This window comes from Trachypithecus francoisi, unplaced genomic scaffold (genome assembly GCF_009764315.1).
Source record: "Trachypithecus francoisi isolate TF-2019V2 unplaced genomic scaffold, Tfra_2.0 Lachesis_group14, whole genome shotgun sequence".
NCBI lineage: Eukaryota > Metazoa > Chordata > Mammalia > Primates > Cercopithecidae > Trachypithecus > Trachypithecus francoisi.
Window position 1 is genome coordinate 49,527,752 of NW_022681459.1, and position 69,899 is coordinate 49,597,650.

Here is a 69,899-nt window from a genome sequence, read left to right on the forward strand (position 1 = left end):
CTCTACCCAGTAATAACTAGCACAGCGTGGTGCCCGTGCACATAATCTCAGCTGCTTGTAAGGCTGAGGTGAGAGGATCACTTGCGCCTAGGAATGGAGTCTGCAGTGAGCTATGATCACACCACTGTATTCCAGCCTGGGCAACAGACGGAGACCCTGTCTCTAAAAAATAAAAATTAAAACTTAAAAAAACAAAGCATAGAAAACTGGGTAAGGGGAGTGAGAGTCATAGATGGGAAGGGAATAGGGGCCTCCCATCACAGCCTCTGCACTGTCTAGACACTATCCCCTTCAAATAGGGCATCACAGTGATCTCTTAGGCCAGGAGTGGTGGCTCACGCCTGTAATCCTAGCACTTTGGGAGACCTGGGCAACATAGCAAGACCCCAGCTACTGCATTAAAAAAAAAAAAAAACACAGCCAAGCTGGGCGGGTGGCTCACACCTGTAATCCCAGCACTTTGGGTGGCTGAGGTGGGTGGATGACCTGAGGCCAGGAGTTTGAGACCAGCCTGGCCGACGTGGTGAAACCCCATCTCAAACTCCGTCTCAAAAAAAAAACAAAAACAAAAAACCAGCGTGTGGTGGCACACACCTGTAATCCCAGCTACTCGGGAGGCTGAGGCAGGAGAATCGTTTGAACCCAGGAAGCGGAGGTTGCAGTGAGCCAAGATTGCCCCACTGCACTCCAGCCTGGGCGACAGGGAGACTCCCTCTCAACAAACAAACCAATTACCTGGGCATGGTGGCAGGAGCCTGTAATCCCAGCAACTTGGGAGGCTGAGGCAGGAGAATCGCTTGAACTCCGAGGTCAGAGGTTGCAATGAGCTGAGATGGAGTCACTGCACTCCAGCAATCCTGAGGAGACTTAAAAACTAAACATAGTATGGTCTCCTGGATGAGATCTTGGGACGGGAAAAGGACATTAGGGGAAGTAGTAAAGAATAGTAAAGAATGAATAGTAAAGATGAACCTTAGTTGTTGATAATGTGTAATCATGTATCGGTATTGGTTTATTGGGGCTGGGGATGGTGGCTCACATCCTAGTACTTTGGGAGGCTAAAGTGGGAAGATCCTGAGGTCAGGAGTATGAGACTAGCCTGGGCAACGTAGTGAGACCGCATCTCTCTAAAATTTTTTTTTTCTTTTAGTCAGTCAACGTGGTGGTATGCTATGCACTTATAGTCCCAGCTGCTAGGGTGGTTGAGGAGGGAGAATTGCTTGAGCCCAGGAGTTTGAGGCTGCAGTGAGCTGTGACTGTGCCACTGTGCTCCCGCCTGGTCAACAGGGCAAGATCCCATCTCTCCAAACATTTTTTCGTTAAAAAAAATTATTTTTTTTTGAGACAGAGTTTCGCTCTTCTTGGCCGGGCTGGAGTGCAATGGTGAGATCTCGGCTCACCACAACCTCTGCCTCCTGGTTTCAAGCGATTCTTCTGCATTAGCCTCATTACAGGTGCACGCCACCACGTCTGGCTAATTTTGTATTTTTAATAGAGACGGGATTTCTCCATGTTAGTCAGGCTGGTCTCAAACTCCCCACCTCAGGTGATCTGCCCGCCTTGGCCTCCCAAAGTGCTGGGATTATAGGTGTGAGCCACCGCGCCCGGCCTTAAATTTTTTTTTTAAGCTGAAACAAGGTTTCACTGTATTTCCTAGGCTAGTCTTGAATTCCAAGACTCAAGTAATCCTCCCACTTTGGCTTCCCAAAGTGCTGGGATCATAGGTATGAGGTGCCATGCCCAGCCAGGTTTTTTAACTGTTGCAATTTACCATACTAATTTAAGATGTTCATAAGAAGGAAGCCAGGTACAAGAGTATGTGTGAACTCTGCTGTCTTGGCAATTTGTCTGTAATTCTAAAACTGTTTTAAAAAGTTTACTCAACTTCTCAGTGTGCTGCTAAAGAAAAAATAAGAAATTAAAAGTATTTTATTTTTAAAATCTTTTGTATTTATTTTCTTGAGACAGGGTCTTGCTCTGTCATCCAGGCTAGAATGCAGCAGTACGATGTTGGCTCACTGCAACCTCTGCCTCCCAGGTTCAAGCAATTCTTCCACCTCAGCCTCCTGAGCAGCTGGGATTACGGGCATGCACCACCGCGCCTGGCTGATTTTTGTATTTTTAGTAGAGATGGGGTTTCACCGTGTTGGCCAGGCTGGTCTTGAACTCCTGGCTTCAAGCAGTTCACTCGCCTTGGCCTCCCAACGTGCTGGGACTACAAGCGTAAGCCATCGCGACCGGCCTGTTTTTTAAACCTTTGTTTAGAACGAAGGTCTTGTGATGCTGCTCAGGCTGGATTCTAACTCCTGTGCTGAAGCAGTTCTCCTGCCTCAACCTCCTGAGCAGCTGAGACTACAGCACATGCCACCACACCCAGCCAAAAAGTTTATGTTTTTTTAAAAAAGAGAGGGCTTAGGACTTACTGGAGCACAGACGTCAAATAGCAGCCGAGTCCACAATTGTGCTCCCTTCCCTCTGGATCTTCCTTCCTGAGTGCCTGTGAAAAGCAAGCTTTGGCCCTCCCTATGCGGCTCCAGCCCGCCGGTGATTGTCGTTTCCTGATGGCCAGTCCTGTGGACTCTGGGCTTGCTTAGCCAACCCCACAAATGCAGAAGCCAAGCTTTTACCAGTACACCTGTCTGTGTAGATGTATGTCTCTATATAGCTTGTTTGTTTGTTTGTTTGTTTGTTAGAGATGGAGTCTAGCTTTGTCATCCAGGCTGGTGTGCAGTGGCACAATCTTGGCTCACTGTAACCTCCGCCTCCTGGGTTCAAGTAATTCTGCCTCAGCCTCCCGAGTTGCTGGAACTACAGGCATGCACCACCACGTGCCTGGCTAATTTTTGTATTTTTAGTAGAGACAGAGTTTCATCATGTTGGCCAGGCTAGTTTCAAACTCCTGACCTCAGGTGATCTGCCTGCCTCGGCCTCCCAAAGAGCTGGGATTACAGGCATGAGCCACTGTGACTGGCTAGAAGCCATCTGTTTCTATATCTATGCACATGTGTGTCCCTATATGTTTATCTATATCTGGATCTGTGTATCCTACTGGTTCTGCTTCTCTGGTTTGAACCCTAACACAATAATTTTTTTTTTTTTTGAGTTGGAGTTTTGCTCTGTCACCCAGGCTGGAGTGCAGTGGTGCAATCTCTGCTCATTGCAACCTCTACCTCTTGGGCACAACTAGTATTTTATAATCTGTTAGGAATTCAAATGCTTTTCAAAAGATCAAACTACATATTTAAATACGTTTCAAATACAAACTTTTAAAATCATACTATGAAGCATTCAGTAAGATCCTACATTATTAGGCCAGGGACGGTGGTTTATGCCTATAGTCCCAGCACTTTGGGAAGCCAAGGTGGGTAGATTGCTTGAGCTCAGTAGTTTGAGACCAGCCTGGGCAACATAGCAAGACCCTGTCTCCACAAAAAATTGAAAAATGAGCTGGGCATGGTGGTGCGTGCCTGTGGTCCCAGCTGCTCAGGAAGCTGAAGTGGGAGGATCACTTGAGCTCAGGAATTTGAGGCTGTAGGGAAGCGTGATTGAGCCATTGCACCCCAGCCTGGGTGACAGTGAGACCCTGTCCCCCCCCCCCCAAAAAAAAAGTATTATTTAAAAATAGGCCAGGTGCAATGGCTCATTCCTATAATCCCAGCACTTTGGGAGGGCAGAGCAGGTGGATCAATTGAGGCCAGGAGTTCGATATCAGCCTGGCCAACATGGTGAAACCCCATTTCTACTAAAATTGCAAACGTTTGCCCGGTGTGGTGGCACGTGCCTGTAATTGCAGCTACTCAAGGCTGAGGCAGGACAATCTCTTGAACCCAGGAGGGGGAGGTTGCATTGAGCTGAGATGGTGCCACTGCACTCCAGCCAGGGTTAAGGAGCGAGACTGCCTCAATAAATAAATAAACAAATAGGTAAACAGTTGGTTCAAATGGACATAAAGATGGAAATAACAGACACTGGGAACTCCACATGTGGGGAGGGAAGGAGGGGAAAGGGTTGGAAAACTGCTCATTGGGTACTATGGTCAGTGTTTGGGTGATGGGTTCAATAGAAGCCCAAACCTTAGCATTTTGCAGTGTACTCATGGAACACACCTGCACATGTACCTCATGAATCTAAAGTTTAATACAATAAAAATAATGAACTTAGTGCAATAGACAATTGTAGACATTTAATCATAAAACACAAGATAAAATAGCACTGATTTTTTTATTCTTTTCTTTTTGAGGCAGTCTCATTCTGTCACCCAGGCTGGAGTGCAGTGGTGGATCTCAGTTGACTGCAACCTCTGTCTCCCGGACTCGAGCAATTCTCATGCCTCAGCCTCCCCAGTAACTGGGATAACAGGTGCACACCCTCCGTCTCCTGGGTTCAAGCGATTCTCTTGCCTCAGCCTCTGGAGTAGCTGGGATTACAGGCACCCACCACCATGCCCGGCTAATTTTTGTATGTTTAGTGGAGACGAGATTTCTTCATGTTGGCCAGGCTAGTTTTGAACTCCTGACCTCAGTCCAGCAGCCTCGGCCTCCCAAAGTGCTGAGATTACAAGTGTGAGTCACCGTGCCTGGCCAAATAATTTTCTTTAAGTCCTTCATCTTTAATCCCATTTCATTTTGATAACTTTGAGATTATCTGACAATTCTTTGGGGAAAGGTTAGGACTATAACCTTTTTATTGACAGCAAGCAGTGTATTTTGCTCCCAAAAAATCATTCTGCTTTCTTTTGATCTTTCAGTTTCATAATGTATGAGTCGGGATTTTTTTTCTTTTTTTTTTTGAGACAGGGTCTCACTGTGTTGCCCAGGCTAGAGTGCAGGTGTGATCGTGGCTCACTGCAACCTCCTTCACCTGGGTTCAAGTGATCCTCGTGGCTCAGCCTCCTGAGTAGCTGGGATTACAGGTGCACACCAACAGACCCAGCAAATTTTTGTATTTTTAGTAGAGATGGGATTGCACCATGTTTGCTGGGCTGGTCTCGAACTGCTGACCTCAAGTGATCCACCTGTCTTGGCCTCCCAAAGTGCTGGGATTACAGGTGTGAGCCATCACGCCTGACCTAGATAGAGATTTTAATCAATTCCCCAAATCAGTTTTGATTCTGTCATGCTCATTATCTGCTTCTTCAAAAAGTCTTTGAACCAGTGTTAAGAATATTACTACTGCATCAGTAGCCGGGCACGGTGGCTCACATCTGTAATCCCAGTCCTTTGTGAGGCCGAGGCAGGTGGATCACCTGAGATCAAGAGTTTGTAATCAGCCTGGCCAACATGGTGAAAACCCGTCTCTACTAAAAATACAAAAATTGCCCAGGTGTGGTGGCAGGTGCGTCATCCCAGCTACTCAGGGAAGCTGAGAATCGCTTGAACCTGGGAGGCAGAGGTTGCAGTGAGCCGAGATTGTGCCACTGCACTCCTGCCTGGGTGACAGAGGGAGACTCCACTCCATCTCAAAAAATAATAATATTTTTGCATCATAATGCTTTGCTTTGTCGGTGTTACCTTCTGACTCTTGGAGATAGTATAGAAGTGTGAAATATGGAAAAATTATTATTATTATTATTATGATGATGTTTTTGAGACAGAGTCTTGCTCTGTCAACCAGGCTGGAGTGCAGTGGTGAGATCTCGGCTCACTGCAGCCTCCGTCTCCTGAGTTCGAGTGATTCTCCCACTTCAGCCTCCCGAGTAACTGGAATTACAGGCATGTGCCACCATAGCCGGGTAATTTTTGTATTTTTGGTAGAGACTGGGTTTTGCCATGTTGGCCAGGTTGGTCTTGAACTTCAGACCTCAAATGATTCACCTGCCTTGGTCTCCCAAAGTGCTGGGATTACAGGTGTGAGCCACTGCACCTGGCCTGGAAAAATTATTTTTAAATTAATTAAATGTATTCTTGTTCAATTTGGAATTTTATGAATCAAAAAACTCCATGAATAGTCTCAATACAAAATAATTCAGATTTCAGACTCAGGCCAAAACAATAGTATTACACCTGTCGCCCGGGCTGGAGTGCAGTGGCCGGATCTCAGCTCACTGCAAGCTCCGCCTCCGGGGTTTACGCCATTCTCCTGCCTCAGCCTCCCAAATAGCTGGGACTACAGGCGCCCGCCACCTCGCCCGGCTAGTTTTTTGTATTTTTTAGTAGAGACGGGGTTTCACCGTGTTAGCCAGGATGGTCTTAATCTCCTGACCTCGTGATCCGCCCGTCTCGGCCTCCCAAAGTGCAGTATTTCCATTTTTAAAGCGAGCACAGCAGGCTGTGTGCAGTGGCTCATGCCTGTAATCCCAGGACTTTGGGAGGCAGTGGTAGATGGATCACTTAAGGCCAGGAGTTTGAGACCAGCCAGCCACCATGGTGAAACCCCGTCTATACTAAAAATACAAAAATTAGATGGGCACTTTGGCATGTGCTTGTAAACCTAGCTACTCGGGAGGCTGAAACTTGAGAATCACTTGAATCCGGGAGGCGGAGGGTGCAGTGAGGTGTGAGCTGCGATGGCACCACTACACTCCAGCCTCAGAGACATAGTGAGACTCTGTCTGAAAAAACAAAAAAAAGCGTAGTGCCCAAGGATACTGGAAAACCAGGATGCTGAAGACCAAGGTAGAAGGAGTATTCATCTCAATGAATGCTTCTTGAATAACTCCATGATAATTTAGACAATTACCGCATCTGCCCTAAAACAGACCTAAAGCTAATGAGTGAGTTTCGTTGCTCTATCGGTGAACTAATTGATGTTTTTCTCCTGAGAGCTACTGTGTGGCCAAATGGGCATTCCTGAGTGAAGACTAGCTATGGGCAGCATTCTGCTAGGGTTTTGTTCTTTCTTTCCTTTTTTTTTTTTGTTTGTTTGTTTTGAGACGGAGTCTTGCTCTGTCACCCAGGCTGGAGTGCAGTGGTGTGATCTCGGCTCACTGCAAGCTCCGCCTCCCGGGTTCATGCCATTCTCCTGCCTCAGCATCCTGAGTAGCTGGGACTACAGGCGCCCGCCACCTCGCCCAGCTAGTTTTTTGTATTTTTAGTAGAGACGGGGTTTCACTGTGTTAGCCAGGGTGGTCTCGATCGCCTGACGTTGTGATCCGCCCGTTTTGGCCTCCCAAAGTGCTGGGATTACAGGCGTGAGCCACGGTGCCCGGCCCTGATCCTCCTTTCTAAAGCTATTCACGATGTTAGAGAGGGAACAGGGCTGCCGGGAATCCTAAACAAAGAGGGTGTGGGTTGAAGGGAGGTCCCTCTGGCTGAAGAGGCTGCAGCCGCTTGCCCTTCAGCGATGCCAGCAGAGTGCGTGTGGCATTTTCTGTCGGTGTTTCCTGGGACCCAGACACACGGAGTTTATTCACACTTATTAACCCTCTCATCCTCAGCTGCCTATAGGCCTCTCTTTTGTATTTTTTTCTTTTTTCTTTTTTTTTTTTTTTTTGAGACGGAGTCTCGCTCTGTCGCCCGGGCTGGAGTGCAGTGGCTGGATCTCAGCTCACTGCAAGCTCCGCCTCCCGGGTCTGCCATTCTCCTGCCTCGGCCTCCCGACTGGGACTACAGGCGCCCGCCACCTCGCCCGGACCGGCTAGCTTTTTTTTTTTTTTTTCTTGAGACGGAGTCTTGCTCTGTCACCCAGGCTGGAGTGCAGTGGCGCGATCTCGGCTCACTGCAAGCTCTGCTTCTTGGGTTCACACCATTCTCCTACCTCAGGCTCCTGAGTAGCTGGGACTACAGGCGCCCGCCACCGCGCCCGGCTAATTTTTTTGTATTTTTAGTAGAGACGGGGTTTCACCGTGGTCTCGATCTCCTGACCTTGTGATCCGCCCGCCTCGGCCTCCCAAAGTGCTGGGATTACAGACGTGAGCCACCGTGCCCGGCCAGCTTTTTGTATTTTTTAGTAGAGACGGGGTTTCACTGTGTTAGCCAGGATGGTCTCAATCTCCTGACCTCGTGATCCGCCCATCTGGGCCTCCCAAAGTGCTGGGATTACAGGCTTGAGCCACCGCGTCCAGCTTGTTTATAACCATTTCAGATCATGTTTCCTTCCGTGTCTCTGAGTCATCAACTCAAGAGTAAATAATGTGGTTTCACTCTGAGTTCCAAATCATCTCTACAGATACTTAAAGAATTCCTAGTCTGTTTGCATTTTTTAAGTAAATAATTTTTCCTCTTTGGGCCTCGTCTGGTTTTTTATTTTTTGTCAGGCTTAAACATTTAATTTTGTCCATGTGTGCATATGAACCCCTTCCATTACTTCCAACAGGTCAGCATTGTTTGAACTATACTTTAGTTATAAACCCTGGTGCTGAGCAGCCAGGTTGCTGCCGATACAATGTTACCAGTGAGGACTTCCTCCTGTGTATTTCCCTCCATCTCTGAGTCAGAGTGGACTTGCTGCGTGGGGGGTGCACACTTAATGTTCCGTGTGCTGAGGCACTTCCCTCCGGATGGCTGACCCTGTTAATACTCCAGTTGTGAGCGAGCGCTTCTGAGGCTGCACAGCCTAACTGAAATTTTGTTTTTATTTTTTAAAATTGCGACACTTGTCAGCTCAACACTCACTGGTTTCATGCCTCACTCAGAAGTAACTGCACGATTCTAGGGCATCCAGAGGAACCTACAGGTTTTGCCTGCCTCTGCCCTGGCTGGCTGATCTCCAAACCCTGTCCCTGGCTCCATACACCCCCCTCTCCCCAGTGGCCTGTGATTCTGACCCACAGTCCCTCCCTGCTCTGTCCCGTTTAGGGTCTGTGGCCCAGGCAGGGCCAGCTCAGCCACCCTCAGCATCTGAGGGTTCTGAATAAAAGCCGCAGTTGTCTGCAGTGAGGACAGCAGCAACACTGGCAGTGTTGACAGCCAGGGCCAACATTGCACATTCTGTGCTTTGTAAGGCATTTTCTTAAAGGGGACTTTTGCTATGCCAGCTAGTTTCAATATTTATGTAGACCAATGTTTTTTTCTCAAGATTAGTATTTTTGTGTCCTAAAACAACTATACACACACACACACACTACATATATTTAGGATATAAAGATATTATTTTATATTTTCCTAGAATCTTCATACCTTTCATCTTATACGAAGAGTGTAATTCAAATCATTTTTGCATTTGGGATAAGGCAGGGACCAATTTTCACTATTTTCATACAGTAGTCCTGTGATACTGGAGTGCAGTGGCGCAATCTCGGCTCACTGCAACCTCCGCCTCCTGGGTTCAAGCGATTCTCCTGCCTCAGCCTCCTGAGTAGCTGGGACTATACATGCTCACCAACACGCCTGGCTAATTTTTGAATTTTTTTAGTAGAGACGGGTTTCACCATGTTGGCCAGGCTGGTCTCAAACTCCTGATCCCGGGTGATCCGCCTTCCTCGGCCTCCCAAGGTACTGGGATTACAGATGTGAGCCATAACACCCAGCCTCTATCTCATATTTTAAATAGAAATAACTTCAATTTTTTATGTACAGGAACACATACTGCTCTCTTTTAACTGGGAAAATCATGATAGCAAATTGTGTAAAAGACATGTCAAAAAAACATGAATTAAAAGCCAAAGTCTTCTGAATACTGTTGCCGAAATCCAACACAATACACTAGCAATCTTGATTCCCAGGTTTTTTGGGATACATGTGCAGAATGTGTGGGTTTGTTACATAGGTATACATGTGCCATGGTGGTTTGCTACACCTATCAGCCCGTCATCTAGGTTTTCAGCCCTGCTTGCATTAGGTATTTGTCCTAACGCTCTCCCTCTCCTTGCCCCCAACCCCGACAGGCTCTGGTGTGTGATGTTCCCCTCCCTGTGTCCATGTGTTCTCACTGTTCAACCCCCACTTATGAGTGAGAACATGAGGTGTTTGATTTTCTCTTCCTGGGTTAGTTTGCTGAGGATGATGGCTCCCAGCTTCATCCATGTTCCTGCAAACGACACGAACTCACCATTTTTTATGGCTGCACAGTATTCCATGGTGTATGTGCCACATTTTGGTTTTTTAAAGGGTTTTTGATGTGGATATAAATGCGGTGGGATGAGGACACGACCCCTACTGTTTATGGTGCTGCTGGGGAGGGTGGTGAGAAGGGACAGGGCCATCAGGTTAGTGGAATGAACATTTGGGGAAAGAGGGGTGGAGGACTTGTGTGGTCCTCAGGGGCAGTCCTGGGGTGGGGTCTCCAGGCTGTAGCTCTGGAGGAGTCCCTCTAAGAGGATAAGGGACTGGACTCTGTGCCTTGTCCCTGCAGGGCCCAGGGAGGAAATAGGAGTCTGAAGACACTGATCTTTGGTTTGGAAGAAATGAACACTCTGTGCCGGTGCAGCCGCTGCCCGTCCTCAGCTAGGCCTTAGTCCAGGTGCACAGACAGTGGCTCAGATCAATACTGAGTGAAGCGGGAAGCTTTATAAACAGTCCATTAAGCTGCCACTCCAGGTCAGGTGCCACTTATCAGTTAAAGGTCATTAACTGCTCACCCAGGGTTGGTCAACTGGAGGGAAGCTAAGCGGTTACGTGACAGTTTGGGATGTTGCTGTCTAATACAGTTGGGTATTAGAAAATCTAATAAAATTAGGTGTCCGTTGGCTGCAGGGGTCTGTTGCAGACAACTGATCACTGGGAACATGTAGGCCACGGCAGCTGACTGTGAGCCTGCTAGGAAACGATTGCCCTGTTTTGAATCACCCTCGTGCTTCAAAGGGGCTTCATTTGAGGCAAACCACATCCTGTTTTGGGTCTGGGATGGAAAGGAAGAGACAGGCCAAGTCATATGTCCAAGCTCTTTTCCAGGCTCAGGCACCTATTCCAGGGCATCGGCCTTCCCTGAAACCTTGGGTCAGGATGTCTTGAGACAGGGCAGTTCATGTTTTGGGGGTTCCAGAGCACGATCTGGAGGTCTCAAGGGTAAAGACATCTCTGGCCCCAAGGCCTCAGGTGCATCACACACCAGTGCGGTGACTGGGAAGTTGCATGACCCCCTTAAAGAGAATGTCTTTAACTGTAAAGTGCAGGCCACAGCTCCCGCTCTGCCTGCCCACAGGGCTGACGTGGGGCTCACAGGAGACGATGGCACGTATTGTCCATGAGTTGTAAAGCCTCCCACACAGGCAAATGAAGAAAAGCCAGCCTCCATCCTCCCCTGCCCTGGAGCATCCACGTCCCCTCTCTGGTCACCTGCTAGCAAGTGTGTAGTTTTTTCTCTCAGGCATTTAATGATGGAGAGATCGTGGAGCATTGAAGAATCAGCCAGTTTTTCTAAAGCTTTAACTCTGTTCAATGATGTTCAGCCTCATAATGCTAACAAGTCGCCCCTAGTAAAGTGTTTAGACAGCAGTGCAGAGAACCGGAGGCTGTGGGGGTTGCAGGACTGTCTTGGGTCCATGTGGCTCTAAGTGGGATTGAGCCCAGGCCCTCAGGCCCCAGCCCCCATGCTCAGTCACTCTGCTCAGCTGCCTTTCTGGACCATTTCATCTACATAAAGGCATTTTCCACACAACTTTTCTCTTAGGTGTTTTTAGTGCACACGGAAACACAAGATCTTCCTGAAGCCCAGTGTTGGCTCAGAGGCTCTGTCAGGGAGTCAGTGAACAGTGGGATCAACCATTTGAGCTCTGCATGAATTATGGTCCATTTTCTCTGGTCTTCTGCCAACAAGATGTCAGCAGCTCTCTTTACTGTGAGTGCATTTCCCAGGATCTTAGCTGATGAATTTGAGGAGAAAAACATTTTCCTTCTTCAAGAATCTATACAGCCTGAGTCCAGCAGCAGGTCAAGAAAGGGCCCCCGACCAAGCACAGGTGCACCTGCAGATGGTGAGCTGCCGGCACTGTGGGTACTCAATGCTTACGTTGATTCAAGAATAATGATTGCAGGTTTGTTCCAAAGTTGCATCTTTAAAATAAATCAATAAAAGTGCTGAGCCATATTGTTATTCATGTAAGAAAATTTTAATTTTCAATCAGTAGTGCTTCAACCACATAAAGATACATTCACAGCTCAGCTTCGGTTCACATTTAATAGCAAAATGTATCTGAAGTTCATGTTTAGACATTAACTGATTGTTAAACATTTGCTGAAATAGATCTGCCCCTACAATAGCATTGCCAAATGACTCTTTAATAGACATTATTATTTGGATAAGTTTTACATTAGCAAAAATATAGAGCAGATACTGAAGTTAGCAGGTGCCCCACCCATTTCCTCCACTTCCCCCATCATTGACATATTAGTATGGTGCATTTGTTATGGTTAATGAACATATATTTACACGTTATTAATTACATTCCTGGCCGGGCGCGGTGGCTCAAGCCTGTAATCCCAGCACTTTGGGAGGCCGAGACGGGCGGATCACGAGGTCAGGAGATCGAGACCATCCTGGCTAACACAGTGAACCCCGTCTCTACTAAAAATACAAAAAACTAGCCGGGCGAGGTGGCGGGCGCCTGTAGTCCCAGCTACTCCGAGGCTGAGGCAGGAGAATGGCATAAACCGGGAGGCGGAGCTTGCAGTGAGCTGAGATCCGGCCACTGCACTCCAGTCCGGGCGACAGAGCGAGACTCCGCCTCAAAAAAAAAAAAAAAAAAAATACATTCCTTTTTTTTTGAGACGAAGTCTAACTCCATCACTGAGGCTGGAGCGCAGTGGCGCGATCTTGGCTCACTGCAAGCTCCGCCTCCCGGGTTCACACCATTCTCCTGCCTCAGCCTCCCAAAGTGCTGGGTTTACAGGCATGAGCCACTGTGCCTGGCCTATTAACTAAATTTCTTAATTGGCATTATGGATTTCTCTATTGTGCATTTTCAGGTTTTTTTCATTTTTTTTTTTTATTTGCAATGTCTTGCTCCACCTTGCATGCACTCAGGGGGAATCGTTCTGCTGCTGAGAACCCCCTGTGCTTCACCTGTTACTCCTCCTCTCTTTTCCTGCTGAGTTTTTGCTTTTCTCTTTTAAAAAAAAATTTTATTATTTATTTATTTTTGAGACGGTGTCTTGCTCTGTCACCCAGGCTGGAGTGCAGTAGGGTGATCTCAGCTGACTGCAAGCTCCGCCTCCTGGGTTTACACCATTCTCCTGCCTCAGCCTCCCCAGTAGCTGGGACTACAGGTGCCCGTCACCTCGCCCAGCTAATTTTTTGTATTTTTAGTAGAGACGGCATTTCACCATGTTAGCCAGGATGGTCTTGATCTCCTGATCTTGTGATCCGCCCGCCTTGGCCTTCCAAAGTGCTGGGATTACAGATGTGAGCCACCACGCCCAGCCTTCTTTTTCTTTTCCTTTCTTTCTTTTTCTTTTTTTTTTTTTTTTTGAGACCAGTCTCACTCTGTCACCCAGACTGGAGTGAAGTGGTATGATCTTGGCTCACTGCGACCTCTGCCTCCCAGGTTCATGCCATTCTCATGCCTCAGCCTCCCAAGTAGCTGGGATTACAGGTTCCTGCCACCACATCTGGCTAATTTTTGTATTTTTAGTATAGACGGGGTTTCACCATGTTGGCCAGGCTGGTCTCAAACTCCTGACCTCAAGTGATCCGCCCACCTCGGCCTCCCAAAGTGCTGGGATTACAGGCATGAGCCATTGTACCCCACTGGAAACAGCTGATTTTTTAAATTGTCTCTAGAATTTGCCTTTTTACAAAATGACACATGGTTTGAATCATAGAGTACGTAGCTTCCTCAATAGACATTAAAGGTCATGCCATGTAGGTCCATGGTGCCAGCACCTTGCTCGTGAACATCCCAGCCTCCAGAACTGTGAGAAGGAAAAATCTGCTGTTTAAACCACCTAGCCCACGGTATTGGGTTTTTTGTTGTTGTTTTTGTTTTTATTTTTTTTTTCCTGGAGACAGGGTCTCGCTGTGTTGCCCAGGAAATCAGTCTGTAATCTGGGATCACTGACTTGCTGCTGAAAAATCCAGATGGAAAGAAAGGCAGGGCTTTCCTGCTGGCTTCAGTCTGGAGATCTGACTCCAGCTTCCTGCTGGGCACGAGTCAGGCGTGGTGAGAGGAGTGGTTTTTGCAGGTACAGAACCGTGGCCTCATTGTACAGTCCCTGGAGCAGCCATGTCCCTCTAGGTGGGTGGGTTTGTGTGCATGGGGCTCTGGGGGTTTGCGTGGGTGTCGTGTGGTGTGACTGTGAATGTGAGTTGGAGTGTGTGGGCGGGAGTGTGTCTCCTCAGGGGATGTGTCCCACCTACAGAGCACCGGTGCCACATCAACATTCTCCAAGGGAACCCCACCGCCACTGTGTGCTTTCTACACATTGACCGTTCATGGCTCACCACAGCCTTGCCCAGGGGTTTGCTTTCCAGCTGCATAAAATGAGGCAAAGAGAATGACCCACGCTCCTGAGCTTCTCTTCAAAAGAGCTGCAGGGTGAGTGGTGGGGGGCTCATGTGGAAGCTCAGGACGACTGGGTGGCATTCATCACTCAGCAGCGGGCTCACTGGCCACAGTGCAGGGGTGATCCACCCCCATGCCTGTGCCTGAAAATACTTGGGCATGCGGAGTTCCAAGACACCACCTGGTTAAAAGGCGGCCCCTGTGCTCACATAGCCCCGGCCTCTGTCCATATATCACAGATTTGCACCCAGCCATTAGCCTAAAAAGCCCAAGTCAGGGAAACAATAGAAGGGTGGCGTCAGAGAGTGAAAAAAATGAGGAAGATGGTGAAAGGGCACAAAGTTTCGGTGATGCGATGAGTACATTCTGGAGACCTGGCACACAGGATGGTGACCACAGTTCATAGTGATGAACTGCATGCTCGAGATCTGTGAGAAGGTGCACCTCGAGTATCCTCACCACACATACAAATGGCAACAATGTGAAGTGATGGGCACATTCATTAGCTTGATGGTGTCATCATTTCTTTTTTTTTTTTTTTTTAGACGGAGTCTCGCTCTGTCGCCCAGGCTGGAGTGCAGTGGCCGGATCTCAGCTCACTGCAAGCTCCGCCTCCTGGGTTCCCGCCATTCTCCTGCCTCAGCCTCCCGAGTAGCTGGGACTACAGGTGCCCGCCACCTCGCCCAGCTAGTTTTTTGTATTTTTTAGTAGAGACGGGGTTTCACCGTGTTAGCCAGGATGGTCTCGATCTCCTGACCTCGTGATCCGCCCGTCTCAGCCTCCCAAAGTGCTGGGACTACAGGCGTGAGCCACCGCGCCCAGCCGGTGTCATCATTTCACATTGTTTGCACATATCAACACTTCACATTGTACACTTTATATATACACATTTTAAAATTTTTCTATTATGCCTCAATAAAGCCAGGAAAAAATCCTCAGAAATATTCGAATTCTGTGAGCTACCCATGAACACTGATGAATTAGAACCGGCAGGACCCCTGGTGGTCAGTGAGGCCCATCAGCCTGGTTGAAGCTCCCTGGTGTAGCTGAGTTAGAGCAGCAGCTCCCAGCCCACACCTCCCTCTGGAAGGAGCCGCCCTTCCTGCCTGTGTGAGCAGGAGTGCCCCTGACCAAGGAGCACACACGTGGGATGGAAACGCAAGCCTGCGAGCAGAGCTATCGCATGGGAAACAGCGGGTATTTTTAAATGACCTGACATTGCATTTTCAAAATATCTTAACTTGTTATCTTGAAGAAATAGGCTTAGTGAATAAATATAATACAATGTTTTCAGGGGAATTAGACCCAGGCCCCCAAAGTAAGATTGCTTTCCATCAATCACAAAACCTTATGTGACAAAGGAGAAATGCACTGGTGGCATATGCAGGTCCCTGGAGGCTGAGGTGGTCTAGGGAGATGTCAGGGAGATACTGGCAATTCAGCAGCAGTTCAACGTGGCGGGAGAGGTGAGGGGCGCTCTTGTTGCATCACAGTGTAGAGATGGGCACAGGGGAGATTGAGCATTTCTTGTTTTTTTTTTTTTTGGATGGAGTCTTGCTCTCTCGCCCAGGCTGGAGTGCAGTGGTGCCATCTTCACTCATTGCAAGCTCCACCTCCCGGGTTCACGCCATTCTCCTGCCTCAGCCTCCCCAGTAGCTGGGACTACAGGCATCCGCCACCATGTCCGGCTAATTTTTTGTATTTTTAGTAGAGACGGGGTTTCACTGTGTTAGTCAGGATGGTCTCGATCTCCTGACCTCATGATCCGCCCACCTTGGCCTCCCAAAGTGCTGGGATTACAGGCTTGAGCCTCCACTCCTGGCCCATTTCCTGTTGCTTTAGGTGGCCTCTAGCTCCATAGCTGAGGACTCTGAGCCTCATCCCAGTCCTACTCCTCTTTTCTAAGCCTCTTCCACCCAGGAGGATGGCCCAGCAGCAGCGGAGCCCATGCAGCAAACCCACCACGCCCATGCACGCCAGTGCTGCGTCCATCTCAGGCTAGGGCCCCGAGTCATCCAGAAGCAACACTGTCTGTCAATACACTGCCAGCCAGCCACTCTGTCCTCCTGGCCTGCTGAGAGGCTGCTGGAGGAAGAGTCCCACCTCACAGCAAGGAAAGATTGCCCGTTTTTGTCCAAAATAGACATGACACTTGGTTGTTTTATTTCATTTCCAATTGATGCATGTATGAAAATCAGGCAATATACACAACATGTGATACCTACTGTTTCCTGACAAGACAGAATCAATCACGAATGGCAGCCTCAGCTAATAAACAAACTGCCTGGGAGAGGGCCTGTCCTCAGCACCTGTACTCCTTTCTTCTGGGACTGAGAATTTTCCAGTTGCCGCCAAAACAGACTTGGGAGACCCATCCTCCAGGGAAAGCTCCTGCATGTCCTACGGGTGTCCTCACACTCACTGCGGGGTTTTGACCCAACCACAATTTCCCATCTGTTTTTCTAAAGCAACCAAGAGAACAAAAGACCTTTCCGACAGCACACAGCAGCACCTGAGTCTCCGTTTGCTGTTCTGTGATTATGACACAGAAGCGCTGAGAAGGGAAGAACGTGGTCCCTTTAAATGATATGGAACAGGGGAAGGAAAGTGCTGGGGAGAGGAGGGTGAGGTCCCTGGCTAGGGCTCCACCCCTACAGACCTAGGTGAGGACAGGCACTCCTGCTTTTGTGCCCAAATGTTGCATTTCCCAAGACCACCCTGGCCTGCGGCGTCCCCATCCTGTGCCTAGAAAAACCCCCGAGACTCTAGCAGGCACACACACATAAGCGGCTGGATGTCAAGAAGAGCAGATCAGGCAAAAGAAGACACAGAGGCAGCTGGACGCTGAGAGAAGCATATTGGTGGAGGAACACACAGGTGACTGGACGTCGAGAGGAATGCACTGTCAGGCACCAGCACGTGGGCAGGCCACCTACAGAAGCAGAATGATGCAGAGTTTGGCCAGGGTGGTTGGAGAACAGTCCCACCACTGGAGAAGAGTCAGGCTGCCAATAGCCTGACTCCAGGGGAAAACCACCTCCCTTCTGGCTGCCCAATCTGCTGAGAGCTACTTCCACTCAGTAAAAGCTTGCACTCATACTCCAAGCCGACGTGTGATCCAATTCTTCCGGTACACCAAGGCAAGAGACCCCGGGATACAGAAAGCCCTCTGTCCTTGTGACAAGGTAGAGGGTCTAACAGAGCTGTTTAACGTAAGTTGCCTATAGACGTCAAACTAAAAGAGTAAACAGTAGCACACGCCAACTGGGGCTTCAGCAGTAAACATCCACCCCTAGACACTGTTGCGGGGTCAGAGCCCCTCAACCTGCCCATCTCTATGCTCCCCTAGAGGTTTGAGCAGCCGGGCACTAGAGAGGCAAACTGCACCCCCATCAGACACCCTGCGAGGGGGACAAGGGAACCTTTCCCATTTCAATTACAGATCATCCCAAGAGTGAGTGAAAATGGGGCATGTTCTGGAATCACTCACTTGCTGAGAAAAAGTCAAGGTGACATGGAAAGTGGAACTTTCCTTTTGGCTTTAGTTGGAAAAGCCTCCTTGATTTTGGGTTACTGTTGGGGGTGAGGATCAGGGAAGTGGTAATGGAAGTTGATTTTCCAGATAAAGAGTGATGGCCATGTTTCAGGGAACAGCTGTACTCCCCTTCGGATGGTGGGAGGCTGGCGTACGGGGCAGGTGCTCTGTGTGTGAATGTGTCCGCTGTTCTGAGTGTGCCTGTGTAGTAGTCCCTGGATTCATTTCCCCTCTAGCAGCACAGCCACTACTGTCAGTTTCGAAATGAAAAACTCCAATCTCCATGATTGGAAGTATATACATATTAGGAGATATATTTAACATTTATCCAATCTTACACTTCTTTTTTTTTTCTTTTTCTTTTTTTTTTTTTTGAGATGAAGTCTCACTCTGTTGCCCAGGCTGGAGGGCAGTGGCGTGATCTTGGCTCACTGCAAGCTCCGCCTCCCGCGTTCACGCCATTCTCCTGCCTCTGCCTCCCAAGTAGCTGGGACTACAGGCGCCTGCCACCGCACCCGGCTAATTTTTTTGTATTTTTAGTAGAGACGGGGTTTCACCGTGTTAGCCAGGATGGTCTCGATCTCCTGAACCTGTGATCCGCCCGCCTCAGCCTCCCAAAGTGCTGGGATTACAGGCATGAGCCACAGCACCCGGCCCCAATTTTACACTTCTTATGTGTGCAGTTCATGACACTCCAGGCTGTGGCACAGGGCCAGGGGAGACGAGGGTGGGCTCCTGGGGACAGCGAGGTGTTCCCTCCCCTCTGCTGCAGCTTCCCTAATTTTCCAGCATAGGGTTTGCAGGGCCATGCTCTTCACTCTGCTTACAAGTTGCCCCCAGCTGTGAACCCCTCTAGGACCTGGATGTGACCCACTGTTTAGCCCCCACTAGGGCCTCACAAAATGACCTATACTTGCGCCTGTGCACAGGAAGTGCCTATTAGATGAAAGGTAACACTTGTCCATTGATAGCTACTCTGCAAGGAAAAACCAGGGGAGGGGAGGTGATGTCGCCCGCATCTCTGGATCCCCAGCGCTATGCTCTCCAGGGTGGAACTCATTAGCCAGGGGTGTCTATTTAATTTTTTTTTAATGTAATATCTAGTCCCTCATCATACTAGGCACATTTCCAGTGCCCAGTAGCCCTGCACCCAATGCAGAGAGAACATTCCCATCCGCACAGAACAGTCTTGCAGCAACAGCTCTGACCTGGCACAGGGTCTGTTTATTGGATCACGGACCTGAAGCCTGCCCATTGCGGCTGTAGCCCCACATTGATAAGGCTGGTGGTGAGAGCTGTAATGATCCGGAGGACAGGGGAGTGGCAGGTTGAAAGGGGGTCCTCTCTAGATGTGAAAGTTTGCACATGTGAGCAGTGACTTGGTGAAGGCCTCTGACTCCAGAGAGCTCAGGTAAGTTCTGAGAAGGTAGAGGATGGAGCAGGGAGTTGCTGTGGGAGCCAGCGTGGCCTCTCCTGCAGCAGGGAGGCCGGGTGAGCTCCTCTGGGTAACACCTTTCTTGCTGCTTTGTGTCTCCAGAGTTTGGCCACAGGAGACATGATTCCAGCAGTGACAATGAAGACACTCCAGGTAGATGTGCACACTGGAGAGAGGGCGCCACGAAGAGGCTTCCCAGGGGCAACCCAGCCAGGCCTGCTGCTTCAGAGATGAAGAAGGAAGAGGGGGATGAAATCAGAAAAGAAGGAAATATGTGTAATTTGTAAAATGTTAATGATACAATTTAAAAAGCGATTATGCTTGTGGCTTCTGAGTGTCATGTTTGTCATCCTTTCTTGCTTTGCTTCTCAAACATTATCTTTCCCACATGACCTGCTCTTTTGTGCCTCTGCCACCACCAAATATCAAACACTAGGGTTTTGTTGGCTATCATCTCTTGAGAACTGAGCATAGAGAGATTGGGCTGGGTTTGGTGCTGGCCTGCACTGCAAGATATCCATGGGCACAGTTCTCTCTCAGACACTAGAACCCGGGGACCCAGCTCTCCCAGTGCGCTTCAGGTGGGGGTTGGACGTGGACCTCTCCCATCTGCACTCCCAGGTCTTGTAGCAGCAACTTGGTGTTTCAGTCCCCCCTGCTTACTTCTGGTTTAACAACACTCCTGTGGTCGTGGAACTTCAAGAATCAGCCTCAGTGTGGAGCTGTTATAGCAAACTCAGCCCCTTCTATGATGACCTCTGGAGCTGGGCCAGCCCCTCCAAGTCCTGAAGTGGGTGGGGGGCTCGGCCTTCATCACTGCACACAACTCGGTCATGGAATGCAGGCTGTTTCTGGAAGAGCAATTGTGAGTGACCCCAATCCAATTGTAAGAACCATAAGGCATCTCAAATGACACTGGTTGACCAGTAATATTCAGGCATTTGGGAAAGCATGTTCAGCTCTGAAGAACCATTGTGATGGACACCGTCACATCCACTAATGTCCACTCCTTGCACTGCCTAGACACACTCATTTCATGGAGTAGTTTCTCCAGGAATCTCTTTGGCCTTTTTTCTCAGAAAAAAAAAAAAAAAATTGTCAAGAGGTTGTCAGTGGAAGGAGTCACAGGCCCTGCTGGTCTCCAGCTGTAACTGACGCTCACTGCCCTCCTCCCCCACTGCCCTTCAAGCTGCCCCTGCCAGACACTGAATGTGCATCCACAAAGCCATGTGTGGATATCCTAACCCCCAGTGTGATGGCCTCAGGAAGCACAGCCTCTGTGCAGTGATTAGATCATAAGGGCTGAGCCCTCAAAGAGCCTCCCGTAGCTTCTCCCATGCCCACTCTGCAAGGACACAGCAGAAAGACAGCGGCCCATGAAGGAGGAAGCTGTCCTCATCCGGCATGGCCTCACCCGGTGCCTCCATGTTGGACTTCCCAGTGTAAGTAAATTTCTGTTGTGTGTGCGCCACCTAGTTTACGGAATTTTACTACAGCACCGTGCATGGACCATCTACGTCACTGTGGAGAGACTCGCTGTGTCGCGGAGCACAGTAACACCCGGCCTCCTGCTTGGGCTGGGCCGCGTGATGAGAAGGCAGCCTTGTTGCCAAGCAGGCAGCCTAAAATCAGACAGGGACCCCTGGGCCCCGGTTGCTGGTGTCACCTATGAGACCCTGGGCTAATAGATTAGACTGGGCTTCTGTTGGACGCAGTGGGCAGAGCGGCTGGTGATGATGGCCCCAGCACTGCAGCCACAGGGGACTGTGACCGGCCCTCCAGGAGCTGTGGATAGTGATGCTTCCTGAGTCACCACAGCCTGGGAGGCGGCTCCTGAAAACAGATGCGAGACCAAAAGGTCAGGAGAGGAGACGGGACGGGAAGGCTCAGTGTTGTCTGCCCTCACCCAGCGCAGAAGCTCCCCTGAGCTGCGCAGGCAGCCAGGACCATGAGCAGGAGAGGAGCCCGGCCATGGCGTAGATGGCCCAGTACAGTGCTGTTCTAGACCTGCTCCCGCAGGGCCATCCCCAGCTCCCGGGGTCACACCAGGTCCCTGCAGGATAGGAGCTTCCAGACAGAGGGCCCGCACAGGTGGGAGAGATGAGTGACAGCCAAGCTCAGTGGCTGGCTGGGAGGCAGGTGCATCCTGGGTGAGTTTATCAGGGCAGCATGGCAGGTGCTGGATGACAGCTATGCAGTTGGAGGGGTGGGAGACAGAGCACAAGTCACTTCTACAGGTTTGGGCTGAAAGGGGCAGTAAAGAGTGAAACTTTTATTTTTTAAAAATCTGGTTTTCTTAGAATACAATTGAACATTTAGAAAACTCCAAAAAGTATAAACAAACTACTTCTTTTCATCCTTGTTTTGAATAATCCATATTTTCCTGTCATAAGTAAGCTTTGTTTGGAAACTGGAAGCCACTGGCGTGTGCGGTCTGTCCTCACATCAAGCAGACACCTGATTTGTGCTGAGGTCAGAGAAGCAGCACCTACTGACCCCAAGTTCCACATGAACCCCAAGTTCCATTCTGAAGAGCAAACCCCAAGTTCTGTCTTCAGAATGGTGACACTACATCAAGGTTCTCTGACATTTTAAGGAATTGGGTACTGACAGCTTTTACTTAATGGCTTTTTACTACATAAAAAGCACTTTTTTGCTAGCTTAATCATCCAATACTATCAAAAGGTTTTAAAATTATTTCACTGATGAGAATTGAGAGGTTCATATCGGCGGATGATTTGCTCATCTCCACAGTGGGGAGGTGGCAGCTCATAGGTGTTCCTTCTATTGGTTAGCCTGCAGATTCATGAAAATTGGAGGGGAGTAGAATTTATTTGTGAATTCCCTAGTACACATTTTATCATGACCACTCTGAAGTAGAACTGACATTTTATTGTGGAGTGGCGTGCTTCACACTGCACCTCCTGTGGCATGTATGATGAAGTGATTATGTATGAGAGTGTACCTCTGTGGATGGAGCCAAAAAATATCTGCTGAGTCAGCCCAGAGGAACCAAACCATGGCCTGGACTTTGACAGTGTTTGAGCTTTTCTTTGCTTTTCTTCTCCCTCCCTCCCTCCCTCCCTCCCTTCCTTCCTCCCTCCCTCTCTTTTTTTTTTTTTACAGGGTCTGGCTCTGTCACCTAGGCTGGAGTGCAATGGCACATTCTCAGCTCACTGCAACCTCCGCTTCCCGGGCTCAGGCCATCCTTCCACTTCAATCTCTTGAGTAGCTAGGACTACAGACGCACGCCAGCATATCCGGTTAATTTTTTGTGTATTTTTAGTAGAGATGGCGGGGGTCTCACTATGTTGTCCAGCTGGTCTTGAACTCCTGAGCTCAAGCAATCCACTGGGCTTGACCTCCCAAAGTACTGGGATTGCAGGCGTGAGCCACCACACCTGGCCAAGTTTTAATCTCATTGAGCCTAAAGTTATGCTATTTATTCAGCCGGAGCACAAACTTTGTATACAGGGATAGTAAATCATTTAGGCCTCGCCATATGGTGTCCGCTGCATTCATTCAACCCAGCCCCGGGAGCCTGGAGAGCGGCTGAAGCGGAAGGCGGCGCAGAGAGAGGCACAGCCACAAGGCCACAGTCACAGGCCCCCAGCTGCTCCCGGGCCTGGGCGCGCAGGGCAGCTGCGGAGACACGAGAGTTCCAGGCCGGCCAGGCTCGGCCCAGCGCGGTCGCCCGGGGTCTGCAGGGGCGGCAGGAGCTTGGCAGCCGGTAAGCCTGCGTCGGCGGGCAGGGAAGAGTGCGCTGCAGCAGCGGGATTCTAGGGGCGCCTCCTGCTCCCGAGGAGGCGGCCTCTTCCTCGGGGGACAGGGGACTGTCCCAGAGCCAAGGTTGGGGCTGGGATGTGCAGTGCGACGCCGCCACCCTCGCCACCTCCCATGCAGCGGCCCCCGGGGTCTCCGCCAGAAGGGCTCTCCCCAGGGTGCGTGTCTGCCGCCTCCAAATTTAGCAGAGGCGCCCCAGGGGGCTTGGTGAGGCCATTCAGCCCAGGACGAGTCGGAGTCGGGAGCCCGGACTCAAGATTCCTTGCAGACTAAACGTCTCCGGCCAGTGAAGGAGCCGCAGCGGCGTCCTGGGCTCCTGGAGACGCGGTTCCACTCGGGCTCGTCTGTGCCCGGTCCGTTTCGCCGCGGCCCTACTGGGCAGGCAGGGAGGAGGAAGCAGCCCTGGGACGGCTCCGGGCAAGGCCGCGTCGGATTGAACCCTGCGCCCCTCGGCTGCCCGAGGTTGCCGGGGACACCTAGAAGCGAGGTGCGCGGGCTGAGGGCCAAGCTGGCGGGTTTCCCTGAGTGTTCTGGCAGAAATGGGGACGTCTTTTTAGAGGCTGGGGCTCCTGGTTTCCGCCTCCCGAGCGCCTGCGGAAGAAACGGAGTCTTCCTCTTGTCCAGGGCCTGACGGATCCGCTTCCCGAGGATCGCCTGGGCTGGGGCGTCCCGGGGTAGGCGCGCAAGTGAGGAAACCTCGCTCAGAGACAAAGCTGCGCGGCTGCCGGCATGGGGCGTGCCACTTTCCTTCTTCTGCTTCCTTCCCCAAACTTTAAGGCGCCCGGGTTCCAACCCAACTCAGAAACCTGAGAGGACTCTGCGCGCCCTCTCTGGCCTTCTCCAGACCCACAGGCCCTAGCTGCCTGCACCCCCCTCCCCGCCCCCCGCCAGTGGAGTGGCTTCTACTTAGCAATGTGGGGCGGGGACACTCCAGGAGAGGCCATCGCCACTGCCACAGCTGCCAGAGGCCCTGGTGGCGGCAGGGGCGCGTTCACGCCCTCACCGCCCATTCTGCCCGCCGGCGCCCAGGGGTCCCCGCTCCGCCCGGGCCAGAAATGGAGGCGTGCCCCACCTGGGGACTGCTGCCCTCGCCCTGAGCACCTGAGCCGCTCAGAGGCCACAAGGGTTCCTCCTGGCCCGCCCTTCCCAGCGGCCAAAGCCCGAACCACAGGCCTGGACGGGGGTGGGTTCATCTGGGTACCTGGATCTTGATGGGACTTGTAACAGAAGATTTTCTTTTTTTTTTATTTTTATTTTTTATTTATTTATTTATTTTTTTTTATTATTTTTTTTTTTTGGAGACGGAGTCTCGCTCTATCGCCCGGGCTGGAGTGCAGTGGCCGGATCTCAGCTCATCGCAAGCTCCGCCTCCCAGGTTTATATGCCATTCTCCTGCCTCAGCCTCCCGAGTAGCTGGGACTACAGGCGCCCGCCACCTAGCCCGGCTAGTTTTTTGTATTTTTTAGTAGAGACGGGGTTTCACCATGTTAGCCAGGATGGTCTCAATCTCCTGACCTCGTGATCCACCCGTCTCGGCCTCCCAAAGTGCTGGGATTACAGGCTTGAGCCACCGCGCCTGGCCCAGAAGATTTTCAAGGCCAACTTTACCTTCACCTAAGTCAGTAGTTCTCAAATTTCCGCGGGCATCCGAATCCAGATGGCTTGTGAAAACTGGTGGCAGGCTCTTCATAAGATTGTGGCCGGACACGGTGGCTCATGTCTGTAATCCCAGCACTTTGGGAGGCTGAGGCCCGCGGGTCACAAGGTCAGGAGATCCAGACCATCCTGGCTAACGCGGTGAAATCCCGTCTCTACTGAAAATTCAAAAAATTAGTCAGGCTTGGTGGCACTCGCCTGTAGTCCCAGCTATTCCGGAGGCTGAGGTAGGAGAATTGCTTGAACCAGGGAGGCGGAAGTTGCAGTGAGCCAAGATCGTCCCATTGTGCTTCAGCTTGGCAACAGAGTGAGACTCCATCTCAAAAGAAGAAACAAATTAGCTGGGCATGGTGGCTCAAGCCTCTAATCTCAGGTACTTGGGAGGCTGAGGCAGGAGAATCTCTGGAACCTGAGAGGTGAAGTTGCAGTAAGGCGAAGTTGTGCCCCTGCACTCCAGCCTGGGCAACAGAGCCAGACTCCGTCTCCAAAAAAAAAAAAAAAAAAAAAAAGAAGAAGAAGAAAACATCGGATTCCTTTACACAATAACGCCCTGCTCCTGGGCAGAGCTCTCACACCAGTCCCCTCCCGAGATGGAGTCACCCTATAAACAAGCTCCCTTTGGGGCCAGCACCTTCTTCTTGTGCCAGGATGGTGAGAAGGCACAGGCTGCTTTCTTAGAGAGCCTGTGGGCATGGGACTCACTCAAGTCACACCACTGGGAGCTCCTAAGTCAATAGAGGAGAAACAGATGCCTGAAAAGGCAGGGGAGCTTTCCTAGGGGCACCTGTGAAGGCCGGCAGTGATGCAGGTCTCTGCAGCACATGCTCTGTGCACCCTGGAGAGGACTTGCTTGTTTGCCTGTTTCCTTGGACCTGATCCAAATGTTTGGGTTAAGCCTACAAAAGCCAAATTAACAGACCAATCTGGTTTAAGGAAGACAGATAACATACACAACATACCGCCAGGATGTCTTTTGTCACAATGGCTCCTGGCTGACATTTGCTAAGACATCACCTAATGTACTTTATTTTATTTCTTATTTTTTTATTATCATTATTTATTATTTAATTTATTGAGATGGAGTCTGGCTCTGTCACCTAGGCTGGAGTACAGTAGTGCAATCTCGGCTCACTGCAACCTCCTCCTGCTGAGTTCAAGCGATTCTCCTGCCTCAGCTTCCTGAGTAGCTGGGATTACAGACACACGCCACTGTGCTGGGCTAATTTTTCTATTTTTAGTAGAGATGGGGTTTCACCATGTTGGCCAGGCTGGTCTCAAACTCCTGACCTCAAGTGATTCGGCCTCCCGAAGTGCTAGGATTACAGGTGTGAGCCACCGTGCCCAGCCACTAATGTACTTTAACAACAACAAATAGATGAAGTCTTGCTATGTTGTGCAGGCTGGAATGCAGTGGCTATTCATGGGTGCAATCATAGCTCACTGGCCTCAAACTCCTAGGCTCAAATGATCCTCCCGGCTCAGCCTCCCAAGTAGCTGGGACTAAAGGTAAGTGCTAACACGTCCAGCTACCTAATATAGTTTTGCTGTCCTAGATCCCATGCAGATCCCACGTGACACTGAGTCATCAGGCTGCTCCTGGCTGCGAGAGTTTCTTAGGCTTTCCTTGTATTTGATGACCTGGATAGTTTAACGAGGACTGGTCAGGAATTCTGTAGATGCCCCTTGACTGCACTGTCTGATGTTTTTCTCAGAGGTAGACTGAGGTTTTGTGGAGGAAGATTGCAGAAGTAAGGGCCCTTCTCATCTCATCTTACAAGGCGACATGCCATCAGCATGACTCCTCACTGCTGGTGTTGACCTTGGTCACCTGGCTGAGGTGTGCTTGTCAGTTTCTCCACTGCAGTGTTCTCCTTCCCATTCTGTACTCTTCGGAAGGAAGTTGGGACAGCGACCTTGGTGCATTTAAAATTTTTGGCCAGGCGCGGTGGCCCACACCTGTAATCCCAGCACTTTGGGAGGCCGAGGCGGGTGGATCACAAGGTCAGGACATCAAGACCATCCTGGCTAATACGATGAAACCCCATCTCTACGAAAAATACAAAAAAATTAGCTGGGTGTGGTGGCGGGTGCCTGTAGTCCCAGCTACTCAGGAGGCTGAGGCAGGGGAATAGTGTGAACCCAGAAGGTGGAGCTGGCAGTGAGCCGAGATCACGCCACTGCACTCTAGCCTGGGTGACAGAGCGAGACTCCGTCTCAAAAAAAGAAAAAAAAAAATTATATATAGGCTGGGCACAGTGGCTCACGCCTGTAATCCTAGCACTTTAGGAGGCCGAGGCGGACGGATCACCTGATGTCAGGAGTTCAAGACCACCCTGGCCAACATGGCAAAACCCCATCTCTACTAAAAATACAAAAATTATAGGCATGGTGGCAGGCGCCTGGTAATCCCAGCTACTCGGGAGGCTGAAGCAGGAGAACTGCTTGAACCCGGGAGGCAGAGGTTGTCGTGAGCCAAGATCAAGCCACTGCACTCCAACCTGGGTGACAGAGCAATACTCCATCTCAATCAATCGATCAATCAATAAAATTGTTACCTATATAAAACACCATTAAAAATTGACATTATTCTATGCAGCCAATAGTTACTTAGATTTACCCACGTATTTAAACATTTACTATCTTAGCCATTTTGAGGCAACATGAAGTACATCCTCATGGCTGGGATGCTGATACAGTGTGGATGTTGTCCTCTCCAAATCTCAGGTTGAAATTTGATCCACAGTGTTGGAGGTGGGGCGTGGTGCCAGGTGTTTGCATGATGGGGGTGGACCCCTTATGAATGGCTTGGTGCTTGCGTTAACAGTCAGTTCTGCCTTTATTAGTTTTGATGAGAGCTGGTTGTTAAAGAGAGCCTAGCACCTTCTTTCCCTGCTCCTCCTTCCTTTCTCTCTCCATGGGATGCCTGCTCCCTTTTCCCTTCTGCTGTGAGTGGAAGCCTCCTGAGGCCTCACGGAAAGCAGATTCTGGCTCCACGCTTCTTTGTACCAGCCTGAAGAACTATGAGCCAAATAACCATCTTTTCTTTTTCTTTCTTTCTTTTTTTTTTTTTTTTAGAGACGGAGTCTCACTCTTGTTGCCCAGGCTGGAGTTCAATGGCAGGAACGATCTCGGCTCACTGCAACCTCCGCCTCCCAGGTTCAAGCGATTCTCCTGCCTCAGCCTCCCGAGTAGCTGGGATTACAGGTGTGCACCACCATGCCTGGCTAATTTTGTATTTTTAGTGGAGATGGGGTTTCTCCGGTGTTGGTCAGGCTGGTCTCGAACTCCTGACCTCAGGTGATCCACCTGCCTTGGCCTCCCAAAGTGCTGGGATTACAGGCATGAGCCACCACGCACGGCCACCATCTTTTCTTTATAAATTACCCAGCCTCTGGTATTCCTTTCTAGCAATGCAGGAAATTAAGACAGATACCAGCCCCACCATCCATCTCCAGGACTGTCCTGGGCAGAACCTGTGGTCCCCTCTGCTGGCCTCGTCATTGGCACCTGCACAGTGGGTCCTGGATTGATGTTACTCATTCCCTTTAGCTTCTCCTCTTGGAAGGAAAGGCACCAAGGGCCCTCCCCACTCTCTGCTCAGCATCCTCCAGATAACTGGCCTCCAGGCCACCCACCCGGGGACTGACCTCCGGTCACCTGGGGCCCTGCTGCACCCCCAGGCTCCTCCTCTGAGGTCAGGTGGTTTTCACTTCTCTGGCCTGAGTCAGGGGCTGGTGGGTGGGGGCAGTGGCTCCGCACTGGGTTCATCTGTTAAAGGGCAGGGGTGGGGTAGCTCCCTAAAAGGAGGGGCAACAAGGATGGGCACACAGCAAAGTTGTGGGCGTGTCTGTCACAGGCCAGTGTCCCTGGATGCCTTGTCTTGGGCGGGGTGGGGCTGAGGCAGGAAGCCTGGCAGGCCACAATGCCTGAGGCCCTGGCCCTGGGCTTGTGTCCCTAGGGATGCAGTGAGCACAGACCTCACTCTAGGGGGGCCTGGCCCACCAGAAGCCCAGCCCTGGCCCCTGCCACCAGCCTGTCCTTCCTCAGCCCCTAGCTCCAGCCAGATCCCCAGAGATCAGCAACCCTTATGACCAGCAAGGCCAGCCCCGCCCTCCTTCATCTCCCTCCTCTTGCCCGCACAGCCTGGACAAGGAGTGAGGTGTGAGGGTAGCTGTGACACAGTCAGCTCCCCTGGGCCAAAGCCCCAGAAACCCTGCTTCAGGGCCCAGGCAGTTCCAGGGGCACAGCCCTCAGCACAGAAGGGCCCAGGCTGTAGGTGTGGCCTGCGGCGGAGGGTGGAGGCCTGGGAAGGGCTTGAGGGACTCAGAGGTTGGGTGGAGGCCTGTTGAGAGCCAGCCGGTGACCACCTGCTCCCGAGCCAGCCCTCGGGCCCTGTTCTGCAATGGGTTCAGCTGCCCTGTGTTAGCCTTCCGGGCCCCAGCCCAGGTGGGAGGATCCTGGCACACCTGCTGGCCGCAGGCTGCCCTTCCTCCTCCTCAGGCAGAGGAGATGCCCACTATGCACTGTGCAGCCAGGAGCCAGGGTGAGCTGAGCCCCCACCTGCTGCCCCAGGGGGACCCTGCCACATCTCTCTTAGCCTAACTAGCTGTGCATTAAGCTCCCCCCTACCCTGCACTGGGCTCACTGGGGCCCCCTTGTGGCTGCTCATGGCCTTGGCCCCACAAGTGGGGTCCTGATTTCCACACCGCCTGCTTTTGTCCTCTGTGGCTTTTGTCCTCTGTGGGCTTTTGTCCTCTGTGCCACCTCCTTGGGTGGCAGCCACCACTTGCTGTGCTGAGCTACTTCTAAACCCCATGGGGGGCCGGGTGCGGTGACTCACACCTGTAATCCCAGCACTTTGGGAGGCTGAGGTGGGCGGATCACCTGAGGTCAGGAATTCGAGACCAGCCTGGCCAACATGTTGAAATTCTGTCTCTACTAAAAACACAAAAAATTAGCCGGGCATGGTGGCGGGCACCTGTAATCCCAGCTACTCGGGAGGCTGAGGCAGGAGAATCACTTGAACCTGGGAAGTGGAGGTTGCAGTGAGCCGAGATTGCAACACTATACTCCAACCTGGGCAACAGAGCGAGACTCTGTCTCAAAAAGAAGAAAAACAAACAAACAAACAAAAACTAAACCCCATGGGGGAAAATACATTTTTTCATTTATAGGGTCTTACTGTTTCACGTGCGGAGCATCGCAGGACACATCTGTTCTGACATGAAGGGCCCCAGGTCACTGGAGGCAAGAAGAGGGATCCTGAGAGGCCACCTGGGAAAGAGAACCGAAAGACAGTGACAGTGGTGACAACGATGACAGCAGTGATGATGACGGCTCACACCTCCTGTGTGCTGGGCACCGTTCTGGGCACTTTATACAAACATACAAACCAGTGAAGAGAGCAACTGTCAGTGTCAGAGGAGCTCTGGGGACATAGAGATGTCTCACAGTGGGGCTCCTTCCTCCACCTCCCCACAAAGCCTTCGGGTGCGTTGTGTGGGAGTAGAGTGTGGGGCATGCAGGCCTGAGAGCAGGGGCAAAGCCTGTCCCTTTGGGGGTCACTTCACATTCACAGGGACGCTGGGGCAGGCCTGGGATCCCCCATCACATGAAGGGAATGACCAGGGCTCCCAGAGCTGGAGCACAGTGCCCGGGCCATGGCCGCAGCATGACCTGGGCTGGCTGGCTTGGACTGGTCACCCCGTACCCACTGCACCTGGGTGAAGCACAGGCCCTGTGGGCACAGCTGCCCTCCCTGGGGCCCTGGGTGGTGCTGGAGGGTGGATATCGTGGCCTTGATGGTGATGCTGGAGTGTCTGCATTTGCCCTGAGCACACAGATCACCCTCAGATTTGCCCCTGTCCCCTAGAGCCCATACTGGTGTTTGGGAGGGCGGGAAGCAGCTCAGCCTCCATCCTAGCTCCCATGTTGTACCCCAGCCCCTGAGGCTGCCCGGGCAGGCTGCCTTCCTGAGCCCCAGCTTGGCCTGCAGCAATGGTGCCTGCATGGGACGGTGGTTCTTCTCCATCCCAGAGGGTCACAGTGCCATGCCCCCTTTCGCAGCTACGGGGTACAGTGTGTTGCCCCTCTGCCTGCCCTGAGGAAGTAGGTGTCTGGGGCCCTGGTGGAAGCCAGAGTCTGGGTTTGTGGAGGAGGCTCTGTGGAAAGGATGCCTTACACCAGACGGACTTGGTGCCCCGGAGCTGAGCTCGGTGTTGATGGGGACTTTCTATGAGCTTAAAGGGCTTCAAAAATGGACCCTGAGTCCACTCGGCCATGGCTGCCCTGCCATGATAGTCATCATGGCAGGGATGACCAAGGCCACTCACAGGCCGGGTCATCACTCAGGGTGCTACGTGGCCAGCCAGGAGGATGGGCTCTGGCCACAGTCCCCAGCAGGAGAGCAGCCTCAGCCAGAGGTCAGTGGCAACAGCCTGTGTGGGCCTCTCAGGACCCAGGGCCCTGGGGTGGGCAGGTCTAGAGTTTGGTAGGGACGCAGGGAGGTGGCTGCCCTGGCTGGTGGGTGAAAGCTGCTAGGGCCCCAGGGCCAGAGATGCCGGGACTCACACCATATTTCTGGCGTTTCATCTTCTCCCCAAACTTGAACTTACCAGTCTCTAGCTGGTGCAGGGTCCCCCAGAGCTCCTTGGCCTTGGGGCAGAAGTGGTGAGGCTTCGCTGACTAAGCCTCAAAGACAGGGCCAGGCCCCTGGAGTCCTCCAGCCACCGAGGAGCACGGCCCTTGGCAGCCTGGGGAGCAGTCACCAGCCCCTGCAGGGCCACCCCCGGGGCTGACCCCTGCAATACCCACCCCTCACCTCACTTTGTCTTCACTGAGGTGGTTGACGTTGAGTGGCTTGCATCTCTCAGCGAGAATCTTCTTTGTTTCCCGTCTGTTTCTCGCCTCCCTTCTGGTCAGCCTGTAGGGGACAGGCCCAAAGAGAGGGACTCGGTCTCAACAGAGCGCAGGGCATAGCCCAGGGTGAAGATGCCCCCGTGCTCCCCGCGGGGCATGCACCTTGGCCAGACAGCGGCTGTACTTGGCTCCCATGGAAAACAGAACCTTCTTCAGGTCGTTCTCTGCCCTCCTCATGGCGACCTCCTCCTCCTTTCTGACCCTTTTCTCCCTTGGAGACCCTGTCCCCAAGACACTCAGGGATGAAGGGAGTGCTGTGCTTTCTGGGCAGGCTTTAAAGACCCACCCTGGGCTTAGAACTGCCTGGAAGGGGCCGGGCGCGGTGGCTCAAGCCTGTAATCCCTGCACTTTGGGAGGCCGAGACGGGCAGATCACGAGGTCAGGAGACCGAGACCATCCTGGCTAACATGGTGAAACCCCGTCTCTACTAAAAAATACAAAAAACTAGCCGGGCGAGCTGGCGGGCGCCTGTAGTCCCAGCTACTCGGGAGGCTGAGGCAGGAGAATGGCGTAAACCCGGGAGGCGGAGCTTGTAGTGAGCTGAGATCCGGCCACTGCACACCAGCCTGGGCGAGAGCAAGACTCTGTCTCAAAAAAAAAAACTGCCTGGAAGGAAGTTCCAGGTTTAGGCCAGGATTTATTCTCTTGCAAGGGTTTCTGCAGGGCGTGGGGTCCTTAGTCAGTGGCTCTGATCTTTGGCCAATGACAATGGGAACCCCAGGAGGAGGAAGGCCTCAGCCCCCTGCATTTCTTTGGGCCTGGGGCTCATTAGCTGATGAGGCAGAACAGACCACCAGTCTGTTCTGGCGCTCCCTCTCCTTCTCTGCATGAAACCTCTGCTGCTCTGCTCTCTGCACGGTGCTTCTCCTACGGCCAGAGAAGGCAGTCTGCTTAGCCCTGCCCCCAGCTCCTCCAAGGGTGCCCACCAGCCCCTGTGGCAACCTGAACTGCCCCACTCATGATTCTGTCCTTGAGAGCAATCAGCTCCTCTTCCTCCTTCCGGGCCTCAAAGTGGCTGTCGATGAGGGCCTGGAGCTCCGTTAGGTCTTTGTTCTGACGCTTCTTCTGGATGTCCTGTGGGCAGGGCAGTGGGCATTAGCCCCATCCCTCTCTCCAACCTCTGCCCTGCCTGGCCTGCCTTGCAGCAGGAGGCCCTTTCCCTTGTTCTAGCAGAGAAGCCCTGTCTCTCTTGGCCATCATGAAAATGGCAAGTGGCAAGGAATGTTTTGCCTTCTCCACATTGCCATGGCTGCTATCCTCATAGGGGCCAAGGGTGGCCTGATTCCAGATCAAAGAGCAGGGATGATGCCCAGTTATAAGGTCCTCAGCACCCTTGAGATGGACTGGCTCTGCCTTGACTCTGTCATCAACCTCAGAGACGCCCTGCATGGACCTGGCAGAGAGAAGGCTGCTGAGTGAGAGAAATTTGTTGGATAAATAGACGGGTGTGTGAACAGATGAACTGATGGATGGGCGGATGAGTGATACGGGATGGAGACAGATGAGTAGGTGAATGGATGGATGATTGAGGGAATGGAGGGACAGATGGATGGATGGAAGGAAGGATGAATGCATGGATGGATGGATGGATAGATGGGTGGAGGGATGGATATGTGGATTAATGGTAGAGGCTGAGTGGATGGGTGGGTGAGTGGGTGGATAGAGAGGTGGGTGGATGGATGAATGAGTGGGTGAATGGGTGCATGGGTGGGCGGGAGGGTGGATGAATGGGTGGTTGTATGAGTTAGTGGATGATAGGTGGATGGATAGATAAGTAAATGAATCAGTGGGATGGATGGATGGATGGATGGATGGATGAATGAGTAGGTAAATTGATAGATGAGTGGGTGGATAGATGGGTGAGTATATAGATGGGTGGTTGGGTGGGTGGATGGATGGATGAATGGGTGAATGGATATGTGGCTGGTTGGATGGATGGAAGTAAGGATGGATGGATGAATTGGTGGATGAGTGGGTGAGTGGGTGACTGCATGGGTGAGTAGATGATGGGTGGGTGGGTGGATGAATGAATGGGTGGGTGGTTGTATGGGTGAGTGGATAATGGATGGAGGGATGGATGGGTGAGCAGGTGAGTGGATGGATGGAGAGATGGATGGGTAGGTGGGTGGGTGGGTGGATGGATGAATGAAGGGATAGATGGTTGAGTGGATGGGTGGGTGGGTGGCTGAATGAGTGTATTGATGGGTAGGTGAATGGGTAGGTGCTTATGTGGGTGGATGGATGGATGGATAGAAGGATGGATGTAGGAGAAGGGAAATGAGATGTTTATTTTTGGAGGGGTTTCCTCTAGTCCAGGAATAGGTTATGGTAGAATTCCCCGGACCAAGGGGGCCCAGCTCTGGGTGCCTGGGAGGAAGTGACCTTCTGAGGCCTAGCCTGGAGCCCAAAAGCTGGGGTATGAGGAAATTGTGGCCATGTTGAACAGAGTCCTGTAAACTTACATCGAAGTCCACTTTCTCCTTTCCTGGGATCTTAGGAACAGTGAGTCTCAAGAGTAGACAGAGAGGCCCGTGAGCAGAGACCCGGGAACCCATCCCAGAGGGTCAGCCTGGCCCTCTACTAACCCTGGTGTCCTCCTGCTCTGGCCTCCAGCTGAGGATGCCCCACCTAGCGGCACATTTGCCCCAGCTTTATGCTTATGAGCTTTATAGCCCACTATCCCAAGAGTGGCTTGAGCCCCTCAAGAAGGCTTCAGCTTCCAGCACTGCCATCTGCCTTTTGGCTTCTGGCTGTTGCAAGTGTTGCTGTACCCCAGCTACCAGGGAGGGTACCTCTGTTTCCTTCTCAAACAGACAGACGCAGCCAGGTCGGGTGAGAAGCTATGGCCACTGTGGGCGGTAGTGGCCTCCCTGGGCAGGAACGGCTATTGTGAGCATGTGCCTTTGCCCAGCCCCTCTTTCTCCCCAGCCCCTCATTTCCCCATCTTTCTCTCTGCAGGCTCAAAGGAAAGAGGAGAGGGGGCTGGAAAGAAAGCAATCTGAAGGGGAGACGAGGAACCCTCTCCGGCTGGGTGTGCGATCCCCTCCTCTCATCAGTACATTCCAGATGCAGCAAAGAGTTAAAACAATAAGACATTTTTCCCAACAAACCATAAAAGAATGTGGAACTAAATATCAGTCAAAAACTGGAGGAGGAAAGGGTTTCCTAAGCTCAGAAGCATGAGAAGGTGGCTCTAAGGGAAAGAAGGCCAGATGACTCCACGCAAATGAAAAACTTATGTATGTGGGGAAAAAAAAAGGAAAACGGAAAGGCAAAAAAAAGACTAAAAATGTATATTTCAGCAAATACAGAGAAGACGTATATCCTTAGGCAAACTGATGACTAAGAAAACGCAGAGACGCTTCCACCATGAGACAAATGAGCAACAGGCACAGCTGTGAGTTCTCAGAAGAGATGAGCCATCCACAAACAGGGAAACGTTGGCCCTGAGTGACTACTGGGGCACAAAGCCAAACCGTGAGACGCCGTTTCTCATCCGTCGGAGGCTGCAAAGTCAAAGCATGTTTCTGTCCTTGGGTGAGGAGGGTGTGGGACACAGACCCGCTCACATCCCACGGAGGAGACAGCGTTGGCCAGGCCCTTTTGGAAAGCAGCTTGGCACTGATGTCAAAGCCTTAAGAACATTCACAGTCTTTGACCCAGTAATTCCGGTTCTGGGAATGTGGCCTACGAAAATAACCCTAAAGACGGAAAATGCTTTCCAACCGCGTTATTTATGAAAGTAAAATATTGGGGAAAGCCTGCAATAGGGGAAAGGTTAGAAAAGTTATGGTTTGTTCAACTGATGGAATATTATGTGGTCACTGAAAATATTTAAGAAGACTCTGGGCCGGCAGCACTTTGGGAGGCCGAGACGGGCGGATCACGAGGTCAGGAGATCAAAACCATCCTGACTAACATGGTGAAACCCCGTCTCTACTAAAAATACAAAAAATTAGCCGGGCGTGGTGGCGGGCGCCTGTAGTCCCAGCTACTCGGGAGGCTGAGGCAGAAGAATGACATGAACCCGAGAGGTGGAGCTTGCAGTGAGCTGAGATTGTGCCACTGCACTCCAGCCTGGGCAACAGAGCGAGACTCCATCTCAAAAAAAAAAAAAAAAAGAAGTCTCTGTAAAAACATGGAAAAATACTTATGAATAGTGCCACTTTTTTTTTTTTTTTTTTTTGAGGCGGAGTCTAGCTCTGTCGCCCGGACTGGAGTGCAGTGGCCGGATCTCAGCTCACTGCAAGCTCCGCCTCCCGGGTTCACGCCATTCTCCTGCCTCAGCCTCCTGAGTAGCTGGGACTACAGGCGCCCGCCACCTCGCCCGGCTAGTTTTTGTATTTTTAGTAGAGACGGGGTTTCACTGTGTTAGCCAGGATGGTCTCGATCTCCTGACCTCGTGATCCGCCCGTCTCGGCCTCCCAAAGTGCTGGGATTACAGGCTTGAGCCACCGCGCACGGCCAGTGCCACATTTTTAAAAAGCAGAATTCAAGGCTGCATAGACAATACGATGTTTGAAAAACAGCACTGAGTTGAAATTTTCTCGGTATGGGAAAAAGGAAGAAAAAAGGCTTTTTATTTCTTTCTGCTCTTTTCCACAGTCTGGCTGGCTGGGTGGGAGAATTATAGATGACGTTTTTTCTTCATTTGACTTTTATATATTTTTCAAAATTCTTTTTCATGAGGAATTTTACTTTCATAATGAAAACACACAATTTTTCTAAAATGAGAAAATATCTCATGACCTGGCATTACTTTACTTAAAATCACGGAAAAATAAAGTGCAAAGGGTGGAAATATGCCAGCTATACCCTTTAGATGCCCTCACTCTGCTTCTGAGACTCTGCAATGCTCTTCGAGTGGAGCCACCAGTGAGCGTGTGCTAAGATGCTCTAAGACCACACCTCGTGCAGAGCAAAACGCAGGCAAGAGCACTCAAGAGGTAAAAGGATGAATCACGTAGTGGGTGCTGTGGCTTGTGAGTACTGATCAAAACCAGAAAACTCAGAAGAGCTGCATTTAAAAAAACAAATCCGGCTGGGCACGGTGGCTCACACCTGTAATCCCAACACTTTGGGAAGCCAAGGCAGGTGGATCACAAGGTCAGGAGATCGAGACCATCCTGGCTAACATGGTGAAACCCCGTCTCTACTAAAAATACAAAAAATTAGCTGGGCATGGCAGCATGCTCCTGTAATCCCAGCTACTCGGGAGGCTGAGGTAGGAGAATGGTGTGAACCTGGGAGGCAGAGCTTGCAGTGAACCAAGATCGCGCCACTGCACTCCAGCCTGGGCGACAGAGCGAGACTTCATTTCAAAATAAATAAATAAATAAATCTATGAAGTGCTCACAAGCAGGTATGATGAGGACAAGCTCCTCCAATTTCTGCCCCAAAGGGGAGCGGGGCCCTTGCACAGCAAGCTATTTTGGACACAGTCAAGGTGTCATTCTGAAGTAGGTCTCTGGGCTGAGTCCCTCACCTTTCTCCCACTTCCTGACTCACTTTCCTGTCGATTTTCACATCTAGGGCTCTGGCAGTCCTCGAAGTATGCCGGGGCATGGGGTGGTCCTCCAAAGGCCGTGGGGTGATGCAGTCCCCAACACCCTGCATCCCGCCTTCCTTCCTCAACTCTCTCCCACCCCCCTCTCCTCCTTCCGTCCTCGTCGGTAGCCCCCTCCTGTAGGAAGCCCTCCTTGTCTGCACCAGATGACCTTAGGCAAAATTACACCCTGCGGGGCCTTCTGTTTGCATCTCCCAGGTGACCCTTGTCCCTCCCACCCTGTGCTCTGAGCATCCCTCCGAGCATCCCTCCCAGTGCAGGCTCCAGGTATCTGGCCCTGGCCCGCTCCTCCGCCCCCACCCAGAACACACTCAGCACCAGGCCTGCCAGGACCCCACACTCACTTGGGTCTTCACTTCTCCTCTGGTCAGCACATCACCAGCGTGGGGAGAGGGAGAGAGACAGCTCGGGTGAGACTGGGTGGCCTGGGGCCCTGGGTTCCCCCTCGCTGAAGGTTGCCCGCCTTTTCAGCTGAGTGTATCCCCAAACCCCAGAAACAAGAGGGTCCTGCTTCTGCTCCAGGCCTTCAAAAGCCCCTGGTGGGGTCGGAGAGGAAGAGCTCAGGGCCTGGGGCTGGGAGGAAGGGTGAGGAGGAGGAAGGATGAGGAGGAGGAAAGGAAGAAATAGGAGCGAGACAGGCAGCGTCCTTGAAAGCTAGGAAGGGAGGAGAGGGAGGAAAGAGGCCAGGGGCTCGGAAAGAAGATAGGGAAGGAAGGGGCTTGGGGGAAAGGGGAGGGGGTGTGCACTGCCCGGTCTCTGGCAGTGCTGGCTGGTCCTGCTTACTCCCCTTCCGCTGTGTGGCACCCGCAAGGCCCGGGCAGCCCGACCCCTGCGGCACTTTGTGGAGCAGCAAGGCCTGGCCGTCCGAGGCCCCCATGCCAGGGGAAGAGAAAGAGGACAGAGCGAGAGAGAGGCAGGGCAGCGAGAGACCCCAGCCAGTGCTCTTTGCCTCGCGTCAGCCAGAACCAGGGTCCTGCACCTCCGGCGGCATGGTCGGGCTTTTACCTTCCATGTCCTCTTCTGCGGTGTCTTTGAGGTGGCAAAAAGCACAAGCACACATGAAAGAGAAAAACCAGCGTGGCTGCGGCGGAGCTGCGGGCAAGCGGCCCACCCCTCTCACTCGGACCCTCTTCCCCAGGGTGTGCCTATGGGGGCCTACAAGTGCCCCGACCTGAGGCCAGTGGGTCGATGCCTGGGGAGCGGGTGGAAGGGACTGGTTGCCCAGTGGAGCCCCTGCCCTCAAGACCTGGTGGAGAATAGGAGGGACACGGGGACCTCGCAGGGCAAGGTGGGGGGCTAAGGGCACTGGGTCTCATCTGTCCCCCTGGTCTGTCCTCTTGGGTCTGGCAGGGCCAACCTTGGAATCTGAGACTCTCCCCACCAAGAGGGCGTTGCAGCCAGGGTGGGTGCAGCCCCTTCGCTTGGTGCTTTCCGCAGCCTGACCCCTGCCTTTGAAGTCTGTGTTACTGGGTGGAACTAGCAGGTCATGGAATGACTACAGCCCTCGGGCCTCAGGAGCCTCCCCTGGCAGCGTGATGTCTAATTCCTTGCTAGTCTCAGCCCCAGGAGCTGCTACCTGAGTCCAGAATGCCCACCACAGCCCCCATCCACAGGCCAGGAGCCCAGGCAAGCTCACCCCTGACCTCTCCGGGGCCTGCCCTCTGACTGTCACATGGCTGCTCTCCTGAGACTGGGATGGACCCCTCTGGGACCCCTCTGCTACCTCTCCCTGGCCACCTCTGAAGCCTGCCTGGCCTGCCCTGGCCACCCTTATAACGGGTGGCTTCCTTTAGGATACACACAGCTCCTGGACCCTGGGGTGGACCTGGCTGTCCTGGCCCGGCTGGGGCCCAGGAGGGTGGTCTGCCACTGGCTTAGAGGCACCTGCCCACTCTGTCCCTTTAGTCCCTGCTCTGGGCCTTAGGTGGCAGCAAGGCCATTGACACATGATGCCCTCAGCCCTCTGAGTCTGACCCACTGTCATCCTCTGCACTTGGCTGAGGCCAGCAGGCCTGGGCCCGGGCATAGGGGTGGGGGTCCTGCCTTGACAGCGCCCTGCCAGGGGTGCACTGGCCCTCGAGCCCTCCTCATTGGCAGACCCCTCGGGAGCCCCCTGCATCCCACAGAGAGCCCACCAGTGCTCTTGGTTTTGCCGGTGGGCCTGAGATTACCCGTTCCAGATACCTCGAAGGGTGCGTGTGCACGGGGAGTGAGCAGTGGGACATCCTGAGTGCCGCAGCCTGGCCCAGGGCCTGGAAGGAACAGCGTGGTAAGGACAATGAATGGGCTATCGACCCCGGCCTCCGTGACTTAGGGGTTTTGCTGGATGCAGCACCTGGCTGAGGAGGAGCCCCTCGGGGTGGGAAGGCCAGCCAGGGAGGAGGACGAGGTCGGGTGGAAAGCTGAGTGCTTGGAGGACCAACCGCACAGCCGAGCGGCAACGCTCTCCTGGCAGCCCTGCCCCCTCTGCTCCTGCCCCCCGTCCCCTGCTGTCTGTCTGTCCGCTGGCCTCAGTGCTGCTCCCGGAGTGATCTGGTGGCCCTGTCACCCCCACAGGCCATCTCCTGGACACCTTCTCCCTGCATGGCTGTAGCCCCATCCCCCTCTTAGCATGTCCCTTCTTGTCCAGGGGACTCTCCGAGGCTTGAGTAATGCAGTAGCTCAGGCCCAGACAGGTAGGACAGAGGGTAGGGGCTTTGCCTGCTATCCCTGGCCAGGGGCCTCGTAGGCTGCAGCCCCTTTGAGCTTCCTGACTTCTGCGTTGGGCATGGCCTGGCCTCCATCCAGATTTGCAGGAGCAGGGCCATGGAGTTGCTGTGGCCATGAACGGGAGGCTGCATCAGAAACAGCAGAGCTGTGGCTGGGCAGAGCTCAGAGGGACAGGCCCTGGGGTTGAGCCAAGAGGTTCGGAGGATCTGATGAGGGGTCAGAGCTGGTCAGAGGCAGGGGGGCAGTGGCTGCCTCCTCAGCACTGCTGACCCCAACTACCCCCTGCCCCTGGTGCTGTCCTCTCTGCACCCCAGTGTTGAATGCCCAGCTGTGGCCTTTAGGCTGCCCTTGGTCACTAGCGAGTGCTGTCACTGGGTGGTTCCAGTCAGGCAGGGTGGCCGGGATGCTCTCTCAGTGGCCGGGGCATCTGAGAAAGGATAGGGGCATGTCACCTCCCTTGTGGGGGTGGTGGCTCTGTTGAGGTTTCGCTTTCTGAACTGTGTGTATTCACGAGGCAAGCAGGGTTTAACATTAAACATTCAGAAAATAGTGCCTCTGAGGAGCCGAGAGAATGAGAAAGTGAAGGCCAGAACATCAGAGATTGGAGGGCCTGCTCCTCAAACTGGCTTCCCAGACACCGAGGGCTGCAGGGCTGTCAGGCCCCAGTGCAGCACCTGGGAGAGGAGGGAGAAGAGGGAGGATGTCCCCAGGTTGTCTGCTATTTCGCAGTTGTCATTTCATCCACCCATCTATTCATTTCCATGCTTTTTTGAGATAGCGTCTCACTCTGTCGCCCAGGCTGGAGTATAGTGGTGCTGTCTTGGCTCACTGCAAGCTCCCCCTCCTAGGTTCACGCCATTCTCCTGCCTCAGCCTCCCAAGTAGCTGAAACTACAGGTGCCCACCACCATGCCCGGCTAATTTTTTGTATTTTTAGTAGAGATGGGGTTTCACTGTGTTAACCAGGATGGTCTCGACCTCCTGACCTTGTGATCCACCTGCCTCACCCGCCTCAGCCTCCCAGAGTGCTGGGATTATAGGCATGAGCCACCGCACCTGGCCAGGACTCTGTATATTTTTAAATGAAGAGTGTTGTTTCTACCTAAACTAATCTGGCCTGGTACATGACAACATAAAAAAAAAAACTCAAGGATAAGGCACAAAAACTCGCCAACCAAGCAAATAATTACACTGAAACCCCTTGGACACTCTGTAATTGGATGTTCTGGGTCCTCCCAATTCTTAACCCTTTAATACCTATTTTTCTCCTCCTCTTATTTGGACCTGTGTTTTCCGTTTAGTTTCTCAATTCATACAAAACTGCACCCAGGCCATCACCAATCATTCTATGCAAAAAGTGCTCCTTTTAACAACCCCACAAGATTACCCTTTACCCCAAAATCTTTCTTCAGTTTAATCTCTCACACTCTAGGTTCTCATGCCACTCCTAATCCCACTCAAAGCAGCCCTGAGAAACATCGCCCATTATCTCTCCATACCACCCCCCAAAATTTTCACTGCCCCAACATTTCACCACTATTTTGTTTAATTTTTCTTACTAATATAAGAAGTCAGGAATGTCAGACCTCTGAGCCCAAGCCTGCACAGATACATCCAGATGGCCTGAAGCAACTGAAGAATCACAAAAGAAGTGAAAATGGCTGGTTCCTGCCTTAACTGATGACATTATCTTGTGAAATTCCTTCTCCTGGACAATGAGTCTCAGAAGCTCCCCACCAAGCACCTTGGGACCCCCCACCTCTGCCCACCAGAGAACAACCCCTTTGACTGTCATTTTCCACTACCTACACAAGTCCTGTAAAACTGCCCCACTCCTATCTCCCTTCGCTGACTCTCTATTGGGCTCAGCCCACCTGCACCCAGGTGAATAAAAAGCTTTATTGTTCGCACAAAGTCTGTGGTGGTCTCTTCACACAGACGCGTGTGACAGCAGCGACTGGTCCTGCTTCTCCTCAGCAGCCAGACTGGCAGCAGCAGCAGCAGCAGCAGCAGTGGAATGGGGAGAAGAGGAATAATCCTCAGAACGGCTGTCTTCACCAGCGGTCTCCAGAGCCCAGGACACGGGGGGTGCGGTGGGAGGTTTAAAACTGGCCTGGGTCCCTGGATGTGCTGTTGCTGCCACTGTTACCATGTTGGAGGCAGCAGAAGGGGAGAGACCGACTCTCTGGTGTTCCCAGCCCTGGAAATAGTGACAGGCGACTCAGACCCCCTCCCTGGAGCTGCAGCTGCCTCAGCCACCACCGTGCCTCAGCTGGCTCCTGCTTAAGCCCATGGCTTCCACCTTCCTTTTCAGGAGAAGCAGAAGAAGAGGTTGCAGGGTCAGAAAAGGCCGTGTCCAAGCCAGGCAGTTGCAACTGGACAGTGGCAGGGGGCATTGAGCTGGGATGTCCACTCGACCCCTGACTGTGGATGGGCCAGAGGGCTCAGGTGCTGTGGCAGCCGGCCAGGGAAGGTGCACTTGGAACATACTGTTTTGTCTTCTGCTGCCCCAAAGTCTCCTCAACTTGTAATTTGAAAATAGAAGTGTTTCTGACTTAATTTCTGAGAAAGCACCAAGTAATGGGATTTGTGGATGGACTTGAAGAGCCAAGAAATCAATAGTGGCTGCCTCTCGACCTGGAGAATTATGGAGCCCATGAGTTCTCTAGGCCTCAGCTTCGGTCCCTAGGCTCTGAGCACAAAGAGAGGTGGGCCTGGTGGGTGGTGCAGAGCTTCACCTTGCACCTCATGGCTGGCTCAGCCTGCCCTCCTGGGCCCTCCCATGCTTCCTGCCATCTCTGTGAGGGGAGCTCCCAGCCTCTGCCTAGAATACCTGGGCAGCGTGATCAGACCTTGGGTCCCCTGCACCATCACCCCATTCCAGGCTGGGAAGCTTGAGGACCCAGGCAGGGCCCCAGTGTGCCACAGGGCTTGGCCACTGTGCAACTGCACTGCAGCTCTGGCCTCTGGCCAGGCCTTGCCCACCAATCTCTGCCCTCTGCCCTGTGTCCTCCACCCTGGCTGTGCATGGGGGGTGGGGGGTGGGCAGGCACATGGTAGAGTCTGCCAGTGGAGCCCTGGCAAGTTCTCTTTACCCCTGTGCCAGCCACCCCAGGGAGCACCAGGGATTGAATGAATAACTGCCACGTTTATTAAAAAAAAAATTTGGTGCCTAACAGAAGTGCTGTTTCTATACATAGAAAAGTTTAAAATAAAAACCAAAACAGTTTTCAAAGGCATCGTGGCATTAATTATTCATCTCTTGCTAATGAAAACATGGCTTTGTAGGCGCAGCCTCCCCTTCCTCCAGGGAAAGCCTGGCCTGGCCTTAAGAGCAGGGGAGCTGGTGACCCCTGAATAAAATGGGGGTGGCTATGATATCCTCCATGGCTATTTAGGGAGCACCCACTGTGTGCCAGGCTCGGCTGACCTGGGGGAGTGCACAGTGGGCACTGGTCACCAGGCAGAAACGGGGCAGTCCGTGTCCCTCCAGTCAGGCCTGCGGAATGGGTTGGGGTCTGACCGGGCGGGGGGGGGCAGCAGGAGGGGTTGGATGGGCAGCAGAGCCACCTCTTGGAGGAGAGAGATGGGGACAGAGGCCACCCTGGCCAATGCCAGAGGACAGTGGCTACACGTCTGGGCACCCAGGCCAGAGGCCTGGCAAACCCCCACAGGGTGGTTGGGTGAGGCCCTATTCTAAGTCATCTGATGACCTTCTCAGATGCTGCTGGATCCCAGAGGGAGAGAGGGAGCCTGCAGGCCTTGCATGGAGCCCAGGCGTGCCGTGCCCGACTCCTAACGTGCCCACCAGGCAGAACCAGCCACGTGGTGATGCCACACCAGAAAAGGCCAGCCTGCCAGGCAGTCAGGGGCAGATGGGAGCAACATGGGAAGCAGCGGCAGGAACTTCCACTCCCTCTGCCTCCACCTCCCCAGCAGACCATATGTACACCGACCAGCCGTGTGCAGCGGGGAAGTGGGCCCCAGGCCTCGGGCACCCAAGCCCACTCTGGGCATTGCTGTCCGAAAAAAGCTGGGTCTAGGGCCCTGTGGACTGAGCTCCTCCTCCTGCAGTTACCCGGGGCAACCCCAAGCTCTGTGGGAAGGCCTGGAGCATTTGTTTGTTTGTTTGTTTTCTCTGTCACCCCGGCTGGAGTGCAGTGGCGCCATCTCTGCTCACCGCAAGCGCCGCCTCCCAGGTTCACGCCATCTCCTGCCTTAGCCTCCATTGTAGCTGGGACCACAGGCACCTGCCACCATGCCTGGCTTTTTTTTTTTTTTTTTTTTTTTTTTTTTTAGTAGAGGGAGGGTTCGCTGTGTTAACCAGGATGGTCTGATCTCCTGACCTTGGGATCCCCCGCCTAGGCCTCCCAAAGTGCTGGGATTACAGGCGTGAGCCACCGCGCCCTGCCTCATTTGTTCTTTTGTTACTCATTCATTCATTCACACATGTCTCGGAGCTGGCCAGCTGGTTTCCTGGGTAGAGGGGATGTTGATCCCATCAGTTGCCTGCCTGGCCAGGGGGTCTGGGAGGCCCAGAGGAAGCATCTCTGAGCTGCCTGGGTGCAGATGGTATCCAAGGTGACAGCTCCTGGGGGGAGGGAAATGAGCTGTGCCCTGAGGTGGTGAAGTGGAACCCCAGCAGGGGCCTTTGAAGCCCTGGCAGCCCCTTGGGCAGGTCAGGGAGTGGGAAAAGGCTGCAAGGAGAGGGGCGCCGGGGGGCAGCCGGAGGGTAAGGCTCCATCTCTGCTGGGCGGCTCCTTCCTGGTTAGCAGGGGCTCTGGTGTCCTAGCACCTGTGCTGGCTCCTGGGATGTGGAGTGGAACCTGCATCCCCGCTGCCCATGTGGGAGGCCCGGGTGGCTGGGCTTGTGTGACAAAGCTGGACAGAGCCTGGCGGGACCTGGCCCTGCGATGGCCAGGCTGGGTGTATTCAGAAGGCCTGGAGGAGCCAGCCTGGATACCTCCGCCTGATTTCAGCCTGGGAGTGGATGAGGGGAGGCAGCGGGCCTGCGCTGAGCTGCCACTCACAATGGCCTCCCCTGCTAGTGGGCCTGACCTCACTGGAAGCATCCCTCAGCCTGGTATGATCTCCTGTCTTCACCGAGCCCGCGGGGCCAGCCAGGTGCAGGAGTTGAGCGGCGATCAGGCCCAGGGATTATTTTCGTTTGTTGGTGCAGGGGCCTAGCAGACCCAAATCTTTCAGAGCTGGGGGTTCACATCTCACCTGTCACTCCATGGCTCCCTTTGGTGGTTTTTTGTCTGGCATGGGTGCTGGGCCCGCCCTGTGCTGTGGGCAGCTCTCCAGCCTAGAGCCTACCCGTGACCCTGGGTCTATCCTCAGGGCCCCTTTCAGAGCTGGAGCAACTGGGACACAATTGCTGAGCTCAGCCTGTGTCAGGTGCACAAGTGACCTCGCTTGGGAGACAGTGCAGCGGCAGTGGGCCCAGAGAGGGCTCTTCAGCTCCCAGTCACACAGCCAGGCCGGGAGAGGTGCACACTCTGGTACCTGATTCCCCATCAGCACTGGGTGGGCTGAGGATTGGGGTGGGGACCCAGGGTTGGGGAGAGGAAGGAACTGGGTACAGGAGGAGAGCCAGGGACCAGAGGGCATCATGGAGATGAAGGGGCAGGGAAGCCCAGGAGGGCACACACCATGGCACAGAAGGCAGACACAGACATACATGCCCATATGGCAGCATGCTCACACACACACACACACACACAGGCTCACACGGGCAGCATGCTCACACACACACACACACAGGCTCACACGGGCAACATGTTCACACACACACACACACACACAGGCTCACATGGGCAGCATGCTCACACACACACACACACACACAGGCTCACATGGGCAGCATGCTCACACACACACACACACACAGGCTCACACGGGCAGCATGCTCACACACACACACACACACACACACACAGGCTCACACGGGCAGCATGCTCACACACACGGGCAACATGCTCACCACACACACACACACACACACACACAGGCTCACACGGGCAGCATGCTCACACACACACACACACACAGGCTCACACGGGCAGCATGCTCACACACACGGGCAGCATGCTCACACACACACACACACACAGGCTCACACGGGCAGCATGCTCACACACATGGGCAGCATGCTCACACACACGGGCAACATGCTCACACACACAGGGCAGCATGCTCACACATACACACACACACACAGGCTCACACGGGCAGCATGCTCACACACATGGGCAGCATGCTCACACACACGGGCAACATGCTCACACACACACGGGCAGCATGCTCACACACACACGGGCAGCATGCTCACACACACGGGCAACATGCTCACACACACACGGGCAGCATGCTCACACACACGGGCAACATGCTCACACACACACACACACAGGCTCACACGGGCAGCATGCTCACACACACACACACACACAGGCTCACACGGGCAGCATGCTCACACACACACACACACAGGCTCACACGGGCAGCATGCTCACACACACGGGCAGCATGCTCACACACACGGGCAGCATGCTCACACACACACACACACAGGCTCACACGGGCAGCATGCTCACACACATGGGCAGCATGCTCACACACACGGGCAGCATGCTCACACACACACACACACACAGGCTCACACGGGCAGCATGCTCACACACATGGGCAGCATGCTCACACACACGGGCAACATGCTCACACACACACGGGCAGCATGCTCACACACACGGGCAACATGCTCACACACACACACACACACAGGCTCACACACACACACACACACAGGCTCACACACACACACACAGGCTCACACGGGCAGCATGCTCACACACATGGGCAGCATGCTCACACACACGGGCAACATGCTCACACACACACACACAGGCTCACACGGGCAACATGCTCACACACACACACACACAGGCTCACACGGGCAGCATGCTCACACACATGGGCAGCATGCTCACACACACACACAGGCTCACACGGGCAGCATGCTCACACACACGGGCAACATGCTCACACACACACGGGCAACATGCTCACACACACACGGGCAGCATGCTCACATGTGCACACATGGACAGCACACAGGCACACGTGACAAGCATGCTCACACACATGCATACATGAACAGCATGCTTACACACATGCACACAGCAGCACACGCAGCACACATGGGCAGCACACATGCACACGTGAGCAGCACATGCACGCATACACATGAACAGCATACACACATGAGCAGCACATAAGCACACATGTGTGCACATGGACAGCACATACACACATGCACACGTGGGCCACACATTCTCACGCACACATGCATGCACATGGGAAGCATGCTCACACACACGCATATGTGGGCAGCACATTCACACATGTGTGCATATGTGCATACCTGGGCAGCATGCTCACATACACACCCATGTGGGCAGCACGCACACACATGCACACCTGGACAGCATGCTCACACACACATGTGCAGCACACATACACCAGGCAGCATGCTCACAGACACACATGCACACACACAGGACACTCAGAACAAGCCATGGGGCCTGTGGTGAGGACAGTGGTGGCACCGGGCAGGCAAAGCGGCTGCTGCAGAAATAATTAGTCCCTGATAGACAGACCTAGCTCACCTTCTCCAAAGCCAAAGGGTGGCTGCCAGCCCTCAGCTCAGGGGAAGGGCTCTGAGGCACTTCCCCCTCCTTGCAGTGGTTCCTGGTACCTGCAGGGAGCATCCCAAGCAGGGGCCATAGGGTGCGGGACTCTGCCATGTGATCCCTGAGGCTGGGCATGGCCGGGCATGCCTAGGCCCCTGTAAACCCCACACGTCCCCAGGTCCCCCAGCACAGCAGCAGTGCGGGGAGTGGAGACGTGAAGATGGGGAAGAAGGAGGCTGGAGGTGCAGGGCCGCCCTGTGTTCTCATTGGAGTGGAGGTAGGAACACTCCAGGCCTGGTTGGGGCCCTGTGAGAGTGTCAGGAACCCCAGGCCAGGCCTGGGTCAGATCCATCACTCCCTGGAGGAGGCAGCTGAGTCCAGGGATGCCAGACAGGCTGGTCCCAGGTCGCCAAGCTGACCGGGCCTCAGGCATATGGGCATCCACTGCTGTCTGGGGTCAGGCTGAGGGGCAGCTAGCAGGGTGCAGGAACTCCCAGGCCCTCAGCTTGCAGCACAGAAGAGAGTAACTGCTCTGCTGTTAAAACAGTTTATTTTGCGCTTCAAAACGCTAACAGCTGTTTACAGTCAGCGTGTGGGAGCTGCCCCCTGGAGGATGGATTCTGCTGATCCAGTCCTCCCTTGCCTTCCGGCGAGGAGGGGTCATCCCAGGCTTTGGGTCAGGATGGGCAGAGCAGACCACTGGGGGCCGGGCCATGATGTTCCCGGCCACTCCACGTCCCCTCGGCTGCTGTCCTGTGTGCTGTCCTGGTTGCTGCCGTGGGAGAGAGCAAGGCAGAGCGGCCCTTTGAGGCTGATACGAGGTGGCACGGTAATGAGAGGGGGTGAGGAGGAAGGACCACTGTGGGAGGCATGGGGTGCAGTGGGAAGGTCAGGGAGGCCTTCTGAGAAGCCTGGCAGGGAGCGCTGCCCGGGGCCTGGAGAGTGTGCATAGCAGGGGACAGGGTGGGGGCAGCCAGCAAGGGCAAAGCCCAGTGGGTGTGGCGATGCCCTGGGGGATGGGCCCCAATGCCCCTAAACTGGTCCAGCTCTCTAGACCAGACTAGTGTGCAATGTGGAGGCTAAGCAACATTCCCCCTCAACTGTATGCATATACAGTAGGCACTCAACAGACTCTTGCTGGGTCCCACAATAGCCCTAGACAGAGGACCAAGGCCTGGGCTGGGCGCACTCTGGGCTCCTGTGAGCCCCTGGCAGCCCTGAGCTGGTTTCTGAGTGCAGAGTGAGGGGCTGTCAAGGGTGGAACCTAGGCATGCAAAGGCCTGGAGGCCAGCACAGGGGCAGGGCACCTGCCACCTCGGGACACCACCGAGGTCCAAAGCCACCTGCTGGTTCCCAGCTGCCTGGCATGGGACCCTGTTGGGGGGGTGGCCAGATGGGGCAGCCCCTTGTCTCCCTGGAACCTGTACCCTCAGAGGCCCAGGATCCCTGGGGGAGGTTACAGGGCTGGGGAGATGGCCCCTGGGGCAGGGCAGGGACAGACGGGCTGATTCTGTCTAGGATGGGGGGCACACAAAGACTTCCTGAGGGGCACTTCAAGGCCACAGCATTCTATGTGGGACAGGGACATCAGTCAGAGGCACCCTGTGGAGACCCCCAGGTCCAGCGCCTGGTACTGTGTCTGAGAAGACAGTTGTTCCCTTGCAGGCCGCCAAGGCACCTCACAATCCTGGCCTAAGTCATTGTGGGGTCCTGGGGGAGGAGGGTCCTTTGGGAGGACACTAAGCCTGGACTTTGGGGGGTCCCAGAGCCCCCGGATGCTTGGGGCCTCAAGGCCCAACTTTCAGCCAAACAAAAGCTGGGGGCACAGGCGGGGGATCCCCCTCCGGGGAGGATGCAGAAGCCAAGCCAGGCTTGACCGAAGCTCCTTACCTGATCTGGTGTCCTCCTGTGCAATGGCACGAGAGTCTCACGGCACAGCTAGTCTGTGTGACACCCCCGAGACACCCGGAGAATGTTCCCAATGACCACTGCTGCACCACTGCCCGACCATGTCGCGGATGCCCCTGCCAGGACTCAGGCAAAACCCAGCTGGCCCTGGCGCGGCCACCCGACAGCCCTGTAGGGCCCAGTGCTGGACCAGGGCCTTGTCTCCAGCCTCTCCCTCATGGGACTTCGGCGCCTTTGGGGGCCCTTGAGGGCCTTGCTGCACCTTCCACCCACTCATCTCTGAACTCAGTCCTAGTGTGAACGCTCACCCCGGGCTGAGCCAGCCTCTCCAGCCACGTTCTGCAGCTTGAGGAAGGAACTGCCTTTTGCAGCTGGGATCTGCCCAGGCTTCAGCAGCAGCCTTCAATCATAATGCCGAGCAGCTGGCGAATAACACAGCACGTAGCACCCAAGAGCCCGGGTGAGACCTGAGTGGGGCTGGGCTATGAGATCTCTGACTTCTGGGCCCTTCTCACAATAGACCCTCCAGGCCACTCTCCCCCACACCCCTGGTTGCTGCACTGGGTGCAGGAGTCCACAGCCAGGTCAGCTGCTGCCGGGGTAGAAGGTCGGGACTGCAGACCCTGCCCAAGCCTGGGGTCAGCCTTCCTGGCAGCAGCACCATTTGCTGCTCGGGATCAGCCAGACCAGCTCCCTGCAGATGGGAGGGCTGTGAGGTGAGCACCAGCGAGCCCCTGGAAGTGCCAGAAAATGCCAGTGTGGGCACCAGGGGGCTTCCTTGGGCTGGCACGTCAGGGGAAGCCCAATGGGGCTGCTCAGTGCCCACAATGGGAGCTCAAGTCCCAGGAGCTGGGGTCTCACCACACGGTACTGCCCCAGGAGCTGCACCCCAGTGAGGGTCACTGGCTGGCTGAGGTGGGGGATCACTGAGGTCAGGAGTTTGAGACCAGCCTGGCTAACATAGTGAAACCCTGTCTCTACTAAAAATACAAACATTAGCTGGGTGAGGTGGCAGGTGCATGTAATCCCAGCTACTCAGGAGTCTGAGGCAGGAGAATTGCATGAACCCGGGCAGAGGAGGGTGCAGTGAGCCGAGATCGCACCACTGCCCTCCAGCGTGGGCAAGAGAGTGAGACTCCATCTCGAAAAAAAAAAACTGGGATGATCATCATATGCCAAAATGTTCACAGTGATCATTCTTTGCTGATGGAATTGTGGTGGCTTTATGTCTTCACATGAGTTTGTATTTTCCACATTTTATACAATGACTATGAGTTTAATAATTGGAAAAACATGTAAAGGCTGGGTACGGTGGCTCACACCTGTAATCCCAACACTTTGAGAGGCCAACGTGGGTGGATCATGAGGTCAGGAGTTCGAGAACAGCCTGGCTAACATGGTGAAACCCCGTCTCTACCAAAAATACAAAAATTAGCCAGACGTGGTGGCAGGTGCCTGTAGTCCCAGCTACTTGGGAGACTGATGCAGGAGAGTTGCTAGAACCCAGGAGGTGGAGGCTGCAGTGAGCTGAGATCACACTGCTGCACTCCAGCCTGGGCAACAGAGCGATACTCGATCTCAAAAAAAAAAAAGAAAATGAAAGGAAAAAAGAAAAAAATGTAAGGACTCCAGATAATTCATAGATCAGCTTCATTTTGCTGAAAGTGAGCTGGCATTAATGTGCTATAAAGTACAAAGCAGGCAGGGCACGGTGGCTCATACCTGTGATCCCAGCACTTCGGGAGGCCAAGATGGGTGGATCACCTGAGGTCAGGAGTTTGAGACCAGCCTAGCCAACATGGTGAAACCCCACCTCTACTAAAAATAGAAAAAGTAGCCAGGTATGGTGGCGGGCACCTGTAGTCCCAGCTACCCAGGGTGCTGAGCGGGGAGAATCACTTGAATCCTGGAGGCAGAGGTTGCAGTGAGTCAAGACTGTAACACTGCACTCCATCCTGGGCAACAGAGTGAGACTGTGTTTTTGTTTGTTTGTTTGTTTGTTTTCTTTTTTTTTTTGAGACGGAGTCTCGCTCTGTCGCCCAGGCTGGAGTGCAGTGATGGGATCTCAGCTCACTGCAAGCTCCGCCTCCCGGGTTCACGCCATTCTCCTGCCTCAGCCTCCCGAGTAGCTGGGACTACAGGCGCCTGCCACCTCGCCTGGCTAGTTTTTTGGGGGTTTTTTTGTTTTTTTTTTTTGAGACGGAGTCTCGCTCTGTCACCCAGGCTGGAGTGCAGTGGCCGGATCTCAGCTCACTGCAAGCTCCACCTCCCAGGTTTACGCCATTCTCCTGCCTCAGCCTCCGGAGTAGCTGGGACTACAGGCGCCCGCCACCTCACCCGGCTAGTTTTTTGTATTTTTTAGTAGAGACGGGGTTTCACCATGTTAGCCAGGATGGTCTCGATCTCCTGACCTCGTGATCTGCCCGTCTCGGCCTCCCAAAGTGCTGGGATTACAGGCTTGAGCCACCGCGCCCGGCCTGTGTTGCTAATTTTTAAATTTTTTGTAAAGATGTGTTCTCGCTATGTTACCAGAACTCCTGGGCTCCAGTGATCCTCGCACCTCAAAGTGCGGGGATTATAGGCCTGACCTACTGCACCAGGCCAATCGTTTTTATATTGATTAGATTATATATTGAAGTTAATACGTTATTAAAATTTATTTCAGTTGTTTCTTTTAGTTTGTTGTTGTTGTTGTTTGTTTTTTTGTTTTGTTTTTGAGACATAGTCTTGCTCTGTCTCCCAGGTTGGAGTACGGTGGCACAATCTTGGCCCACTGCAACCTCCACCTCCTGGGTTCAAGCGATTCTCCTGCCACAGGGTTTCACCATGTTGCCCAGGCTGGTCTCGAACTCCTGACCTCAAATGATCCACCCACCTCAGCCTCCCAAAGTGCTGAGATTACAGGCATGAGCCATGGCGCCCAGCCTCTTTTTAGTTTTTTAATGGAGCTACTAGAAAATTTCAAAAACGCCGGACACGGTGGCTCATGCCTGTAATCCCAGCACTTTGGGAGGCCAAGGTGGGTGGATCACCTGAGGTCAGGAATTCCAGACCAGCCTGACCAACGTGGTGAAACCCCGTCTCTACTAACATACAAAAATTAGCCAGGCATGGCAGCACGCGCCTGTAATCCCAGCTACTCGGGAGGGTGAGGCAGGAGAATTGCTTGAACCCAGGAGGCAGAAGTTGCAGTGAGCCAAGATTGGGCCATTGCACTCCAACCTGGGCAACAAGAGCAAAACTCCGCCTCAAAAAAAAAAAGAAGAAGAAAGAAAATTTCATATGACCTATGTGGCTTGCATTTATGGTGGCGTGGTATTTCTATTGGCTAGTGCTGGTGTAGCCTCTGGCTGCCAAGTCCCTCACGGTTGGGAAGAGACCCAGAGCTGGAGAGTTCAAAAGAACCTCGGGGACCTTGAGTCCTGCCCCCCACCGTGGCAGAAGGAGAAACTGAGGCTGGTGTAGGTAGGAGTCTCTCCCTTCACTCACCTGGGCCAGCAACTTCTCCTGCGATGGGCTCAGGTCTGCGATGGGCTGCCCATGAGTGGGTCCAGGCTCCGCTCTGTGGCTCCCTCCAGGTGGCCTGCCTTTTGCCCTGCTGGCAGCCATGCCCACATTTATCACTGCCCAGAAATCCCACTCCTTCCTGTCAGCCTTAGGGCAACTGGTGGGGCTCATTTCCTTACTAGGTGCCTCAGGCCTGGAGCCCTGTACTCAGCCTGCCCTGGGTTCACATCCTTACTTGCAAAATCAGGACAGCGATGTTTCCTGGGAGTGTTGATGTGGGCATGTTGAAATTGACACCACCTGATTTCATGCACATGGGGGTAGCAGTTCATCCTGCCTCTCAGTCCCCTACCCTCTACTCCTGTGGTCCCTTCAGATGCCTCCTTGAGCCAAGACAAGTCATCTCTCATCCCCAATAGAGACCCAGAAGTCACTGTCATCATGCCTTCACTCTCATCCCAGGCTTCATCTACCACCTGACATGTCCAGAGCAACTGCCCATGATTCATCCCAGCTGTTAGGGCACATGGCTTCAGGATTGAGGATGAGACTTCCCAGGCCCAGACCCAAACAGGTGGATGTGCAATCCTGAGCTGGGCCACACCTGGCCTGGGAGCCAGGATGAGAGGTGAGGAGGGACTCCTGGCTATATCTGTCCCCACCACCCACAGGACAAGCAGAAAGCCAGAGCCCAAGATGAGGACACATGAGATCACATGGTGTGCATGGGACCTGGAACACAGTAGGTATTTGTAGTACTCTGGGTTGCCCTGAGACAAGGAGATCAGGGCAAGTTTGTTAGAGATGTGTCCTGAGAAAGACAAATAGGGAAGTGTGGAAACGAGACAGAGAACGGAAGGCAGCTGTATAGGACTGGTTATCAAGGAAGTACAGAAGAACTCAATCTCAGTGGGGACTTCTGGGAGACAGCAGGGAACCTGCCCATCAGCGTTTCCTTGCCTGAATGGGGAGGGAACTGGGGTATTTATACAGCAACTCGGACAGTCTTCAGTTGAGGGTTGCTCCAGGGGCTGTCAATTCTGCTGGCACTTCTGGCCTGCTGTGCACACAATTCAGAAGGCTGGAGACCGTCCTTAGGCAGAGAAACACAGGTTCTGCAGCTGGGGAGTAGTGAGGCTGAGGTGATATAGGCAGGCATTGCCAGCTTCAGCTCTAATTGGAGACCATTTGCTGGGCTCCATGTCAAGTTCTAGTCCAAAGGCTTCATGTGCTCCTTGATCCCCAGACTATTGCTCCCTGCCTGACAGAGCCTGGAAGAGGGAAGCAGCATGCCTGGGGCCACACAGCCATGGAGTAACAATCGGGACTATCTGGACCTGGTGCTTACTCAGGACATTGTATCCCACATGGCTGGCTCCTGGCAGAGGCATGCACATAGGTGGCCTTGCTAAGTCCCAGGAGAGTCCCCCTTAGCCCTGGAAGAGGGTAATGAGCAGATCTGCCTCTTTTGCAGGGTGAGGCCTCCCCAGTACCCAACACACCTCAGGGTGGAGCTTGAGCCATAAGGGGTAAAGTCAGGAACTCTCCCCTACTCTCGTCTCCTCCCCCTGGGTCCCTGCTCCCAGCACCTCTGGCCCATCTTCTTCTTCGTTTTCTTTTCTTTTTATTTTTGAGACAGAGTCTTCTTGCTCTGTCGCCTAAGCTGGAGAGCAGTGGCTCACTGCAACCTCCTCCTCCCAGGTTCAAGCTATTCTCCTGTCTCAGCCTCCCGAGTAACTGGAATCACAGGCGCACGCCACCACACATGGCTAATTTTTGTATTTTTAGTAGAGACAGGGTTTCACCTTGTTGGCCAGGCTGGTCTTGAACTCCTGACCTCAAGAGATCTGCCCACCTCAGCCTCCCAAAGTGCTGGGATTACAGGAGTGAGCCATTGCACCCAGCCTTGGCCCATCTTCTTCAAGCTGGCTTCTGAATATGTCTTTCCTCTGCTCCAAAGCCTCCCTGGGCTCCTTATTACCCTCAGTAAAAACTGTCAATGCCTTCGCCTAGACTCAAGGCCCTTTTGGGTACCTCCTGAGCTAATTTCCCCTTCCTTTCTCCCTTATCCCAGGTCCCTTGCCTCCCCTCCATTCTCTTTCCAGCTTTTTCTTCTGCTGTTCCCTCTCCCTGGAATGCCTTTCTTGCAACACCCTTGTATTCAGTCCCTGCCTCCCACAATGCCTACTTCAAATGCCTTCTCTTTGGCAATGTCCTTTCTGATATGTTTCTTTTTTTTTTTTTTTCTGCTGGGAAGCAAATCCCCAGCCCCCTAAAATCCCACACCCCACCGTCATCTTCCATCCTTCCAGTGATTGTGATCTGTCACAGGTCTCACTCCTGGGCTCCCTGAGGGTCTGGTTCATCATGGTACATTCCCACTCCAGCACCGACTGTGTTGCATTGTACACAGTAGGTGCTCAATAAAAGCTCGCCACACCTGTAATCCCAGCACTTTGGGAGGTCAAGGTGGGCGGATCACCTGAGGTCAGGAGTTCAAGACCAGCCTGGCCAAACGGTGAAACCCCATCTCCGAAAATACAAAAATTAGCCAGGTGTGGTGGTGCACACCTGCAATCTAAGCTACTTAGGAGGCTGAAGGAGAAGCACTTTAACTCGAGAGGTGGAGGTTGCAGTGAGCCGAGGTCATACCATTGCACTCCAGCCTGAGCAACAGAGCGCTACTTTGTCTCAAAAAAAAAAAAAAAATTCACCAAAGATAGGTCAGCAATGGAAGCTGGGATGCCCTAGAGCAAGCATCACCCAGGATCCCTGATTCTACCTGTCACTGTCAAAACTACCTGGTTTGTGCCCCATTCCAGTGTCACACGGGTTTTCACCCAGTGAACTCATTTCAGCGCATGTCTGCATTGGGTAATGTGCTGCCCTTGCCGGGGAAATGGGGCCCCTGTCAGTCACAAGTAGGCTCTGGAAGGCCCTCTGCCCTCCCTCCTTCTCCCCTCCCTACTTCACTTCCCCACTCCTTGTCTTCCTTCCCTTCTATATTTAATCTTGTGTTCCTCTTTCAACATTTATTAAAAGTCTGCTGTGTGCCAGGCACTGGCCTAGCCCTGGAGGCCAATTGTGCCAATGCGTCCTGGTCCCTGTCCTAGAGGAGCCCACTCCAGGGGGCTCGCAAGACGAGCAAATCAACAGTTGCATCCTGAGTGGGCAGAGCCCCGATGGGGAATAACAGGAGGCTGTGGGAGCCCCAGGCCCTATGCTAGGCTGGTGGTTGGGTGTCAGGGAAGAATGCCTGGAGGAGAAGGCGGCAGAGCTTGTTTTGAAAACATAGAACAAAGTTAGGCCTGCAAAGGGAAGGGAGCTTTGCGGTAGATGGACGAGTATGTGCAAGACCACAGAGGTGGACAGGAACATGGCTTCTCCCCAAGGTGGCGAGGACCATGGCGGGATTGGAGCACATGTGAGCCTGGGGCTGCAGGTGCAGGGTGGCTGGCTTGAAAGGGTGAGCGTGGGTCAGGTGTGGTAGCTCACACCTGTAATCCTAACACTTTGGGAGGCCAAGGTGGGGGACTGCCTGAGTTCAGGAGTTCGAGACCTGGGCAACATGGCAAAACCCTGTCTCTACTAAAAATACAAAAAATTATCTGGGCATGGTGGCACGTGCCTGTAATCCCAGCTACTCGGGAGGCTGAGGCATGAGAATTGCTTGAACCTGGGAGGTGGAGGTTGCAGTGAGCTAAGGTTGCACCTCTGCACTCCAGCCTGGGCAACAGAGTGAGATTCCGTCTCAAAAAAAAATGAAAGAAAAGAAAAGAGAGAGAGAGGAAGGGAGGGAGGGAGGGGGAGAGAGAGAGAGAAAGAAAGAAAGAAGAAAAGAGAGAAAGAAAGAAGAAAAGCGAGAGAAAGAAAAAAGAGAAAGAGAAAGAGAAAGAAAAAAGAAAGAAAGGAAAGAAGGAAGGAAAAGAAAGAAAGAAAAGAGAGAAAAAAGAAAGAAAAGAAAGAGAAAGGAAGAAAGGAAAGAGAAAGGAAGGAAGGAAGGAAGGAAGGAAGGAAGGAAGGAAGGAAGGAAGGAAGAAAGGGAGAAAGAAAAAAAAGAAAGAAAAAGAAAGAAAGAAAAGAAAGGGCGAGCTTGCTGGAGAGAAGCCAGGTGGGGATCCAGGCAAGGTGGAGAGGCTGGACCTAGCACAGAGGTGCGGCATAGAGTCTGTTAATTTCCTGGGGCTGCCATAACAAAATGCCACAAACTGCTGGGTGGCTTAAAATAACAGAAAATGATGACTGAAATCAAGGGATTGGCGGAGCTGGGTTTCCTCTGAGACTCTGGGTAGAACTTTCCCTTTCCTATTCCTAGCTTCTGGTGGTGGCCTCAATCCTTGACGCTCCTTGGCTTGCAGTTGCCTCACTCCAATCCCTGCCTGTTGTGACGTGGCATTCCTCTTGTGCATCTGTCCTCACGTGGCATTTCCACTTCTTGCTGTTTTTTTTTTTTTTTTTTTTTGAGACAGAGTCTCACTCTGTCACCCTGGCTGAGTGCAGTGGTGCAATTTTAGCTCACTGCAACCTCTGTCTCCCAGGTTCAAGTGATTCTCGTGCCTCAGTCTCCCAAGAAGCTGGGACTACAGGTGTGCACCACCACATCTGGCTAATTTTTGTATTTTTTAGTAGAGACGGGGTTTTGCCATATTGGTCAACCTGGTCTTAAATTCCTGATCTCAAGTGATCTGCCCGCTTTGGGCTCCCAAAGTGCTGGGAATACAGGTATGAGACACCACGCCTGTCCCATTTCTACTTATAAGGCCACCAGCCAGAATGGATTAGGGCCCACTGAATGACATTATTTTAACCTGATTACATCTGCAAATATCCTTTTGTTTGTTTGTTTGTTAAGAGACAAAGTCCCACTCTGTTGCCCAGGCTGGAGTGCAGTGGTGTGATCCTGGCTCACTGCAGCCTCAAACTCCTGAGTTCCAGCAACCCTCCCACCTCAGCCTCCAGAGTAGCTGGGACTACAGGTGTGCACCACCATGCCCGGCTAGTTTTATTTTCTATTTTTTTGTAGAGAATTATGGGGTGGTGGTCTCACTCTATTGCCCAGGCTGGTCTCAAACTCCTGGCCTCAAGTGACGTATTTTCAAATAAAGTCACATTCACAGGAGCAGCGGGTGAGGGCTTCATCATATCTTTTTGAGGGATATAGTTCAACCCACAACAGAAAGGAACAGGTGGTTCCACTGACTTTCTCACAGGGGACAGCCCTGACTCCTGCTCTGGCTTTCACACATCAGGTCAGCGGATACCAGATAACCATAGATTTCCCCAGCCAAACCCAGCCAAGAGTCAGGGCTGACAGCAAAGCCCTTTGTACACCCCATACTTTTTCAGGGTGGACTGTCCATCAGTCCCAAGGCTGAGGTGGCCAACTCAGAATGGTGCCGCAGGTCTGGAGCCCTGGAGCCTCGGTCTTGATGTCAGACCTGCCTGGGTTTGCATCCCGCCTCAGTGGCTGCCTTGCTCTGTGACCCTGGCAGAGGCTGGTTGCGCAGCTTCTTTGCATCTCAGTCACTTCCTTGGGAGAGCAAAAGGGATCGCCCATGTTTCCACATTGCACAGGGCTGGACGTAGGGCTCAGTACCCATCATCACTTATTAAAATATAAATTATGTTGGCTGGGTGCAGTGGCTCACACCTGTAATCTCAGCACTTTGGGAGGCTGAGGTGGGTGGATCGCTTGAGGCCAGGAGTTTGAGATCAGCCTGACCAACATGGCAAAACTCCATCTCTACTAAAAATACAAAAATTAGCCTGGTATGCTGGCTCATGCCTGCAATCCCAGCTACTCAGGAGGCTGAGGCAGGAGAATTGCTTGAACCCGGCAGACTGAGGTTGCAGTGAGCTGAGAATGCACAACTGCACTCCAGCCTGGATGACAGAGCAAGACTCCATGTAAAAAATAAATAAATAAAACAAATAAAAATAAAATATAAATTTTGTTAATAAAAGAGTTAATAACTGTAACAATGCTATTAGAACAAAGCAAGCAGATTGTAAATTCCAATGCAGTAATTTATATTCCTGACACCTGCTGTCTGCCAGGTTTGTTCTCCTTGGATCCTTAAGGGCCTCAAAATCCTGGTGACAATAATAAAAATAAATCATGCAATAGGCTGGGTGGAGTGGCTCATGCTTACAACCCCAGCACTTTGGGAGGCCAAGGCAGGAGGATAGTGTGAAGCGAGGAGTTTGAGATCAGCCTGGGCAACATAGCAAGACCCCATTTCCACAAAAACGAAAAAATTAGCCAAGTGTGGTGGCGAGTGCCTGTAGTCCTACCTACTTGGGAGGCTGTGGCAGGAGGATTACTTGAGCCCGGGAGTTTGAGGCTGCAGTGAGCCAAGATCATGCTACTGCACTCCAGCCTGAGCAACAGAGCGAGACTCTATCTCAAAATAAATAAATAAATAAATAAAATTATTACTGGCATTTCTAGGCCTTCAGGGGCCCGAGGAGATATGATTACTATGGAATTCCTTAAACTCAGAATACTGCACACTAAGTTACATTTATCTTTGATTAATAAAAGTGAGGAAGGCCAGGCATGGTGGCTCACACATGTATTCCCAACACTCTGGGAGGGTAACAGAGAAGGAATGCTTGAGGCCAGCAGTTGGAGACCACTCATCTCTATAAAAAACCAAAGGCGGGAGCAATTATCTCATGAATTTGGGATTAGTAACATCTTGTCCTGTGAATAATCTTAGCTACTGTCAGTGGGTTTTTTCCCCTTATTTCTTTCCATACGAATTAACAGTCTCATGGGTATGCTGCAAACAATATTATTTCTTGACACAAAGAACATTATGAAGGTGCAGGCAGTGGCTCTAAGGAACTGGTGGGGTCAAACCTCTCTCAGGATGACGGACTGTCCTGATTGCCTGGGACAGAGGGGTTTCCTGGAAAATAGGAGTTTCAATGCTAAAACCAGGATAGTTCCAGAAAACTGGGACAGTTGGTCACCTTAACTCCTCCCTACTCTACTCAGGCCAGAAGCTCACTCCTAGGAGGCAATAACCCAAGCCCAGTGAGAGGTTAATAGCTGACTGGTATGGGTTTGAATTCTGACTCTGGCACTAACTTGTTCTGTGACTTTGGGTAGGTCACTTAACTTCTCTGAGTTTTAGTCTGAAAGCTGGGATATTTGGATAAGGTATGTAAGCACCTGGCCTGGAACCTGACACAAATAGGTCTCCAATAAAGAGTCACTTGAAGCCAGGCATAGTGGTATTCTCCTCCAGCTATTCAGGGGAGGCTGAGGCAGGAGGATCACTTGAGCCCAGGAGTTTGAGACCAGCCTGGACAACATAGTGAGATCCTGTCTCAAAAAAAAATTAAAAAGTCACCTGACTGTGGCTTCTGCCATTCAGGCCTGGATGCCAGCTCCTAGCTGGAAGACTGAAAGTCCTGTGCCCCAGGACTTTCTCTCCCACTGGGGATGCTGAATGAGGCGAGTGGTTAGAGCTGGGTGTGTCCACATCCGAGTCAGTCACACCTAGCCTGCATTGGTTTCTTGGTGGCCATCTTCCCCTCTGGATATGAGCCCCAGGAGGGATTGACCAACTTGTTTTTTGTTGGTGGTGATTTTTGTTTGTTTGTTTGTTTTTGTAGAGACAGGATTTTGCCATGTAGCTGAGGCTGGTGTAACTCCTGGGCTCACTAGATCTGCCCACCCCAACCTCCCAAAGTCCTGGCAGGCACTAATAACAAGTTGGCTAGCTTGTTGTTGACTGCTGTATGCTCAGAGCAGCTCAGGGCTGGGGGACACAACAGGGATTTGGTGGATACCATTTTTTTTTTTTTTTATTAATTGAATGGAATCTCACAGTGGAGCGGGGAAGCCCAGGGCTTTTGTCGGGGCACAGTACAGGCAGGTGTGGAAGGCGGCCTGGGATGGGAGGGTAGAAGTGGGAGGGGCAGGTAGGGACAGGGTGAGGCAGGCTAGGAGCCTGGGATCAGTAGTGATGGAGGGGGAGGGTGGAGGAGGGGAGAGACAGGCACTGGAGATGGGAAGGGTTTGGAGTCCCTGGGAGGCGGTTTGAGTCCATGGTCTAATATGTCCTGCAACGTGACCTCAGGCAAATCCCTTCTCCTGCCCGAATGTCCGTTCCCACATCTGTAAAATGGGACAGTAATTTTAACGACTTTAGTTATTGTGAGGATTAATGAAGTCTGTGCAAGAAGCCCTTAGCCTGGGCCCAGGGCCTGTTGCCAATGCCCTACTGAGTGGCTCCACCCCTGCCATCTCCCTGTCTTTTCCTCCCTCTCTCTTTCTCTATTCCGATCCGGCCACACCCTCTACCCGCCCAGCCCCCTACTCTAGTCCTACCACTTGCTGTGTGATCTTGGTGAAGTGATTGTCCCTCTCTGAGCACTCTTCATTGTCTCCAGCATGAGATAACAACAGTCCCCAGGTCGCTGGGTTTTGGTGAAGATGAGTTGAAATAATGCCCTTAGCCTAGTGCCAGGCGCACCGTCAGAGTGAGAAACTGTTGTACTCCTTAGGATGATCACACACACATGCACACATACACATGCTCTTTTCCGGGTCTTGGTAGCTCATGGGAGTCCCTGAACCACATAGGACTATAGCACATAGCAAAAACACATCAAATCCCTGCCACCCATTGGTCTCTGCCTACAGACTCACCCAGGCACCACTGTGGTCTCTTGGGTTCCCCCCACGCCAATCCCCACCCCAAGTCACCACCACTGAGGCTGATTAACAAAAACACAACATCAAATTCCTTTACTTCTGAGGTCTCCCCTTTAAGGGGAGGCAGAAATAGAACATTCTTTTTCGGGGAGGGAAAGGGGTTTAATAAAAACCGGTATAATTAGTTAAATACTGATATGGGTTAGGCCCTCTCTGTGTGCGTGGGCCCAGTCTTGGCTGGCTGCGTCCCCCCAGGAAGCACCCCTCTCACCCCGGGATCCGAGGTGGCACCAGGAGGGGGCTGGGGGCGGCCAGCACCAGCGGCGTCCTGCTCAGCCCCTCTGTAGGGAGCCAGCAGGCAGGCAAGCCGCTGGGCGGTGGGACGTCACCACCGCAGGAAATCGCGAATGAACTTCCAGAGCTTGGTGACCCACAGGTTGGCGCCGAGGTCCATCAGGTACTGGATCTCGGGCGTGAGCATGCGCCGGCAGAGCTGCGCGTGCCGCTGCCCGATGCTCTTCTTGAGGTTGTAGCCCAAGATGGACTTGGTGCCCAGCGGCTGCCAGGGCTGCATGGCCTCGTCCTGGATGGCGGCGGCGTCCACGGCGTGGCCCCCGTCGATGCAGATGGTCCGCATGCGCTCGTTGGCATGGCGCAGGGCTGCCACCTCGCGGGCCATGCGCTCCTGCCCGAAGGCCTCCACCTTGCGCCAGAAGCTGGCGTTGAAGTGGCGGTAGAGGTGGGCGTCCAACATGTTCCAGGCGGTGGCGCGCCCGTACATCTCCCCGGAGAGCCGCGGCACCAGCGAGTCGCGGCGGGCGTTGAGCTTGAAGTAGAGCACGTCCTCCAGCTCCCAGCACAGCAGGTCCTTCAGCAGCACCAGCGATTCGTCGAAGTACTCCTGAAGGAGCACCAGGTGGAAGCGGCGCTCCACCTCCAGGATGTGCTCCTGCACCTGCGGGCTGCCGGGGTCCAGGCCGTTGTCATAGCCCAGGTCGAAGAAGAGCAGGTTTCGGAGGTAGTGGGCATTGAAGCCGTTGGGGTCGTAGTAGCGATCCGGATCTTGCAGGAACTCGGCCAGCTTGTCGCCGCCTGAGAGCTTCCACGTGAGGGGCACCACCGGCCCGAAGTAGTGGAAGGAGGACTCGAACAGGCGGGCGGGGTCGCGGAGCACCGTGATGAAGATGGCGTTGGGCGGCACCAGGCCACGCACCTCGTCGTAGTGGAAGCGCATGTGGTTGCAAATGATGTTGAAGCAGGCCCCGGGCCGGTAGTCCTGCACCAGGCTGCGGGCGAAGAAGGTCGGGTAGTCGAAGTCGTTGCGGCCGTTCGGAAAGGCGAACTTGAGCCGGTGCTTCTGGCCGAAGCGGAACAGGATGTTGAGCAGGGTGCTGCTGGCCGTCTTGTGCGTCTTCAAAAACACGATATTGCGCCGCGGCTGGCACTCTCCCGCCGAGCCGTTGGCACGGTTCACTGCCTCTGGCTCAAGCACAGGTGGAGAGCAGGACGCTGCGGCCTCTGGGGTCCTGCTGGGGACAGAGAGGTGGGGAGAGCCTCAGGGGGGTGCTGGGACCCTCAGGACTCTGGTAACTAGAGAGGGAGATTGTTGGGGACAGTGGTGGCAAAGGGGCTGGGATAGCGGGACCTGTGGAGCCTGAGTCCAGGCTGGGTGGTCTGGCCTCTCTGGCCTCAGTTTCCTCTTCTGTGAAACGGGGACAATAACAGGCCCTATTCACAGTGTTGTGAGATGAGGCACACAGGCCTCATTCATGGCCACTGTGTTGCATGTACCATGAATCAGTAGCAGCTTGGGCCACATGAAATTGCCATTTTATAGGACAAAAATGGTCAGTTTTGCAGAAATTTGCAGTTTCCTCTGTTTCAACTTAGTATCACCAAGCACTGGTATTGCACCAGCTACAGGCTGTGCCGGGTCTGTGCAGAGCAGCCCATGAGGAAGTGGGAGAGCCTGGTTCTCAGGAGCTGGGCCTGGAGTCAGACGGACCCATTTGAATCCATGGACAGGTCACCCCCTCAGGGCTCCATTGGCATCTCAGATGATGCCAATCTAAGCCCTGTACAGACAGTGTTACCTGATTCTCATGTCCTATGAGGAAGGCTCTGTTTTGTTGTTGTTTTTTTTTGAGACAGTCTACTCTGTTGCCCAGGTTGGAATGCAGTGGTGCCATCTTGGCTCACTGCAACTTCTGCCTTCCGGGTTCAAGCAATTCTCCTGCCTCAGCCTCCCAAGTAGCTGGGATTACAGACACACACCACCATGCCCAGCTAATTTTTGTATTTTTAGTAGAGATGGGGTTTCACCATGTTGGTCAGGCTGGTCTCGAACTCCTGACCTCAGGTGATCTGCCTGCCTGGGCCTCCCAAAGTGCTGGGATTACAGGCGTGAGTCACTGCGCCCAGCTGAAAGGTTCTGTTTTTATCCCCACTTCACAGATGGGCACACCAAGGCTCAGGGTTACACGGCGAGCTCTGCCGTCAGTGGAATTTCTGTCTGGCACAGCATGGTGCAGGGTGCAGGGTGGCTGTCCAAGATCACTGGGGCAGGCCCTGTGGTAATTACGGGGCCCCATGGGTGGGGTGCCATCCCTCCCCCACCTACGCCCACCATCTGCCCAGCTGGGCCACTCACGTGGAGGCCAGGCCAACATGCAGCGGGGGCACGGCATAGGAGTACACCAGCAGCAGGAAACTGGTGAACAGCGCGCCCAGCACCAGCCCCTTAGCCATGGACTCCCAGGGCTTCTTCTGCGGTAGCAGCATCTCAGACACCTGCGGGGGCAGCACAGAGTGGGGCAAGTGTCAGGAAACTGGCCCCAGGGAGACCCCAAGGCTGCCCAGGCCTGGCAGCTGAGACCTGCCTTTGCCTGCTCTGTGGCCCCCAGCAGGGTCCAGACAGGGACAGAGAGACACCGAAGAGATAGAGAGACAACCACCTTGAAAGAGAGAGCCCCAGGGTTGCAGACAGAGATGGTGGGTGAAGCAACTCAAAGAGAGGTTGGGGAATGGGGCAGGGAGAAGGTTAAAATTTAAAAATTAAAATGAACCAGGTAGCAGAACCAGGGCCCCAAACTTTCCACTCCTTTTCATTTGTAAGCTGGTTGATAAGAAATAAAAGAAAAATAAACAGAAGAAAAAATAAGATAACTAATACTCGTTACCTTATTTTTAGTTATTTTTTCTTCTGTTTCTTTTTCTTGTATTTTTTATAAAAATACATATTTAAAAACTTCTTCAATTTTACTCCAAATTCTCCTAGATCCTGAAGTTATCTTATTTTTTATACCTTTTAGGGCATGATAATGAAATTATTTCCTTTTTTTATACTTTAATTTTTTAAAAATAGAGAGACACAGTTTCGCCACGTTGCCCAGGCTGGTCTCGAACTCCTGGGCTCAAGCAATCCGCCCGCTTTGGCCTCCCACATTACTGGGATGACAGACGTGAGCCATCGCACCCAACCATGAAACACTTCTCTAGGGCAAAAGGAAAAAGGCTGGGCACAGTGGCTCACACCTGTCATCCCAGCACTTTGGGAGGATGAGGCAGGCGGAGTGCTTGAGCCAGGAGTTCAAGACCAGCCTGGGCATATGGTGAGACCCTATCTCTACAAAACAAAATTTTAAAAAATTCACCAGGCGTGGTGGCACATGCCTGTAGTCCTAGTTACTTGGAAGGCTGAGGCGGGAGGATTGCTTGAGCCTGAGTTCCAGTGAGCCATGACTGTGCCGCTGCACTCCAGCTCTGGATGACACAGTGAGACCCTGTCTCAAATAAATAAATCAATAAATAAGAAGGAAAAGAAGAGCCTCTCCCCGTGCCCTGTGCCACACTCCCCGCCCCCCAGGCCTGGGCCAGGGCTATCTACAGGGAAGGCCAAGGGCTCTCTGAGGTCTGACTCCTTCACCTTTCAGAAGGCACAGCCAGCCCTACGTGTCCCCTGTGCCACCCATCCCACAGTGGTACAGGTGAGGTACCCAGTAAGAGCCAGGGCTCTTCTCTCCTCACTGGCCCTTGTGCCCCTGGAGTCTATGGGGTGGATGATGGAGAAACTGAAGCTCACAGCTGGGAAGAAGGCTCAGGTCACACAGCTGGCCAGGGGTCTGCCCACACACCCACCCGCTTTCCAAAGCCAGCTGGTAGGATTGCCCAGTTAAATTCAAATTTCAGATAAACAATGAATACAATTTTTTTTTTTTTTTTTTTTTTTGAGACGGAGTCTCGCTCTGCCGCCCAGGCTGGAGTGCAGTGGCCGGATCTCAGCTCACTGCAAGCCCCGCCTCCTGGGCTTATGCCATTCTCCTGCCTCAGCCTCCCAAGTAGCTGGGACTACAGGCGCCCGCCACGTCGCCCAGCTAGTTTTTTGTATGTTTTAGTAGAGACGGGGTTTCACCGTGTTAGCCAGGATGGTCTCGATCTCCTGACCTCGTGATCCGCCCGTCTCGGCCTCCCAAAGTGCTGGGATTACAGGCTTGAGCCACCGCGCCCGGCATGAATACAATTTTTTACGGTGTAAGTATATTCTAAATATTGCATGGGACATAGTTCTACTAAAAATTATTCCAAGGCTGGGTGCGGTGGCTCATGCCTGTAATCCCAGCACTTTGGGAGGCCAAGGAGGGTGGATCACCTGAGGTCAGGAGTTTGAGATAAGCCTGACCAATATGGTGAAATTCTGTCTCTACTAAAAATGCAAAAATCAGCTGGGCATGGTGGCATGCGCTTACAGTCCCAGTTACTCAGGAGGCTGAGACAGAAGAATCGCTTGAACCCAGGAGGTAGAGGTTGCAGTGAGCTGAGATGGTGTCACTGCACTCCAGCCTGGGTGACAGAGTGAGACTCTGTCTCAAAAATAAAAAAAAATTATTCAAACTTCAAGTTTAACTAGATGTCCTGGAGGTTTTGTTATTGTTATTTCCTTATTTTATTTTTCATTTTTATATGTTTTTTATTTTTTTGAGACAGAGTCTCGCTCTGTCACCAGGCTGGAGTGCTGTGGTGTGATCTCGGCTCACTGCAACCTCCCACTCCCTGGCTCAAGTGATTCTCCTGCCTCAGCCTCCCGAGTAGCTGGGATTACAGGCATATGCCACCACACCCAGTTAATTTTTGTATTTTCCATAGTGATGGAGTTTCACCATGTTGGCCAGGATCGTCTTGATCTCCTGACCTCGTGATCTGTTCACCTCGGCCTCCCAAAGTGCTGGAGTTACAGGCATAAGCCACTGCGCCTGGCCTATTTTCATATATTTTTTTTAAACATTTTTTATATTATTATTTTTGAGATGCCCAGGCTGGTATTGAACTCCTGGACTCAAGCGATCCTCCCACCTCAGCCTCCCAAAGTGCTGGGATTACAGACAAGAGCCACTGTGCCCAGCCTGTTGTTATTTGTTTGTTTTGGGGGATGATCTAAGCGTGGCAACCTTATCAGCAGGGGACTGAGACGTGGACTGTGACGGGGGTAGTTCAGGCTGAGGAACTGGAGTCCAGGAGAGAGCTGCAGCTTGGAGGGTCTTCCCACCTTACCTTAGCTGCAAAACCAGGTGCCCAAGCTTTCTACTCTTGTCCCGAACTTTCCACTCCTGTCCTGGCTCACACTGCACTGCGCCCTGGACTCCTGAGGCCAGGAAAAGTCACATATGCTAATAACTATATGCATGGCTTTATCACCACTGTCCCCGGAGGCAGAAGCCAGTCAGCCACCCTGGGGGAGGGTCGCACACACTATGCCCTGGAAAAGTTACGCTGAGGTGGGAGGATTGCTTGAGCCTGGGGGGCAGAGGTTGGCAGAGGTTACCGCGAGCCAAGGTCACGCCACTTCACTTCAGCCTGGGTGACCAGAGTGAGGCCCCATCTCAAAAAAAGGCAGTAATTGTCAACACGTTAACAAATGTGTTAGTTAATTTGTTACTTAACACATTTAAGTAACAAATCAGAAAGCTTGCAAAGCGGAATAAACCCGCCAGCCATGGAGGGGCCCCAGGCCTGTGTTTCAATCCAGCCCTGTGATTTCAGACACGCCAGGAACCCTCATGGAGTCTCAGTTTCTCATCTGTAAAATGGGAAAGCTGGAGGCGCCCCTAGCTGTTCTCTGGAGAAATTTTCTAAGCAAAGCAACCAGCACACAGTCATCACTTAGAGTGTTAGCTGTACCCCTTCTGAGGCCCGGGGGAGGCCTGCCTTCAACCCCAAAAGGAGTGGGGGCTGGGCCGCCCACAAATCTCAAACCTGCCTCAGCCTCAAGCACCCCTGTCAGCCTCCAACTTCTCAGCGACCCAGCAGAAAACAGGGCAGAGTCGTGGGCCAGATCATAGTCCAAAACTCTAGGCCTCAGTTTCTCTGACTTTAAGATGAGGAGGGATTAGGATTACTGTGGCTTGCCCTCTGGAAATCCCAAGGACTCACTCCGGCAGCCCCACTCACCAAGATACCTTCCGGAATCAGGGAGGCTGCACTACCGGAGGCGCTGAGGTCCAGGCCCAGCAGCAGGGGGCAGACCAGCCTCCCTGCCCCGCCAATCAGGCTCTACCTGGCCCCGCCCAGGACAGTTCCTCCACCCCCCACACCCTTATTGGTTCACTCATTCACTCGCTCATTTCATTCTCCCATTTGCTCTTTTGTTTGTTTGTTTTTGAGACGGAATCTCCCTATGTTGCCCAGGCTGGAGTGCAGTGGTACAATCTCAGCTCACTACAACCTCCGCCTCCTGGGTTCAAGTGATTCTCCTGCCTCAGCCTCTCGAATAGCTGGGATTACAGCTGCACGCCACCACACTCAAGTAATTTTTGCATTTTAGTAGAGACAGGGTTTCACCATGTTGGCCAGGCTGGTCTCAAACTCCAGACTTCAAGCGATCCACCCGCCTCGGCTTTCCAAAGTGTTGGGATTACAGGTGTGAGCCGCTGAGCCCAGCCCCCATTTGCTATTTCTCAAAGCTTGCCAGTTTCCTGCCACACGTGCTGGGTGCTGCCTGGCGCTGAACCTTGGGCCATCCCTCCTAGTTTTACTTTTGAGCCCGTGTTAGGAGCCAGGCCCAGGGCAGGGGCCTGCCTCTCCAGAGCATCTAACTGACCCTACTCAGCAACCACTTAGTGGATACCACTCCACCCTCCCCCCCACACTGCTGTCACCCCCATTTGGTAGATGGGAAAGGTGAGGTTCCAGGAGGTGACATAACTTGCCCAGGGTCACTCAGCAAAGGCGGGGCAGGGCCAGAATTAGAGCCCGGTCTATGGACCTCCAGTGTTCCACTTCCTGCTTTCTCCATGGCAGTCCCTGCCTGGTGTGTCCTAAGCCCTGTCCCAAGCCCAGGGGAAGGAAGGAGGGAAAGTTGCATCACAGAAAGTGGGGGATGTGGGGGTGGACAGGAAGCTTTGTCCAGGGAGCACAGCAGGGTCTGCTCTCTGTGGGCTGAGCCTGCAGCCAGGATAAGGGGAGGGGAAGCAGAGGGGACCTTGGTGTCTGGTCCCTCCTGTGCCAGCCACCTGAGGGGTCCAAGTCTGGTTGTGCCCTTCCTGCCTGGCCACTGTTAACTTAGGTGTGAAACTATGTACCTCACCCTCCCTGAGCCTCAGTCTCCTCATGTGTGCATGGACACACAACAGCAAGATCAAGGCACACAGATCCCTCTGTAATCACAGGCAGAGCCCCTGAACCGACTGAGGTCGGGAGAGGAGCTAGCTGGCAGCCAGGAGCCTGGCTTGAGGGAGAACAGTCATCAGGCTATGAGATTATTTTTTTAAAAAGACAGGATCTTGCTCTATCACCCAGGCTGAACTGAAGTGGCGTGATCATAGCTCACTGCAGCCTTGCACTCCTGGGCTCAGTGGATCCTCTTGCTTCAGCCTCCTGAGTAGCTAAGACTACAGGCATGCACCACCATGCCTGGCTACTTTAAAAACTTTTTTTTTTTTTAGAGATGGGGTCTCACTGTATTGCCCAGGCTGGTCTCGAACACCTGGTCTCAAGTGAATTTCCCGCCTCGGCCTCTCAAGTGCATACCACCCACGCCCAGGTCACCACCATGCCTCGCTAAGTTTTTAATTTTTTGTAGAGATGGGGGCTCTCACTATGTTGCAGGCTGATCTTGAGTTCCTGGCCTCAAGTGATCCCCCCACCTCCACCTCCCAAAGTGCTGGGCATAAGCCACCATGCCTTGCTCTAAGGCTATGAGACTGAGA

General features: G+C 52.9%; 2 protein-coding genes and 2 long non-coding RNA genes across 8 annotated transcripts in view; 1 reads left to right on the forward strand and 3 right to left on the reverse strand.

Annotated features, from left to right (window-relative positions):
- Positions 1–22,819: 22,819 nt before the first annotated feature.
- On the forward strand, positions 22,820–35,331 carry LOC117096196. Its single transcript, XR_004442383.1, has 3 exons — positions 22,820–23,017; positions 29,901–30,216; positions 34,947–35,331. It is a non-coding gene; the product is annotated as an uncharacterized LOC117096196 (long non-coding RNA).
- On the reverse strand, positions 32,177–34,613 carry LOC117096194 (troponin T, fast skeletal muscle isoforms-like). Its single transcript, XM_033233245.1, has 2 exons — positions 34,107–34,613; positions 32,177–32,718 (listed from the first exon to the last, which is right to left on the reverse strand). The coding sequence occupies exons 1-2, from the start codon at positions 34,197–34,199 to the stop codon at positions 32,536–32,538; spliced, it is 276 nt and encodes a 91-aa protein (XP_033089136.1). The 5' UTR covers positions 34,200–34,613; the 3' UTR covers positions 32,177–32,535.
- Positions 35,332–48,145: 12,814 nt separating the features above from the next.
- On the reverse strand, positions 48,146–53,067 carry LOC117096197. The gene is made up of 2 exons (XR_004442384.1): positions 53,010–53,067; positions 48,146–48,384 (listed from the first exon to the last, which is right to left on the reverse strand). It is a non-coding gene; the product is annotated as an uncharacterized LOC117096197 (long non-coding RNA).
- Positions 53,068–61,764: 8,697 nt separating this feature from the next.
- Positions 61,765–69,899, reverse strand: part of GAL3ST1 (galactose-3-O-sulfotransferase 1) — a 20,658-nt gene continuing 12,523 nt past the window's right edge. For 3 of the 5 annotated variants that reach the window (XM_033233249.1, XM_033233251.1, XM_033233250.1), the window contains exons 2-3: positions 64,349–64,488; positions 61,765–63,224 (exon numbers count right to left, since the gene is read on the reverse strand). In XM_033233249.1, coding sequence (XP_033089140.1) covers positions 62,084–63,224; positions 64,349–64,479 — 1,272 coding nt within the window. In that variant the 5' untranslated portion in view covers positions 64,480–64,488 and the 3' untranslated portion in view covers positions 61,765–62,083. Of the gene's footprint in view, positions 63,228–64,348; positions 64,489–69,899 lie in introns of all 5 variants that reach the window. The other 2 variants (XM_033233246.1, XM_033233247.1) reach the window with 1 other exon arrangement.

What these genes read in the sequence shown, in the direction of transcription:
- LOC117096194 (XM_033233245.1), bottom strand. Translation starts at nt 34,199, where the DNA reads ATGGGTTCCCGGGTCTCTGCTCACGGGCCTCTCTGTCTACTCTTGAGA. An exon ending in AGGAGAAAGTGGACTTCGAT is followed by an intron (nt 32,719 to 34,106) that starts GTAAGTTTACAG and finishes CCCTGCCCACAG; the next exon opens with GACATCCAGAAGAAGCGTCA.